This window comes from Bombina bombina, chromosome 2 (genome assembly GCF_027579735.1).
Source record: "Bombina bombina isolate aBomBom1 chromosome 2, aBomBom1.pri, whole genome shotgun sequence".
NCBI classification, from domain to species: domain Eukaryota; kingdom Metazoa; phylum Chordata; class Amphibia; order Anura; family Bombinatoridae; genus Bombina; species Bombina bombina.
This window is the reverse complement of record NC_069500.1, coordinates 505,261,957-505,334,045: the sequence shown is the minus strand read 5'-3', so window position 1 is coordinate 505,334,045 and position 72,089 is coordinate 505,261,957. Positions and strand designations below refer to the sequence as shown.

The 72,089-nt window shown below is 38.3% G+C and overlaps 1 protein-coding gene across 1 annotated transcript; it reads left to right on the top strand.

The window, feature by feature from the left end:
- The first annotated feature begins 60,207 nt into the window (after positions 1 to 60,207).
- On the top strand, positions 60,208 to 71,291 carry PIP4P1 (phosphatidylinositol-4,5-bisphosphate 4-phosphatase 1). The gene is made up of 7 exons (XM_053702243.1): positions 60,208 to 60,429; positions 63,422 to 63,612; positions 63,842 to 63,948; positions 64,049 to 64,157; positions 64,269 to 64,321; positions 64,397 to 64,487; positions 68,983 to 71,291. Exons 1-7 carry the CDS (start codon positions 60,273 to 60,275, stop codon positions 69,124 to 69,126), a joined length of 852 nt encoding a protein of 283 aa, XP_053558218.1. The 5' UTR covers positions 60,208 to 60,272; the 3' UTR covers positions 69,127 to 71,291.
- The last annotated feature ends 798 nt before the right edge of the window (positions 71,292 to 72,089 follow it).

Sequence of the window (72,089 nt, the reverse complement as noted above, 5' to 3'; positions counted from 1 at the left end):
GTCCCTAACACCGCCGACCCCTATATTATATTTATTAACCCCTAATCTGCCGCCCCCAACGTCGCCTTCACCTGCCTACACTTATTGACCCCTAATCTGCCGACCGCACGCCACTGCCACCTACATTATCCCTATGAACCCCTAATCTGCTGCCCCTAACACCGCCGACCCCTATATTATATTTATTAACCCCTAATCTGCCGCCCCCAACGTCGCCTCCACCTGCCTACACTTATTAACCCCTAATCTGCCGACCGGACCGCGCTGCTATTATAATAAAGTTATTAACCCCTAATCCGCCTCACTCCCGCCTCAATAACCCTATAATAAATAGTATTAACCCCTAATCTGCCCTCCCTAACATCGCCGACACCTAACTTCAAGTATTAACCCCTAATCTGCCGATCGGAGCTCACCGCTACTCTAATACATTTTTTAACCCCTAAAGCTAAGTCTAACCCTAACCCTAACACCCCCCTAAGTTAAATATAATTTTATTCTAACGAAATAAATTAACTCTTATTAAATAACTTATTCCTATTTAAAGCTAAATACTTACCTGTAAAATAAACCCTAATATAGCTACAATATAAATTATAATTATATTGTAGCTATTTTAGGATTAATATTTATTTTACAGGCAACTTTGTAATTATTTTAACCAGGTGCAATAGCTATTAAATAGTTAATAACTATTTAATAGTTACCTAGTTAAAATAATTACAAAATTACCTGTAAAATAAATCCTAACCTAAGTTACAATTAAACCTAACACTACACTATCAATAAATTAATTAAATAAAATACCTACAATTATCTACAATTAAACCTAACACTACACTATCAATAAATAAATTAAATACAATTCCTACAAATAAATACAATTAAATAAACTAACTAAAGTACAAAAAATAAAAAAAGAACTAAGTTACAAAAAATAAAAAAAGATTTACAAACATTAGAAAAAAATTACAACAATTTTAAACTAATTACACCTACTCTAAGCCCCCTAATAAAATAACAAAGACCCCCAAAATAAAAAAATGCCCTACCCTATTCTAAATTACAAAAGTTCAAAGCTCTTTTACCTTACCAGCCCTTAAAAGGGCCCTTTATGGGGCATGCCCCAAAGAATTCAGCTCTTTTGCCTGTAAAAAAAAACATACAATACCCCCCCCCAACATTACAACCCACCACCCACATACCCCTAATCTAACCCAAACCCCCCTTAAATAAACCTAACACTAAGCCCCTGAAGATCTTCCTACCTTGTCTTCACCTCGCCGGGTTCACCGATCGGTCCAGAAGAGGGTCCGAAGTCTTGATCCAAGCCCAAGCGGGGGGCAGAAGAGTGACGTCCATCCTCGGGCTGAAGTCTGGATCCAAGCGGCGGCTGAAGAAATCCATCATCGGGATGAAGTCGGAAGTCCATCATCGGGATGAAGTCTTCTATCAAGCCGCATCTTCAATCTTCTTTCTTCCAGAGCGGAGCGGAGCCATCTTCTTCCCAGCCGACGATAGAATCCTATCAGCCAATCGGAATTCGAGGGACGCCATCTTGGATGACGTCATTTAAAGGAACCGTCATTCGGCTAGTAGGCGTCGCTTGAAGTGGTTGGATCCGCATCGGCTGGGAAGAAGATGGCTCCGCTCCGCTCTGCTCCAGAAGAAAGAAGATTGAAGATGCGGCTTGATAGAAGACTTCATCCCGATGATGGACTTCCGACTTCATCCCGATGATGGATTTCTTCAGCCGCCGCTTGGATCCAGACTTCAGCCCGAGGATGGACGTCACACTCTTCAGCCCCCCGCTTGGGCTTGGATCAAGACTTCGGACCCTCTTCTGGACCGATCGGTGAACTCGGCGAGGTGAAGACAAGGTAGGAAGCTCTTCAGGGGCTTAGTGTTAGGTTTATTTAAGGGGGATTTGGGTTAGATTAGGGGTATGTGGGTGGTGGGTTGTAATGTTGGGGGGGTATTGTATGTTTTTTTTTTTACAGGCAAAAGAGCTGAATTCTTTGGGGCATGCCCCGCAAAGGGCCCTTTTAAGGGCTGGTAAGGTAAAAGAGCTTTGAACTTTTGTAATTTAGAATAGGGTAGGGCATTTTTTTATTTTGGTGGTCTTTTTTATTTTATTAGGGGGCTTAGAGTAGGTGTAATTAGTTTAAAATTGTTGTAATTTTTTTCTAATGTTTGTAAATATTTTATTATTTTTTGTAACTTAGTTCTTTTTTATTTTTTGTACTTTAGTTAGTTTATTTAATTGTATTTATTTGTAGGAATTGTATTTAATTTATTTATTGATAGTGTAGTGTTAGGTTTAATTGTAGGTAATTGTAGGCAATTTATTTAATTAATTTATTGATAGTGTAGTGTTAGGTTTAATTGTAACTTAGGTTAGGATTTATTTTACATGTAATTTTGTAATTATTTTAACTAGGTAACTATTAAATAGTTATTAACTATTTAATAGCTATTGTACCTGGTTAATATAATTACAAAGTCGCCTGTAAAATAAATATTAATCCTAAAATAGCTACAATGTAATTATTCGTTATATTGTAGCTATATTAGGGTTTATTTTACAGGTAAGTATTTAGCTTTAAATAGGAATAATTTATTTAATAAGAGTTAATTTATTTAGTTAGAATAAAATTATATTTAACTTAGGGGGGTGTTAGGGTTAGAATTAGCTTTAGGGGTTAAAAAATTTATTAGAGTAGCGGTGAGCTCCGATCGGCAGATTAGGGGTTAATACTTGAAGTTAGGTGTCGGCAATGTTAGGGAGGGCAGATTAGGGGTTAATACTATTTATTATAGGGTTATTGAGGCGGGAGTGAGGCGGATTAGGGGTTAATACATTTATTATAGTAGCGCTCAGGTCCGGTCAGCAGATTAGGGGTTAATAAGTGTAGTTAGGTGGAGGCGACGTTGGGGGCGGCAGATTAGGGGTTAATAAATATAATATAGGGGTCGGCGATGTTAGGGCAGCAGATTAGGGGTACATAGGGATAACGTAGGTGGCGGGGGTGTACGGAGCGGCAGATTAGGGGTTAAAAATAATATGCAGGGGTCAGCGATAGCGGGGGCGGCAGATTAGGGGTTAATAAGTGTAAGGTTAGGGGTGTTTAGATTCGGGGTACATGTTAGAGTGTTAGATGCAGACGTAGGAAGTGTTTCCACATAGGAAACAATGGGGCTGCGTTAGGAGCTGAACGCGGCTTTTTTGCAGGTGTTTTTTTTCAGCTCAAACAGCCCCATTGTTTTCTATGGGGGAATCGTGCACGAGCACGTTTTTGAAGCTGGCCGCGTCCATAAGCACCGCTGGTATCGAGAGTTGCAGTGGCGTTAAATTATGCTCTACGCTCCCTTTTTGGAGCCTAACGCACTGAAAACCCAGCCATTCTGTAAACTCTAAATACCAGCGGTATTTAAAAGGTGCGGCCAGAAAAAAGCACGCGTAGCTAACGCACCCCTTTGGCCGCAAAACTCTAAATCTAAGCTTAACTAGGTAAGCTCAGGAGCAGAAGTGCACTTCTATTAGCTAGCTGCTGATTGGTGGCTGCCGATATATGCCTCGTCATTGGCTCAACCTATGTTTTCAGTTAGCTCGCAATAGTGCATTGCTTCTCCTTTAACAAAGGATAGCAAGCAAATGAAGCAAATTTGATAATAGATGTAAATTGGAAAGTTGTTTAAAATTATATACTCTTTCTAAATCGTGAAAGAAACATTTTGGGTTTCATGTCCCTTTAAGATATATATCTCAATTACAGTCTACCTAGCTTCTCGCTGAATTGTCTCTGATATTCTGTATGAGCTATAAAAGGACCTATGTGGGACATGCTGCAATCCAATACAGTTGTTTCAGTTGTTGGTCACACCTAAAATCTTTTTTTGAGTTTATTAAGAAACAAAAAAACAACAACTCCAAAATGAAGACTGTATGACTAATAAGTCATAAGTTATAGAAGAACTGATTAAAGGACATCAGAAACAGTTTGCTAAGCAGTATTGTGTTGTGTAAGTGTAGTTAAGTGATTATTTACTTAAACATGTAATATGTGTATTTAAACTTAAAGTGAAGGTAAACTTTGATGAATGAAAGCCCATTTTTTAAAAAAAAAATACAATTAAAAACAGGGGCACTTTCATTCATCAAAGTTTAGAAGGCAGCCGTTTTGATTAACTTACCTTTGTTTTTTTCACAGTCAGAGCAGCTTCCCCCACCCGGAGATCCTCTCTTCACACGTCATCAATGACTAATCCAGCTTCCTCCAATCACAGCATGGCCTCAGGCAATGACTCCCCTGGGGGGAAAGCCGTGATTGGAGGAAGCTGGATTAGTCATTGATGACGTGTGAAGAGAGGATCTCCGGGTGGGGGAAGCTGCTCTGGCTGTGCAAAGAAGAGAGGTAAGTTTTTAATCAAAACGGCTGCTTTCTAAACTTTGATGAATGAATGTGCCCCTGTTTTTAATAGTATTTTTAAAAAACAGGCTTTCATTCATCAAAGTTTAGCTTCACTTTAAACTAGTTCAATATGTATATATTTAAAGATAAAAAGAAACCATTTACATAATGGTACCAAGGTTATAGGAAATCTCCACTACTACAGTGTTTGTCAAAAGTATGTGAATAGCTCTCTTTTATCCAAATAAGGACTAAAGTCCATCAGTCCCTCTTTCTTCTAATTGTGTCTTTATGTTTCTATATGTAATCTGGTACCATCCAGACCCAGCTCCCAAAACAGTTACACCTAGATCCTATACTGCCCAGACCCTCAGGGCTAAGCTAACCACCTGTACCATGTTAAATAAAACCAGTCATAGCTGGCAGACAGCATCCCATACCACGTCCTCTAACTGTCTAACCACCCTGTCATTTTTTGCACCGATCATTATGGCCACATTATGGCCACATACATGTTGCATGCATTGCTTAGATGGCCCCTGATACCAAAATTGCAAGAATACCACATAAAAAAATATGCCTGGTGCTAGGACCTAGAGTGCTTGAAAACGCATTTCATCAAAACACAATCCGAACTAATCTATAATGGACACCACTAAAAGAATGAGTACCCCGGGGACAATTAAAAACAAAAGGAACATATAAATAAAAACATCTATACTATATAAATAGTATCTATTACTCTCTCTTGTTTGACCTATCCTCTAAATGTACTGCTAAATAAATAAATGGTATGAGTCTCCTTCAACAAGACATGTACCTAGGACCCTGTCACTGTATTGCCTAAACTAACCTGGCTTTTGTGTTGTGTAGCAGTTTTCTACTATTATCATGATTATTATTTTTATCATTTATTTGTAAGGTGCCACAATATTCTGCCGCACTGAATACATGGTGATTGGGGGTACAGCACAATGCACTTAAACTTTACATTGCAATTGATATAGGAGGAAGAGGGCTATGCTCCATAGAGCTTAGAGTCTAATGAATCTATGAGCAGAGCACTAACAATGTGCGCATATACAATTAACCCTTTCCCGCCGTTATATTCCGTCACAACGGCGCTGGGCTTTAAAGCCTTTATGACGGAATACGTCATAGCCAATGGCTGTCCTGAAGCCTACTGCGCTTGCAGGATTTGATCGCGGTCTGAAGGGCGTTCCTAGCGTCATAGGGACGCCCCCCAGACCCGATCCCATAATTGAAATCTCGCGATCGTTTGCACAATCGCGTAATTTCAATTTGTCTACATCGGAACAGTTGTTCCAATGTAGACACTTTAACCCAGTCACAAAAGGGTTAAAGGGGAAATAAACAATAATTGTAATTACAACATTTTTCTCTGCAGTCTTCTAATGCATTAACATTTCAGCAGTGTCTGAATGTTATTAAAACAAGTTAACCCCTTTACTGCAATTGTTTTTCAAAGGGCAAACTCCACCCACAACTTTCCTTATTTGGAGGAGCCAATCTAGATTTAATCTGGAGATGATAAGGCTTGCCCCAGTTATTGTGTTAACAAAATCTCCATTGGTTTGCTTTAGAAGAAAAAGATTACAAACTGTGAATTAGGGACAGATATGTGGCAAGGTTAGGCTTGTGAAGCCTGCCATGTACTCTTTCAGTTTTCATGACTGGAAAATACACAATTTTCAGACCTAAATTACCAAAAAAGGTGCCCAAAGTAAATTATAAAGTTATATTTCAAAGTATTTACTTTCCCAGAGATCAGTAAATGTGTTTACCCAGGATGCCACAAAGGATAAAGGGAATAAGATATAGTCGCTGGTGTATACTCACCAATATGCATTAGAGCGTGTACTGAAATGTCCTAAACCCAGAAACATATTCATAGTTATGGCTTAGAGGGACACTTTGTAATTACAAGATGTTTCTGCTGTTACTCTAGTCTAGAATAACATATTAGCCAAGTCTAAGCATTTATATTGTTTGCTAAAGTTGTTTTTCTATAGTCAAACTCCACCCATCACTTAACTGGGCTTGAGTTTGCACTTCACAGGGCTGGCCACGGTCATATTGCTGCGTTGTTGTGCAGTTGTTATCTGTTAACTCCTTAATGCTTGTCTTTCAATGGGGATTGCTTTTTTTGATAGCGTGGTCTCAGAAGGGAGGGAGGGAGGTCATAATAGCATTGTCCTACCCCTCGCAGGAAGACCCACACTATTATGCTCTAAAAAGCCCTTAACAACCAGCGACGTACAGAGGGTACATTGTGGTCGTTAAGGGGTTAAAGCCATTTAGGGAAAGAAATGTTAGCCTTGGGAAGTCAGCAGTGTGCTCTTTCAGTTGTGAAAAAAAGTCACAATTTTAAAAGCTAAATTACATGAAAAAGCGGCAAAATATAGTATATTGTAAAAGTGTTTTACTTTGTATAACTAGACCTTTTATATTAAAATTGCAAGATGTTTACTGTCCCTTTAAGTAATGATGTGCCTGGTCTATGTAGGAAAAGTAATTGGTTTGATAATCATTTATTTATCCCATATATAATTATATGTTATCACTCAAATTTTAAAAAGCTAGAAAATTCTAATGTTAGTAAGTGAATTTGAATTTGGTATGAATATCCATGCAGCATCTAGGGCAGCGGTTCCCAACCCTTTTTCTCTCCCGTACCCCTTGATTAGGCTTTTCATTTATGAGTACCCAAGATAACTGGAGAATGTCTTAAATAAAGATGTGTAAGTATTTATAACATGATAGATATTTTTTCAGTTCTACTGGAACTAAAGCAGGACATTATTATATTATTTATTTTTTTAAAGTTGGTAAGGTTGAATATAACATAACAACAATAGAGAGTTCAGTAGGTAATACATTAAACACATCATGCATTGGTTTAGCCATGTTGCTCAGACCTGAAAAAAATAAATAAAATAAGGTACAATAAAGCTATCAAAGTGTAGAAGGTCAGGGCATCTTAATTCAATATGGTATTACCAAACTGGATAAATAAAACCTCATATTTTATGATAAACAATCTATGCAAATGCGCTTCTCCTCTTAACGATAATGGAACCAGAGTGGGATGGTATCCCTAAATAGTAGACTAGGCCTCTCACAGACTTCTTTATATTAAGTGGGAGTCGAGAGGAGAACATGAATATCAGGATATAGTTTCTAGGGGATGCAGTTTCCCGTGCTTACCTACGGCTAGATTTAGAGTTCTGCGGCCAAAGGGGTGCGTTAGCTACGCATGCTTTTTTCTGGCCGCACCTTTTAAATACCGCTGGTATTTAGAGTTCACAGAAGGGCTGCATTAGGCTCCAAAAAAGGAGCGTATAGCATATTTACCGCAACTGCAACTCTCGATACCAGCGTTGCTTACGGACGTGGCCAGCTTAAAAAACGTGCTTGTGCACGATTCCCCCATAGGAAACAATGGGGCTGTTTGAGCTGAAAAAAAACCTAACACCTGCAAAAAAGCAGCGTTCAGCTCCTAACGCAGCCTCATTGTTTCCTATGGGGAAACACTTCCTAAGTCTGCACCTAACACCCTAACATGTACCCCGAGTCTACACACCCCTAACCTTACACTTATTAACCCCTAATCTGCCGCCCCCGCTATCGCTGACCCCTGCATATTATTATTAACCCCTAATCTGCCGCTCCTTACACCGCCGCAACCTACGTTATCCCTATGTACCCCTAATCTGCTGCCCCTAACACCGCCGACCCCTATATTATATTTATTAACCCATAATCTGCCCCCCACAACATCGCCGCCAGCTACCTACAATAATTAACCCCTAATCTGCCGACCGAACCTCACCGCTACTATAATAAAGTTATTAACCCCTAATCCGCCTCACTCCCGCCTCAATAACCCTATAAGAAATAGTATTAACCCCTAATCTGCCCTCCCTAACATCGCCGACACCTAACTTCAATTATTAACCCCTAATCTGCCGACCGGATCTCGCCGCTACTCTAATAAATGGATTAACCCCTAAAGCTAAGTCTAACACTAACACCCCCCGAAGTTAAATATAATTTAAATCTAACGAAATAAATTAACTCTTATTAAATAAATTATTCCTATTTAAAGCTAAATACTTACCTGTAAAATAAACTCTAATATAGCTACAATATAACGAATAATTATATTGTAGCTATTTTAGGATTAATATTTATTTTACAGGCAACTTTGTATTTATTTTAACCAGGTACAATAGCTATTAAATAGTTAATAACTATTTAATAGCTAAAATAGTTAAAATAATTACAAAATTACCTGTAAAATAAATCCTAACCTAAGTTACAATTAAACCTAACACTACACTATCAATAAATTAATTAAATACAATACCTACAAATAACTACAATTAAATAAACTAACTAAAGTACAAAAAATAAAAAAGAACTAAGTTACAAAAAATAAAAAAATATTTACAAACATTAGAAAAATATTACAACAATTTTAAACTAATTACAACTACTCTAAGCCCCCTAATAAAATAACAAAGACCCCCAAAATAAAAAAATGCCCTACCCTATTCTAAATTAAAAAAGTTCAAAGCTCTTTTACCTTACCAGCCCTGAATAGGGCCATTTGCGGGGCATGCCCCAAATAATTCAGCTCTTTTGCCTGTAAAAAAAAACATACAATACCCCCCCCCAACATTACAACCCACCACCCACATACCCCTAATCTAACCCAAACCCCCTTAAATAAACCTAACACTAAGCCCCTGAAGATCTTCCTACCTTATCTTCACCATGCCAGGTTCACCGATCCGTCCTCCGAAGTCTTGATCCAAGCCTCCGAAATCTTCATCCAAGCCCAAGCGGGGGCTGGCGATCCATAATCCGTCTGAAGTCTTCTATCAAGCGGCGGCTGAAGAAATCCATCATCGGGCTGAAGTCTTGATCCAAGCGGGCGCTGAAGAAGTCCATCATCGGGATGAAGTCTTCTATGAAGCGGCATCTTCAATCTTCTTTCTTCCGGAGCCATCATCTTCCAGCCGACGCGGATCCATCCTCTTCTACCGACGCCTACTCGCCGAATGACGGTTCCTTTAAATGACGTAATCCAAGATGGCATTCGTCGAATTCCGATTGGCTGATAGGATTCTATCAGCCAATCGGAATTAAGGTAGGAAAATTCTGATTGGCTGATGGAATCAGCCAATCAGATTCAAGTTCAATCCGATTGGCTGATCCGATCAGCCAATCAGATTGAGCTCGCATTCTATTGGCTGATCGGATCAGCCAATCGGATTGAACTTGAATCTGATTGGCTGATTCCATCAGCCAATCAGAATTTTCCTACGTTAATTCCGATTGGCTGATAGAATCCTATCAGCCAATCGGAATTCGACGGACGCCATCTTGGATGACGTCATTTAAAGGAACCGTCATTCGGCGAGTAGGCGTCGGTAGAAGAGGATGGATCCACGTCGGCTGGAAGATGATGGCTCCGGAAGAAAGAAGATTGAAGATGCCGCTTCATAGAAGACTTCATCCCGATGATGGACTTCTTCAGCGCCCGCTTGGATCAAGACTCCAGCCCGATGATGGATTTCTTCAGCCGCCGCTTGATAGAAGACTTCATACGGATTATGGATCGCCAGCCCCGTTTGGGCTTGGATGAAGATTTCGGAGGCTTGGATCAAGACGGCATGGTGAAGATAAGGTAGGAAGATCTTCAGGAGCTTAGTGTTAGGTTTATTTAAGGGGGGGTTTGGGTTAGATTAGGGGTATGTGGGTGGTGGGTTGTAATGTTGGGGGGGGGTATTGTATGTTTTTTTTTACAGGCAAAAGAGCTGAATTCTTTGGGGCATGCCCCGCAAAGGGCCCTTTTCAGGGCTGGTAAGGTAAAAGAGCTTTTCTATTTTAATTTTAGAATAGGGTAGGGCATTTTTTTTATTTTGGGGGGCTTTGTTATTTTATTAGGGGGCTTAGAGTAGGTGTAATTAGTTTAAAATTGTTGTAATATTTTTCTAATGTTTGTAAATATTTTTTTATTTTTTGTAACTTAGTTCTTTTTTATTTTTTGTACTTTAGTTAGTTTATTTAATTGTATTTATTTGTAGGTATTGTATTTAATTAATTTATTGATAGTGTAGTGTTAGGTTTAATTGTAGATAATTGTAGGTATTGTATTTAATTAATTTATTGATAGTGTAGTGTTAGGTTTAATTGTAACTTAGGTTAGGATTTATTTTACAGGTAATTTTGTAATTATTTTAACTAGGTAACTATTAAATAGTTATTAACTATTTAATAGCTATTGTACCTGGTTAAAATAAATACAAAGTTGCCTGTAAAATAAATATTAATCCTAAAATAGCTACAATATAATTATTATTTATATTGTAGCTATATTAGGGTTTATTTTACAGGTAAGTATTTAGCTTTAAATAGGAATAATTTATTTAATAAGAGTTAATTTATTTCGTTAGATTTAAATTATATTTAACTTAGGGGGTGTTAGTGTTAGGGTTAGACTTAGCTTTAGGGAGTAGCGGTGAGCTCCGGTCGGCAGATTAGGGGTTAATACTTGAAGTTAGGTGTCGGCGATGTTAAGGAGAGCAGATTAGGGGTTAATACTATTTCTTATAGGGTTATTGAGGCGGGAGTGAGGCGGATTAGGGGTTAATACATTTATTATAGTAGCGGTGCGGTCCGGTCGGCAGATTAGGGGTTAATAATTGTAGGTAGGTAGCGGCGACGTTGGGGGCGGCATATTAGGGGTTAATAAATATAATATAGGGGTCGGCGGTGTTAGGGGCAGCAGATTAGGGGTTCATAGGGATAACGTAGGTTGCGGCGGTGTACGGAGCGGCAGATTAGGGATTAAAAAATTTTAATAGAGTGGTGGTGATGTGGGGGGACCTCGGTTTAGGGGTACATAGGTAGTTTATGGGTGTTAGTGTACTTTAGAGCACAGTAGTTAAGAGCTTTATAAACCGGCGTTAGCCCATAAAGCTCTTAACTACTGACTTTTTTCTGCGGCTGGAGTTTTGTCATTAGATTTCTAACGCTCACTTCAGCCACGACTCTAAATACCGGCGTTAGAAAGATCCCATTGAAAAGATAGGATACGCAAATGGCGTAGGGGGATCTGCGGTATGGAAAAGTCGCGGCTGCAAAGTGAGCGTTAGACCCTTTACTGACTGACTCCAAATACCAGGAGGCGGTAAAAACCAGCGTTAGGAGCCTCTAACGCTGGTTTTCACGGCTACCGCCCAACTCTAAATCTAGCCGCATGTAAGCCGAAGGTGGGGGGGGGAGATTAGACCTGAAAAATAATACTGGTGGAGGAAAAACATCCGTGTAGGTTAGGGACCAAAATGTAATAATATATTTTACTCTATGGGTCTATATTAATAAAAAGACCAAACAGCAGATCCTATACACAGGCTCTTCCCTTGTTGTAATTTATCTAATGATAAATTTAGTAATAGGTACAAACAATAAAAAAACAGAACAAATAGAAAAGGAGTCAACATGATATTTCGTATCAACCTCACATGAGTAATAACAATAGCGTTCTGGATAGTTCCTTGTTAAGCTAGAGACATATACATTTATGTGAAGAGAAAGTTATCTACTATGGATGAACTTATATAAAAATTATAGTCATACTTGGAGTCACACTTTATATACATACGGGTTAGGAGTACTGACAGCGATCAACATGTAAAGATGGCTGTTATGGCAAATAGAAATTGGGAGACTATAGGGATTCCTATTGAAAATTATAGTTATGGTCTAGACTGCGCCATCCCGGCCGCTGACGGTGCAGCAAGATAACATTATTTGCAGGAATCTAGATATAAATATAATATAATATCCCCCTCTAACACGTCAACTGTGTATTGACATTTTACCTGCAGTAACCGGTAAATAGATGTGTTATATTTTAACTTGCAGGATTTATGAGCTAATAGAATCCTAATATCGTGTAAAGCTGAAAGGAGGACACCAAAGGTATTATTAACAAACGAACTATGTAGCATAACCTGTTAGGCTAAAGAGGGGAGTCTTAACAGATATCTCAGGCCATCAGTGACATTGAGCTCGAGGTATATAAATTCCTCCGCTTTGAAAGGTAAATAACCCTACGAACAGAAAGGAACTATCTATAGTCGAGGGTTGTTATCTCAGTAGGAGATAACATATGTAGTGTTAGTAGGAATTATGAGTAGAGTACTCCCCATAACATAGCTTAAAAAACAACATAGCTTAAAAAAAAGAAGAAAAAAAAAAGGGAGTACTGCTAGGTGACCTGTTCTCTTATTAACCTGACCTCATATCTTCTAGTATGAAGTAGAAGGAAACAGACACCAGTCACCAAGGTAGAGTGTGCAATCAGTTGTCCTATAAACAACTATCACACAGTATACTGTAGTAGGGAGATAAGACTTTGCTTTCACCTTAAAACTGTTTTAACCTGCCATTAACTTATAGGTACTATACTATTGTAATTGAGGTTTCTTAGCCTAGTCCTTGTCCCCCATATGGGGTTCCAATATAAATATAGCTTGGTTTCCTATATGAGAGGTAGGTAGTTATCCACCTCTCTATCGTTATCATAGTGGTCCTATGGGAAGACAATATTAATTTTATAATAATAATTATTCAGCCAAGCTGCTGTAAATTGTATTGGACATCTAGCATATCTAGGGATGCCTAAGCTAATAAAAGTTTCTGTCTTCTTTTAGAACAACAGTTAGGCTAACCAACACTAACAAGAATCATATGGCTATAAACATGGAAATACCTAAGGTAACACATTGATTTCCAAGTGGGAGATAACATCTTATCTCAAGTGTATATAGTCCTATAGGCAAGCATAGGTAGAATGAAAGTATGTAGTTGCACCTCTATAATTAGTCTGATACAAGAAATCAGCGTGCAAGTATTTAATACCCCAAACTGTAATAAGGTCTTCCCAACATCAGGCTCGGTGCCGTCATTAAAACAGTTACAAATTATATTCCGAAGGATGTTAGGTAGGTAAATTGCCCTAAATATATAAGGTGAAGGAAGTAGTACTAATGGTATGATTCAACATATTAGTTTGCTCCAAATGCTCAAATGTTAACTTACTATGGCCTAGATTTGGAGTTTGGCGTTAGCCGTGAAAACCAGCGTTAGAGGCTCCTAACGCTGTTTTTTTACGGACTCCGGTATTTAGAGTTCATTTACCGACACTCAAAAATCACCCAACGCACAAATCTCTACCGACAGCTCAAACCCAGTAGTTAACATATACCGACAAAATAAACATCCACGAATCACAAAACAAATATTACACAAACTACACTTACACTCATACAAACACTACACTATATTTATTTTTCAGATTTAATAATTTTTCATCCAAATACAAAGGATCAAAGTTGCGAGATCTCGGGTGTTAGAAAAAAAACAACACAAATCCATTTTCCCATTGACTTACATTGACACACGGGAAAAGACCCTCATATAGCTACATCTAACTAATAAGATTATCACAAACATACACTCATCGATGCATACAAACAATATACACCACATTACATACACAAACAAGTTATTTATTACAAAATGAACACGATTTAGCTACTTTTTCACAAAAGCTCATGACGTCACTCACTTTACGAGGAAAACCAGTCTTAGAAAAAAAAATTGACCAAAATTTGGAGCCTCCATTGACTTCTATGGGGAAGACGTGCTCGTGCACGCGACAGACAGATTTCCCTAACGCACGCAAATAGCGTAGACAAAAAAACTCCAAATACCAGCGCTAGAAATAGGAAAAAAATACATGCTTTTCTGCGTTACACCCAGCTATGATAAATAGATCAAGAAATGACTATTTCCCTATGGTGGACTTAGGGATTTTACTTATTGAATATTCACAACAGCATTAAATTGTTTCAGACTTTTATATTACATCAACTACAAATCAACATCACTAGTAACAAACTTTTTAAAAAAAAATATTACATTTAAATGGACACAAAAATAATTTAAACTTTTCAGGATTCACAAACAGTACACAATGGGAAACACCTCTCATTTACCTTTATTATTGCATTTCATTTATTCAACTCATATGCTTGCAGCAACTGCATATCTACATAGGCTTAACACATGATCAGTCATGGATGCACATACATTACTTTTACCATTCACTCATTCAAATGATGGGGGAAAAACACATTACATTCTCTATAGGAATCACAAAACAGAACATATGGATTTTAATGTACTTTTAACATCATGATTCACTCACAATAAACCATTAGGAATTACGTACAAGAAGAACATCATTAAACCGGATTACAGATGTCACTTTATGGGAAGGAACAACAATGCCAGACCTCTATATAGAAGTCAGCATATGTGGGACACAATCACAATATATACGTAGATGTACATAACACGCATCACGCAACCACAAAGCACACATTTATATTTTATTCAGCACACAATAACAATGTAGCACAATACAACAACACAATGAGGATTTCAGAACTACATAGGCAGGTTAATAATATGATGACGTCATTAGAAGATTCAACCATACACATCACAGATTCACGACTGTACCGCCCCTTTCTGAACTTTAACACTCAATACTACAATACAACATATACGTAAATAACAGTTTGGAACAGCATTATTAGGGAGATTTGAATGGGACAATTAATAAATATTGTCAGATCGCAAATCACTTATATATATAATACTACAGATGACAGCCGGAAGTTCTACAGTATTAGTGCGATTTTAAAGGGACACATACAATATTGACAGCTCGGCAATCACTTATATATACAATACTACAGATGACAGCCGGAAGTTATTCAGTATTAGTGCCATTTGAATGGGACGCATACAATATTGACATCTCGGCAATCACTTATATATACAATACTACAGATGACAGCCGGAAGTTATTCAGCATTATTGCGATTTGAAAGGGATGCATACAATATTGACAGCTCGGCAATCACTTATATATACAATACTACAGATGGCAGACGGGAAGTTCTGAATTATTATTGCGATTTGAAAGGGACGCATACAATATTGACAGCTCGGCAATCATGTATATATACAATACTACAGATGGCAGACGGGAAGTTCTGAATTATTATTGCGATTTGAAAGGGACGCATACAATATTGACAGCTCGGCAATCATGTATATATACAATACTACAGATGGCAGACGGGAAGTTCTGAATTATTATTGCGATTTTAAAGGGACGCGTACAATATTGACAGCTTGGCAATCACTTATATATACAATACTACAGATGGCAGATGTTACTTTATCGTTTTCAAACAATGTTGCAGCAACATTGATCGATCACATTCGATGCACATTATACACAACTATGCACTTTCATTCATGTTAGCCTGGACGTGTGCTTGTTACTATAAGATCGCGTTTAAGAAATATTGATTACGGATATGAACAAACATTACAAACATGCACTGTATGTGTGATATTTGACACTTTCACATTGAGATTCATTGGGGGAAAACAACATTTCAGCAAACAACAAAAAAATGCCCACTGTGAAAGCATTCGCGCCGCTCACATACAAACAAGTGAATACAATCAGCAATCATTACAAACTCACTATCATTGGACTAATTGTACTATAAATCCCCCAAACAACATGGCCAAAGCATCACTTGTGATCCACATCAGATCAAGTGCATACCTTGTTACGCTGTTTTGAAAGATGGATGACGATGACATGGTAGACACTGCTGGTGCTGCTATTGGCGAACTAGCTGTTGATCGAATCAGGCAGCCTTGGCGGCTCAGACTGAGATGAAGGGGTCATCTGGTTCGAGGTCCTCGTGTCTACAGGGTGAGACCCACCTTGGAAAACATGAGCGACTTTGAGGTTTATGATAAGTATCGGCTCAATCGCGAACAGCTCATTGGCCTTTACGATCTTTCTTAAACCTCATTTGGAGCCACGTATAAGAATAAGGACTGCTGTTCCCGGCATGAGTAAGATGCTAAGTTGTCTTTACGTCCTGGCCTCCGGGAGTTTTCAATCCGGAGAAATGTACATGCATGGCCTGGCTCAAGGTACATTCTCTGTGGTGTTTGATAACTTTCTGGACGCCATGGTACGGATCAGTAAGCATTACATAGGATTCCCACAAAATGATGGTGATTGGAGGCGCCTGAAGCGGGAATTCTTTGATATTGCTCAATAGCCCAATGTCTTGGGAGCCATTGATTGTACCCACATTGCACTGCGTGCTCCAATTGATGACTTGCCCTTCAGAAATCGCAAACATTTTCATAGCCTCAACGTGCAGTATGTTTGTGACGCACAGATGAGGATTATGCATGTGTGTGCAAATTTTGGAGGGGCTAGTCATGATGCCCGCATCCTCTCTCTGTCGTCCCTGTGGAGACCGTTTGAGGAAAGACAAATGCCCCCTGGTTATCTCGTTGGTGAGTATTTGTGCACAACATGGTTAATTAGTTTGACAATTGCCACTGTAGTTTTAAAATGTTAGCGTAATGTTCAGCTATAGGATGCAATTTAACCATTAATTTTTTTTTTCCGCGAATGTCTACTTTTAGTTCAATACAGATATGTAGCATGTCTTACCTTAAATGCTCAGATAGAGAATGCAATGTAACCATTTAGTTTGCATTTTACACAAGGTTTGGTTTAGGAGAAATACGCATATGTAGCATGTCTTGGCTGAAATGGGAAGATATTAGCTAATGCAATTTAACCATGTCATTGTCTCTTTCCGCTAATGTCTACTTTTAGTTCAATGCAGATATGTAGCATGTCTTACCTTAAATGCTCAGAGAATGCAATGTAACCATTTAGTTTGCATTTTACACAAGGTTTGGTTTAGGAGAAATACGCATATGTAGCATGTCTTAGCTGAAATGGGAAGATATTAGCTAATGCAATTTAACCATGTCATTGTCTCTTTTCGCTAATGTCTACTTTTAGTTCAATGCAGATATGTAGCATGTCTTACCTTAAATGCTCAGATAGAGAATGCAATGTAACCATTTAGTTTGCATTTTACACAAGGTTTGGTTTAGGAGAAATACGCATATGTAGCATGTCTTAGCTGAAATGGGAAGATAGAGAATAAGATTGAACTAGATTATTCTTTTAAAAAATAAACATTTGTTAGTGGATTATCGTGTACAAAAACTTTTATTGGAATCAAAATACTATTTTGAGGATTCAGTTTGAATTATGTTCTGTTCATAATTTATAGGCGATTCTGGGTACATGAGCCGGCCTTGGCTTATTACCCCCTTGCGTAGCCCGACTGATGTGTCTGAGGAGCGCTACAATAGGGCTCATAAGAGAACCAGGGCGGTGGTTGAACGAATGTTCGGGCTCCTGAAGATGAGGTTCAGGTGCCTTGACCAGTCGGGAGGAGCCCTCCAGTACAACCCAAAGAAGGTGGCTAAGATCGTTGTAGCCTGTAGTGTCCTGCATAATATTGCACAGCGGGCTGGGATGCTTCAGGGCGTCCAGGCGCACCGAAACCTCAGAGATGAGGAGGATGATCCTGTTCTAGAGGGGCCATCCCGGGACGAGGGGCTCAATGTCAGAGCAGACATCATCAACCGCCACTTTAGACGGTAAATAATAGAAGTTAGACTGGAGTATTGTCAATTGATGTGAACTCTAGGGAAATGACAAGTAGAGAATTGTGCAAACATGTTAGGATTGTTCATCAAATGCTAAAAATGTGTTTGATTTATTAATATAGGTGATGCTCTTGTCATTGGGTCATCAGCTGGTAAGTATAAATGTATGGACTGTTGCTGGCATGAATTGTACACAAATACATCATATGGCATACATTTTCAAAACTAGTATTTAGTTTACACATTACTTAAAATGTACATACTCAGAAAGGGATCCTCTAGCATAACTATCCTCTAGCATGACTATGGTTCAATGTCACACATTAGAGGTTCGTTCTGCTCAATATGACTCATCTTCACACTTGATAGAACATAACACAAGATGCTACACACGCTTAGTAAGCTAGTGACAGAAGTTTATTCTGAAATGGGGGGTGGGAGAGGGGTACAGAACTGATTCACACACTTGTAGTAATAATTTTTATTAAACTTTTTCTGCCATTAGGGAGCTGACTTAATCTAAAGACTGAAAGGGAAGAATTAGAAGCCTGACAGTGAAGATTGCCCAGACTGACAGTGGAAAAAGCCAAGATTGAAATTATACCAAGACAAGTATACCAATGGGATCATGTCTGGCATTATCTTTCCAATCTGCTGACCTTGAAAAACATACAAAGACATGTTCACATGGTAAGTGCCAACTATTTGAGAGAATAAGGCTGTGGAGGCATCATATAGGAGACACTTAGATTATTTTCTAATTTTTAGATGGTATTTCACAGTCCTCTATTTTTGAAATGATGAATGACACCTATTGAAGATCAACTGTTTACCCCTGAATTGACTTTCAAAGACCATGCATTATCCAGGTTGGTGTACCAATGCATGCTAGTTAAGAATCACAGGAAGAATGTCGAATATTAGTAGCTTACATACATTAGTCATATTTAGTTCATAATTAGATATTTAGGTATCACAATCAGACACTTAGATGATTTTACTTTTTTAGATGGTATTTCACAGTCCTCTATTTTATGAACTGATGAATAAGACACCTATTGAAGATCAACTGTTTACCCCTGAATTGACTTTCAAAGACCATGCATTATCCAGGTTGGTGTACCAATGCATGCTAGTTAAGAATCACAGGAAGAATGTCGAATATTAGTAGCTTACATACATTACTCATATTTAGTTCATAATTAGATATTTAGGTATCACAATCAGAAAAAGGAATACATATTATAGTTGATATAGAGGTATTTGAATGGACATGAAATATTACATTTATGTTCAGCATACATATATATTTATTATTGAAATGTGATATACATTATTATGTATAATTAGAAATTCTGATATTTAAATTTAATTTTTATTACACAATATAATGGTGTATGTTTATTTTATTTATTTTTAAATTTAAATCATAAATATCTTGATAAAATGTTGCACAAAGTTAGAGCATAGACACAAGATGATTGTAAATGTATTTTATGAATATTTGACGTGTGTATTAACTTTGTAAAAAAAATTTCTCCAACATTGGTGTGTCCGGTCCACGGCGTCATCCATTACTTGTGGGATATTCTCCTCCCCTACAGGGAAAGGCAAGGAGAGCACACAGCAGAGCTGTTCATATAGCTCCCCCTCTAGCTCCGCCCCCCAGTCATTCTCCTTGCCGCTCTGAACAAGTAGCATCTCCTCGGGGATGGTGAGGAGTTTGTGGTGTTAGTTGTAGTTTTTTATATCTTCTATCAAGAGTTTGTTATTTTAAAATAGTGCTGGCTTGTACTATTTACTCTACAACAGAAAAGTGATGAAGATTTCTGTTAAGAGGAATATGATTTTAGCACAAGTAACTAGAATCCATTGCTGTTACCACGCAGGACTGTTGAAACCAGAGAACTTCAGTTGGGGGTAACAGTTTGCAGACTCATCTGCTTCAGGTATGACTAGTCTCCTTCTAACAACACAGGCTAATGCTAGATGACAGTCATTTTTCCCCTCAGGGAAAATGGTAAGCCATTTTTCTTTCACCTCAGCAAAAAAGATAACAGGCTTCCCCTTTTTGATTTTTATGCTGGTAGACACTGTTAGGGGCAAAATCGATTGGTTTTTATTACAATATCATGGCATTTGAACTGTTTTATAAGCTCATATACACTTGGGAACGTTTTTTATTGATCTGGCATGTTTTAGACACCTAAATCTAGTCAGGAAGGCCCCTTCACTCTAGTGTGCTGAGGGAGGAAGCCTCATTTTGGTGCTTCAGCTGTGCAGTTGATTTCAAGGCAGTGCATGCAGTTTTCATGTGAGAGGGTCCTGTGACTCAGAAAGTGACTCCAGAAGGCTTATTTCTGTGGATGATTGACCCCTAAGGAAGGTAAAATGCTGCAGCAATACTGTAGCAGGGATTGTAGTGTATAAAAACGGTTAAATCCAACAAATAGCTCTGGTTTTAAGAGCTAGAGTCTCCATATTTGCTGTGCAATACTTTCTAAGCATTAAGACACTGGGGTCCAAATTTCATAAAAATCGGATATTGCCTTCATAGTTTTTTGAACATTCAGAAATAAAGTGTGTAATTTTATTATTTAAAGAGACAGTAACGTTTTTGTTTAAAATCGTTTTTATTGCATTGTTTGCCTGCCTAAATCTGTTTAACATGTCTATGCCATCAGATAACCTATGTTCTGTGTGTGTAGAGACAAATGTGTTCCCCCTTTGAGTGTTTGTGATAATTGTGCCATAGCGTCCAAACAAAATAAGGACAGCTCTGTTACATTTCATAATGTTGCCCAAGATAATTTATCTAATGAAGGTAGTGAGGATAATTCTACATCCTCTCCTTCTGTGTCTACACCAGCTTTGCCCGCGCAGGCGACACCTAGCGCGCCAGTGCTTATTTCTATGCAACAATTAACAGCAGTAGTGGATAATTCTATAGCAAATCTTTTATCCAAACTGCCAGCATTTCAGAGAAAGCGTGATTGTTCAGTTTTAAATACAGATAAAAAAAGGATGAACAATCAGACGCTGACGATGCCTTATCTATTTTACCCTCACATCAATCGGAATTGGCTGTGAGGGAAGGGCTGTCTGAGGGTGAAATTTCAGACTCAGGAAAAATTTCTCAACAGGCAGATCCTGATATAGTAGCATTTAAATTTAAGCTAGAACATCTCCGCGCTTTGCTTAAGGAGGTATTAGCTACTCTGGATGACTGTGATTCTGTAGTAGTACCAGAGAAGTTGTGCAAATTGGACAAATTTTTAGAGGTCCCAGTGCACGAAGACGCTTTTCCAATACCCAAGAGGGTAGCGAGCATAGTGGATAAGGAGTGGGAGAAGCCAGGTGTACCCTTTGCCCCACCTCCTATATTTAAGAAAATGTTTCCCATAGTAGACCCTAGAAGGGACGCATGGCAGACGGTCCCGAAGGTTGAGGGAGCTGTTTCAACACTAGCGAAGCGCACAACTATTCCTATAGAGGACAGCTGCGCCTTCAAAGATCCTATGGATAAAAATTGGAAGGATTGCTTAAAAAGATTTTTGTTCAACATGGGTTCATCCTTCAACCAGCTACGTGTGTTATTACTGTCACTTCAGCGGCGTCCTTTTGGTTCGAGGAACTAGAAAGGTCACTCCAGAAAGAGACTTCCTATGAAGAAGTCATGGACAGAATTCACGCATTAAAGTTAGCTAATTCCTTTATATTGGATGCCGCTTTTCAAATAACGAAATTGGCGGCGAAAAACTCAGGTTTTGCTATAGTAGCGCGGAGGGCGCTTTGGCTAAAATCCTGGTCGGCAGATGTGTCGTCCAAGACTAAGTTACTTAATATTCTTTTCAAGGGTGAGACCCTTTTCGGGCCGGAATTGAAGGAAATTATTTCAGACATCACTGGGGGTAAGGGCCATGCCCTCCCACAGGATAGGCCTTTTAAGGCTAAGAACAAGTCTAATTTTCGTTCCTTTCACAATTTCAGGAAAGGACCGGCTAATAACTCCACTGCCGCTAGACAAGAAGGTAACGCGGCCCAGCCCAAACCCGCTTGGAAGCCCATGCAAGGCTGGAACAAGGGTAAACAGACCAAGAAACCTGCTGCTGCTACCAAGACAGCATGAAGGGGTAGCCCCCAATCCGGGACCGGATCTGGTAGGGGGCAGACTATCTCTCTTTGCTCAGGCTTGGGCAAGAGATGTTCCGGATCCCTGGGTACTAGAGATAGTCTCCAAGGGATACCTACTAGAGTTCAAGGGACTTCCTCCAAAGGGAAGATTCCACCTGTCTCACTTATCTTCAGACCAGATAAAGAAACAGGCATTCTTACATTGTGTAAGAGACCTATCAAAGATGGGAGTGATAAACCCAGTCCCCTCCGGGGAACAAGGTCTAGGTTTTTACTCAAACCTGTTTGTGGTTCCCAAAAAAGAGGGAACTTTCAGGCCAATCCTGGATTTAAAGATATTAAACAATTTCCTCAGAGTTCCATCCTTCACGTGGCTCTTCCATTCGGTTTAGCCACCGCTCCCAGAATTTTCTCAAAGGTGCTAGGGTCCCTTCTAGCGGCCCTAAGGCCGAGGGGCATCGCTGTAGCACCTTATCTAGACGACATCCTAATCCAAGCGTCGTCTCTTTCCAAAGCGAGGGCCCACACAGACATTGTGTTGGCTTTTCTCAGATCTCACGGGTGGAAGGTGAACATAGAAAAGAGTTCACTGTCACCGTCCACAAGGGTTCCGTTTCTGGGAACAATAATAGATTCTATGGAAATGAAGATCTTCCTGACAGAAGTCAGAAAGTTAAAGCTTCTAAACGCTTGTCGAGTTCTTCATTCTATTCCTCAACCCTCCATAGCTCGGTGCATGGAAGTAATAGGACTAATGGTCGCAGCAATGGACGTGGTTCCTTTTGCTCGAATTCATCTAAGACCATTACAGCTGTGCATGCTCAATCAGTGGAATGGGGACTATACAGACTTGTCTCCCCAAATTCAAGTAGACCAGGTAACCAGGGACTCACTTCTCTGGTGGTTGACCCAGGATCACCTGTCTCAGGGAATGAGTTTCTGCAGACCGGAGTGGGTCATTGTCACGACCGACGCCAGCCTCTTGGGGTGGGGCATGGTCTGGGACTCCCTGAAAGCTCAGGGCCTATGGTCTCGGGAAGAGTCGCTTCTCCCGATAAACATTTTGGAACTAAGAGCAATATTCAATGCGCTCCTGGCTTGACCTCAGCTAGCGAAAGCCAGGTTCATAAGATTTCAGTCGGACAACATAACGACTGTTGCGTACATCAATCATCAGGGGGGAACAAAGAGTTCCCTAGCGATGAAGGAAGTAACCAAGATCATCCAATGGGCAGAGAATCACTCCTGCCATCTATCTGCTATTCACATCCCAGGAGTAGACAACTGGGAGGCAGACTATTTGAGTCGTTAGACTTTCCATCCGGGGGAGTGGGAACTCCACCCGGAGGTCTTTGCTCAGTTAACCCAATTATGGGGCATTCCAGACATGGATCTAATGGCGTCCCGTCAGAACTTCAAGATTCCTTGTTACGGGTCCAGATCCAGGGATCCCAAGGCGACTCTAGTGGATGCATTAGTGGCGCCTTGGTCGTTCAACCTAGCATATGTGTTTCCACCGTTTCCTCTCCTTCCCAGGCTCATAGCCAGGATCAAACAGGAGAAGGCCTCAGTGATTCTGATAGCTCCTGCGTGGCCACGCAGGACTTGGTATGCAGACCTGCTGAATATGTCATCGGCTCCACCATGGAAGCTACCTTTGAGACAGGATCTTCTAGTACAAGGTCCATTCGAACATCCAAATCTAGTTTCTCTGCAGCTGACTGCTTGGAAATTGAACGCTTGATTTTATCCAAACGTGGGTTTTCGAATTCTGTGATAGATACTCTGGTCCAAGCCAGAAAACCTGTGACTAGAAAGATTTACCATAAAATATGGTGTAAATATATCTGTTGGTGTGAATCCAAGGGATTCTCCTGGAGTAAAATAAAAATTCCAAGGATTCTCTCCTTTTTCCAAGAAGGTTTGGATAAAGGGTTGTCCGCTAGTTCTCTAAAGGGACAGATTTCTGCTTTATCTGTCTTGTTACACAAACGACTGGCAGCTGTGCCAGATGTACAAGCTTTTGTTCAGGCTTTGGTTAGAATCAAGCCTGTTTACAGAACCATGACTCCTCCTTGGAGTCTAAATTTAGTTCTTTCAGTTCTTCAAGGGGTTCCGTTTGAACCTTTACATTCCATAAATATTAAGTTATTATCTTGGAAAGTACTGTGTTTGGGTGCTATTTCTTCTGCTAGAAGAGTTTCTGAATTATCTGCTTTGCAGTGTAATCCACCCTATCTGGTTTTCCATTCAGATAAGGTTGTTTTGCGTACTAAGCCTGGTTTTCTTCCAAAAGTTGTTTCCAACAAGAATATTAACCAGGAAATAGTTGTTCCTTCTCTGTGTCCGAAACCAGTTTCAAAGAAGGAACGTTTATTACACAATTTAGATGTTGTTCGTGCTTTAAAGTTCTATTTAGAAGCAACAAAAGATTTTAGACAAACCTCATCTTTGTTTGTCGTTTACTCTGGTAAGAGGAGAGATCAAAAAGCTACTGCTACCTCTCTCTCTTTCTGGCTAAAAAGCATTATCCGATTGGCCTATGAGACTGCCGGACGACAGCCTCCTGACTGAATCACAGCTCACTCTACTAGGGCTGTGGCTTCCACATGGGCCTACAAGAACGAGGCTTCTGTTGATCAGATATGTAAGGCAGCGACTTGGTATTCTCTGCACACTTTTGCCAAATTCTACAAATTTGATACTTATGCTTCTTCGGAGGCTATTTTTGGGAGAATGGTTTTGCAAGCCGTGGTGCCTTCCATTTAGGTAACCTGATTTGCTCCCTCCCTTCATCCGTGTCCTAAAGCTTTGGTATTGGTTCCCACAAGTAATCGATGACGCCGTGGAACGGACACACCAATGTTGGAGAAAACAGAATTTATGCTTACCTGATAAATTACTTTCTCCAACGGTGTGTCCGGTCCACGGCCCGCCCTGGTTTTCCTAATCAGGTTGAAAAAAATGTTTGTCTTTGTACACTACAGTCACCACGGCACCCTATAGTTTCTCCTTTTTTCTCCTAACCGTCGGTCGAATGACTGGGGGGCGGAGCTAGAGGGGGAGCTATATGGACAGCTCTGCTGTGTGCTCTCCTTGCCTTTCCCTGTAGGGGAGGAGAATATCCCACAAGTAATGGATGACGCCGTGGACCGGACACACCGTTGGAGAAAGTAATTTATCAGGTAAGCATAAATTCTGTTTTTTTAATTTCAGATTGTCATCTGATGACTTCCAGGAATATTTTTTTGTTTTTGTTTTTGTTTCAAAAACTTTTTATTTTTTAAATGGTAATAATCAACATTTTATTATTAAATACACTATTTTGAACAGATTATAATAAATATCCATATAATCTGTCAATAAAAAACAATTTGACTCCCATGACTGGTAGTTGTCTATTTGACAAGCACATGCATAAGATCAAATTAGGCATTAATTTTAGAAAATCCACTGATTCAGAGAATATTAAATTAAACTATATTTTTTAAATTAATTGGGGAGTGAGATCCATCGATGCTTTTCTTTTGAAATTCTTAGATGTTAAAATAATTTCGGATATGTAGTCAAAATTTGACATAAATTATTTTGTTTCACTTTTAAGAAGGGGAAGTGGTTCACTTACATTAAAGTGACAGTGTTGTTGAATGTAAAATTAATTTTATAAGATCTTGTATCTTCCTTAGGTATCTCAAAACATTATTTTATTAAATGTAAAAAATTTTACATTTATAAATGGTAAGTCATTTAACTTCATATTTTTCACAAGCTAGTTATTGGATGCCATGTTAATAGATTTTATTTTCTAGTGGAGTCATTTAAAGGGACATTTAACTATAGTTATTAATATTATGTAGTTTTTAAAATCTTACCTCTTGGGTTAGACATCACATATCTATATATAATTTTCATTCCCCTTTAGTTTCTTTTGACAATGTTAAATCAACATTCTGAATGTTTTTGTCCTTAAAGGGACATTCACAAAGTATATTGTGTATTGATTTTTTAAAAATCATAAAAGAATTTAAACATATTTAGAAAGTACTATAGAATTACATTCAGTCTTTAAATATACTTCGAAAAATATACATCAATGCACATATCTTAGTCAATTACATAAGGCATCTATGTGGAACCAACAATCAGCATCAAAATAGCCTATGTAGATATGTATTTAATCCAAGAATATATATAATTACAATCTAATGATTGAATACCAAAACATATTAAGTTGTTCAAATATTATAATCTTATCCAAAATGCATAAATAACATATAGCTTAATGTCCCTCTAAGCTGAAGACTGCGAAATACATCCATTACAATATATATTTCAGTCAGTGTGTAAAACAATCCAGAAGTTAATCTAAATATGCTTTACTCATATGTTATACTAATTTAGCAAAAGGAAGGTGCCTAGGTTTATGATTTTTCAAGCATTATTGTGAAATGTCTCTTTAAAGGGACATGAACTCAAAATATACTTAAAGGGAGACAGTTAAAAAATTAATGATTTATACATTCTGAATGAGTATTCTATTTTAAGCAACTTTAAAAATTGTCTCATATTATCAATGTTCCTCGTGATGTTGCTATCATTACTTTAAAAATAAGGCATTAAATTGTTAATTTATTTGCTTCAGTACTCTGGACAGAACTTTTTTTTTTGGGTGGATTAATTTATCCAACAATCATCAAGGACAACCCAGGTTTTTTGCAACAATTGTCCGTAATCTAAAATATCATTATTGATTTGCAAAGAAAGATAACAAGATAATTCTTAACATTTGAGAATCGGATTAAATTATAAAGTTGCTTAACATTTCATGCTCAATCTGAATCACGAACGCTAAATTTGTTTGGACAGTGTCCCTTTAAGAGATTTAAAGAGTGTATTTACTTCTCTTCTTATCTTGACATACTTTGCTTGAAAAGCATATCGAGATAGGCTCAGTAGATGAAGATTGGTGGATGCACAGAGATGCCTTATGTGATTGGCTCAACCATGTGCATTTAAATTTCTTCTGTTGAGGATATCTAAATACTAAGATAAATTGATTTACATTTTAAAGTCTAAACAATTTTCTATCTCTACAGATCATTTGATACAATTGTTTGTTTGTAATGTCTATTTAAAAATAAAGACGCCATTGCACAATAACATATATGAGCAGTTCAGACAAATACAAGCTCGAGGTTTATTTACTAATAACAAACAAACCTGTAGTTTAACATCTATAAACAGATTATCCAAGTTACTGACATTATAACCTGAATTTGAACATTCACAAATGTTGCGTGGGAAACGGATCTTGAAACACCAGATTTGCATCTTTAAACATTAGAGTCTAATGTCACGCAATAGCACACAATCAATGTGCATTATGAAATACATTTAATAGAGCAATGTCAATACTTCACAATAAGTCAACAAATTGATTTTATGAACAATAAAGACATACAATATTAAATGTGTATTTGTATTAAAGAAACAGACCGTTATTAAACCGAAAAATGTATACAACATTTAATAATGTGACAGTATTAGATTTTAAAGATAATGTAAACATTAATATTTAACGGATCACGGATATTAAATCTGCGTCACACATATCCGCATGACAGGCCCATGAGTTACAAATAAGTCTACATGAAAAATTAAGTAACAGCACCACCAGGAGGTATGTGTAAGGAAGTTACTAAGATATGAAACATTAAGGAACGGCCAATCAGAGTTCATCACACAAACACAACTTGAGTCAGGATGGTCTCACGGACATTCTAACAATATTTCAAACTTTTATCCAATCAGATGTACAGATAACTTGTCCCATGGTGCATCTCATGTTTACTTCACCATATAAAAGTCCATTACACGTTGCCATCTTTGTCAGTTCTCTAATGCCTGCAGGCAGTATATATTATATCCCAAAATATATTCTACAACCCAGCAGGCATGTCACCTCCCAGGTTCACCAAGCAGGAGAGCGCTGCACTGGTCCACGCCGTCAAGGACTTTTATCCCCAGCTGTTTGGGAACAAGAGGAGGTCGACAGATGCGCCTGTTAAGAAGGCCCTCTGGGAGTCTATCACCAATGCGGTTCAATTGGTGTGTGGCGTCCAGAGGAGCCAGGATCAAATCATGAGGAGATTCGGAGATATGAGGTTGCGCTTGACAAAAAAAGTCAACCTCATAAGGGACTGGGTACAAGCCCGTAAAAGAGGGGGCCAAAGAAAGGCCCCGCGGAAACTATACCTACTCCCTTATGAGGTGACTTTATGCGAGCTCCTCAATCTCTGGGTCCCCAAAAGATTTAGATCCTCGCCATCCTCGGCCTCCTCTTCTTCCCTCCCAGCTGCGGGATCTGAAAGTCCTGACGCGGGGGACAGGGCAGCTGCTTCTCCGTCCGGTGGCCTGGGAGGAGATGAAAGAGAATCTGAACCAGGTAATTATCCAACTTCATATAATAACTTAATATTTGATTAGAATTTTAGAAAATGTGTATATAGTCAGATACTAAACCTATACAGATCTCACAACATACACTACATATGATGTTTAGATATCTGTTTTTAGATTAGTGACACATGAAATAGGAATGATGTTTCTTGCGCTCTACAGAATATGCGTCACAGAGCGAAAATTGAATTGCGCATACACGTTAACATGGGTTTGCTGTAAGTGGCATTGCTTTATACATGTTGGTCAAATGACGGATGCGTAATTCCGCTTGGAATCATTGCGCAATGATCACGAAAATTAGAATTGCGCATACACGTTAACATGGGTTTGCTGTAAGTGGCATTGCTTTATACATGTTGGTCAAATGACGGATGCGTAATTCCGCTTGGAATCATTGCGCAATGATCGCGAAAATTAGAATTGCGCATACACGTTAACATGGGTTTGCTGTAAGTGGCATTGCTTTATACATGTTGGTCAAATGACGGATGCATAATTCCGCTTGAAATCATTGCGCAATGATCGCGAAAATTAGAATTGCGCATACACGTTAACATGGGTTTGCTGTAAGTTGCATTGCTTTATACATGTTGGTCAAAATGAAATGTGAATTATTATATATGTGAAGAATACAGTATTCTTATTTTCAATATTATACATAATAAAAAAAAAAGCAGAATCCAAAACAAAAATAACATATGCCCATCAATTGATGAGAATGAAATAACACCAAAAAATAATTAAAGCTACAGTAAACAACACAACTGATTGAAAATAAGAGTACAGGATATATTTATCATGAATTTAATTGAGGAAACAATTAACTCATGGGACTACCAAAAGATTAATAGTTTTTAATTGATTTGCTAATAATGTAAAGATTTTAAACATGGCATGATTTGTATTAATGATATCCAATCCTCATTTAATATATTACAGATCTGGATGTTGGTGCTGGATCCTCAAGCCAGGGCTTGTCACAGTATGGTATGTCTCATTTTAATTGACATTTGTCTTAGAAACATGGACAGAACATTACATACTAAATCCACATTGTTCAATATTTATATGTATCTGCAAAATGGATTAGTAAAATATTTACAAATAAGAATAAAAAATAAATAAACAGAGGATTACATTGTAAGACTACTCTGAATTTTTATCAAATTTTAAATATCCCATCTATTCTGGATATCTTAATTTTAATGTAAGATTCTTTGAATGTCCAATTTATATTCTTCCCTTGTGTATTGCTTAATCTTATTTGTATACATTTTTTAAAAATTCACACACTTTTGCATATGATTTGTTTTTAAAAATATAGATTCCATTTTTGAAATTGATCACGTCATTTAAGGGACATGCCAACGAAATTTTACATTGAATGATTTGTAAACGTGATTTTATTGTTTTGTTTAAACATTTTATGAGCTACATTGGTTCAGTCTATTGTTTTAGTTCTTCTAAAAACATATTGATTTTGGTTTAGGTTAAACAATGCATTACTGGTATTATCCGGCTGTTTTTTTATGCATAAATTGGCATTGGGTCAAAAGTTAAAATCATGTGTTGAGATAACAGTAGTACATAGTTTCAAAAAGTATACAATTACACATTTAGATCTTCATGTCCCTTTAATAGATGAAAATTAAATAATTCTTAGGATATCCTTAAATAACATATTAGATTCGAATTGCATGCTCAATCCCATTCATTACATCAACATATGGAGTAGAGAATTCATTAACACCAACCTTGTCAAATCAATATATTTTTATATTAAAGGGACACTGAGCTAAAATTATTAATGTTGTCATTCAGATAGAGCATGCAATATTAAGCAACATTTAAATATAATACTATAATCATATGTGAAATATTCTATTGCTAAATGTATTTTAAAATCAAGAATCTGCAGCTCAATTTTGGTTGACCAACCTGGGTTTTTATTGATGATTGGTGGATACCTTCAACAAACAATATTTATTGAATCTAATATTGCTTATCTGCCTTTAAGATTAAAATGTAGCAACATTAAAATTATAATAGGAGTCAATGTTAAATCATTTGGAACAGTTTGAACAGTGAAATCAATGATTGAAATAAATCATGTCAGTGTCCCTTTAATAAACAATAGATTCATTAATCCTTCCATTCTTTGGATTAGACAATATTGATATATAATTCACATATTCACTGTTGGAGTTACTTTCTAGATATAAGCATACTCTAACAGCACCATGATTACATATTTGTACTAATCAATTTGGTTTGGTATTGTGATCAATATGTGTTGTGTCCTAAACAAGATTACTGTACATTGCACAAATGGCTCGATGTGCCACATGTCTTTGCTTATATTTGTCAACAGCTGTTATTCAAAATGTGGTTTGTGTGTATTCTTTTAAGAACATTGATCAATGGGTATATTTAGATATGCAATAGCATCGTATGAGATGAGTTTGATGTCTAATATAGTCAGAAATTAAACATATGTTCAATACATAATTTTTTACATAATCCCCTTGATTCAATAAAGCATTTTTTTTTATAATGACTGCTCTATTCTTCACATTTTAAAGTTGATTATTCTTATAAATCGATACAGATGTGATTTAGTGCTATCCCAAATGTGTTCACTAATATATATCTATATCATTCATAGAGAGAGTTGGTGTGGGGAACCCAGAGGAATCCAGCACTGACACAGAGCCGCCTTTGCGGTCTTCTGGTAAGTCCATTGACTCATTTATATGTCATTGAAGGTGTATTGGTAATCAATATTATGAGCATGATTCTGATGAAGCATAACATTTGAAACACACATATAATTGACTCCTCTGATTATATATTAATTTTATTTGAATATTGAAAGATTAAGAATTAAAACTTTCTTAGTCTACACCTTTGTTATTCAGAAGATGTATAGCATATGTTTGTTTCCAGGTTCATTTTTGACAACAATCATCAAGTGATACACACATGAGAAATCTTAAATGTTCAATGTACTATGCTTTTATGATTTTAAAATTAATACAAACAATAAATAGAAAATCTGAATCATTGATAATAACAAATCTAATGTCATTTGTATGCTCCATCAAAATGATGTAAATCATAACTTTGGGTGTGTATATCTTTAATGCAACATTGATGTGTGTCTTTGAGCAACAGTAACATATGTTATAATATCTGATATTAACGTGTACACAACATGTTATGTTTTACAGAGATTGATTTAACATGTGGGACGGAGGAGGAAGAGGCTCCCTTGAAGTCTGATGGTATGTGAAATATATCTAACATGTTTCCAACATGTTGCTTTATTGGAAATCATTTTATTGAAGACATTCAAAGTCTACAGCTTTTGCACTTTAAAAAGGAATATTATTTGTCTGTTCAAATACACTACTGCCCCCTTTATATATCAGGCAGCATGAAGATATGCTTGGATTTGTTTAAATATTTGGATTTGAAATTCATGCCATCATGATGTCACATGCATATTCTAGGCCAAACCACAATAATAATTTTAGAATTGTACAGACAGTCATTGATATTCATCTGAGTGCCTATATGCATACCATATCCTCATGTCATCATTGTTTAGAAATTCAAACACACTTCTAAGTATATTGCAAACATAATCAAGTTGAAATGCGTTGATTTCATTTCATGATGTATGAGATGTTAATATATTTATTATATTTATTTCAGATGGATCCTCTGCTTCTGGTCATCATTGTTCCTGCCCAGCCCCCTGCCCAGTCCCCTGCCCAGCCCCCTGCCCAGTCCCCTTCCCCTCCCGGCCCTTCCCATTTGTCCTGTCGTATCCCTCCCAAAAAACGCCCCTTCGTCCCCCTTCGCCGCTCTCCCCGTCTTTTGGCCCGTACAGCTACCCCAGCTGCCCAGCCCCCAACTCACCACTCCCCAGCTGTACGGGATACCCCAGAGCAGCAGCCCATCCCTCCCCAATCCCATCCCTCCCCAACCCAATCCCATCCCTCCCCCCTGTCTCAACCTTCATTGTCCTGGGTGTCGGATTGTCCTTCCCAGGCACAGCTGTAAGTATCATTCAAAATCAACATTATAAGATACTTAAAGGTACACTGAATGAAAATTTTTCAATTGTGATTCAAATAGAGCATGCAATGTTAATCAAATTTATAATTTACTACTCTTATCAATTATTCTTCATTCTCTTGCTATCTTTATTGAAACAAAGAAATGCCTATATTTTGTTTTTATTTTAAAAAAATATGGACATCATTTCTTTATTGTTGGATGAATGTATCCATCAATCAGCAGGGACAACCAAAGTTGATAACCAAAAATGGCCTGCCGTATAAACTTACATTCTTGAATTTAAAATATAGCTCGAGAATTCAAACATTTAAAGAATACGAGTAAATTAATAATTCTTTTTAATGTCATGCTCTATCTGAATCAGTAACTAAAATATTTAGGTTTACTGTCCCTTTAATTTGATATCACTACATATACCAATCACCACTATTTGGATCAAAATATTTATGTTCAAATGATCATACATTATCTCTTGTATAACCCAGTGGGAATGTAATTTCTTCTGGTTGCTATGTTTACACAGCTTGTCCTCAACGCCAAAATGTTTAAGGATAGGTGTGCCTACCACAGTATAACTAAAATCTTAAAATTGCTAATGTAAGTACAATGTAAATCCTTTAACAAGATTTAAGACACTCAAGCTGTAAAAGTGGATCATCAAAAACCAATTAAAGGGGACAACATGTTGGATTAAAATGTCCATTTAATGGTTTAGGTCTGTCTGAATAACATATTTCATGTGTAAATAATCAATGTCAACAAATTAATTTAAATAATTATTTGTCTTTATGATGACAATGTATATTTGCTTTTTATTTTGTCTGTTGTGTAATTATCATTAATATTTTATTTATTTTTTATTTTAGGCTGTGACTCAACATGGCTCACGCTCGAAGCTCTAGCACGCATAGAGCAGGCCGTGTTGAGGAACGCAGCTGTCCTGAGAGGGATGGCCGACACCATGCAGGCCCAGCTACAGGTTCAGCATATGAATCTACGTCAGATGAGGCGGTGGAACTCAATGCTTGAATCTGTAGCTGGACATGCACAGGACGATGAAGGGGATTACCAGTAAGTGGAGGATCTGGAGATGCTCCAAGGGCGCAGATAAGAATCCTCCGTCCACATGTTGATGTTTTTGTTATGGTTGCCATTTGGCCTTTTTTTCTTATTATTGTTGTGCCTGTTGCACTCTTTTACCTTGTCATATGGCTCCAATGGGGCTATGCTGGCCCTTGGCAACTCTCTTCATGGACTGTGATGCACTCTGTTACCTTGTCATATGGCTCAAATGGGGCTATGCTGGCCCTTGGCAACTCTCTTCATGGACTGTGATGCACTCTGTTACCTTGTCATATGGCTCAAATGGGGCTATGCTCGCCCTTGGCAACTCTCTTCATGGACTGTGATGTTCACTCTGTTACCTTGTCATATGGCTCAAATGGGGCTATGCTGGCCCTTGGCAACTCTCTTCATGGACTGTGATGCACTCTGTTACCTTGTCATATGGCTCAAATGGGGCTATGCTTGCCCTTGGCAACTCTCTTCATGGACTGTGATGCACTCTGTTACCTTGTCATATGGCTCAAATGGGGCTATGCTGGCCCTTGGCAACTCTCTTCATGGACTGTGATGCACTCTGTTACCTTTTCATATGGCTCAAATGGGGCTATGCTTGCCCTTGGCAACTCTCTTCATGGACTGTGATGCACTCTGTTACCTTGTCATATGGCTCAAATGGGGCTATGCTGGCCCTTGGCAACTCTCTTCATGGACTGTGATGCACTCTGTTACCTTGTCATATGGCTCAAATGGGGCTATGCTTGCCCTTGGCAACTCTCTTCATGGACTGTGATGCACTCTGTTACCTTGTCATATGGCTCAAATGGGGCTATGCTGGCCCTTGGCAACTCTCTTCATGGACTGTGATGCACTCTGTTACCTTGTCATATGGCTCAAATGGGGCTATGCTTGCCCTTGGCAACTCTCTTCATGGACTGTGATGTGCACTCTGTTACCTTGTCATATGGCTCAAATGGGGCTATGCTGGCCCTTGGCAACTCTCTTCATGGACTGTGATGCACTCTGTTACCTTGTCATATGGCTCAAATGGGGCTATGCTTGCCCTTGGCAACTCTCTTCATGGACTGTGATGTGCACTCTGTTACCTTGTCATATGGCTCAAATGGGGCTATGCTGGCCCTTGGCAACTCTCTTCATGGACTGTGATGCACTCTGTTACCTTGTCATATGGCTCAAATGGGGCTATGCTTGCCCTTGGCAACTCTCTTCATGGACTGTGATGCACTCTGTTACCTTGTCATATGGCTCAAATGGGGCTATGCTGGCCCTTGGCAACTCTCTTCATGGACTGTGATGCACTCTGTTACCTTGTCATATGGCTCAAATGGGGCTATGCTGGCCCTTGGCAACTCTCTTCATGGACTGTGATGCACTCTGTTACCTTGTCATATGGCTCAAATGGGGCTATGCTTGCCCTTGGCAACTCTCTTCATGGACTGTGATGCACTCTGTTACCTTGTCATATGGCTCAAATGGGGCTATGCTGGCCCTTGGCAACTCTCTTCATGGACTGTGATGCACTCTGTTACCTTGTCATAAGGCTCAAATGGGGCTATGCTTGCCCTTGGCAACTCTCTTCATGGACTGTGATGTGCACTCTGTTACCTTGTCATATGGCTCAAATGGGGCTATGCTGGCCCTTGGCTACTCTCTTCATGGACTGTGATGCACTCTGTTACCTTGTCATATGGCTCAAATGGGGCTATGCTTGCCCTTGGCAACTCTCTTCATGGACTGTGATGCACTCTGTTACCTTGTCATATGGCTCAAATGGGGCTATGCTGGCCCTTGGCAACTCTCTTCATGGACTGTGATGCACTCTGTTACCTTGTCATATGGCTCAAATGGGGCTATGCTTGCCCTTGGCAACTCTCTTCATGGACTGTGATGTGCACTCTGTTACCTTGTCATATGGCTCAAATGGGGCTATGCTGGCCCTTGGCAACTCTCTTCATGGACTGTGATGCACTCTGTTACCTTGTCATATGGCTCAAATGGGGCTATGCTTGCCCTTGGCAACTCTCTTCATGGACTGTGATGCACTCTGTTACCTTGTCATATGGCTCAAATGGGGCTATGCTGGCCCTTGGCAACTCTCTTCATGGACTGTGATGCACTCTGTTACCTTGTCATATGGCTCAAATGGGGCTATGCTTGCCCTTGGCAACTCTCTTCATGGACTGTGATGCACTCTGTTACCTTGTCATATGGCTCAAATGGGCTATGCTGGCCCTTGGCAACTCTCTTCATGGACTGTGATGCACTCTGTTACCTTGTCATATGGCTCAAATGGGGCTATGCTTGCCCTTGGCAACTCTCTTCATGGACTGTGATGCACTATGTTACCTTGTCATATGGCTCAAATGGGGCTATGCTGGCCCTTAGCAACTCTCTTCATGGACTGTGATGCACTCTGTTACCTTGTCATATGGCTCAAATGGGGCTATGCTTGCCCTTGGCAACTCTCTTCATGGACTGTAATGCACTCTGTTACCTTGTCATATGGCTCAAATGGGGCTATGCTGGCCCTTGGCAACTCTCTTCATGGACTGTGATGCACTCTGTTACCTTGTCATATGGCTCAAATGGGGCTATGCTTGCCCTTGGCAACTCTCTTCATGGACTGTGATGCACTCTGTTACCTTGTCATATGGCTCAAATGGGGCTATGCTGGCCCTTGGCAACTCTCTTCATGGACTGTGATGCACTCTGTTACCTTGTCATATGGCTCAAATGGGGCTATGCTTGCCCTTGGCAACTCTCTTCATGGACTGTGATGTGCACTCTGTTACCTTGTCATATGGCTCAAATGGGGCTATGCTGGCCCTTGGCAACTCTCTTCATGGACTGTGATGCACTCTGTTACCTTGTCATATAGCTCAAATGGGGCTATTCTTGCCCTTGGCAACTCTCTTCATGGACTATGATGCACTCTGTTACCTTGTCATATGGCTCAAATGGGGCTATGCTTGCCCTTGGCAATTCTCTTCATGGACTGTGATGCACTCTGTTACCTTGTCATATGGCTCCAATTTTCCTGATATTTACATGATTATTTATAAACGTTGTTGATGTTTTCTGACATACTAATAAAAGACATGTCATTGCACTATTCTTTGTCCTCCTTATTCATGTCATTGATTGAAATCTCTAGTTTATCTGGTTGATCCTTAAAGGGACCTTACCAAAAATAATGGTGTTTCCTTAATCATATATGTAATACAATTGTAAATGACTTTAAGATTAACATCTCCAATGTAATTTTATTATTTGTCTTTATATATTTTTCGAAAAGCTTTATCATTGCATGATTATGATTAGCATAGTAATTTTTTTATACATGTATATATAGATTGTTATTTGTGTATATATATGTATATTTCAAATTTCACATCCATGTGTGTATTTATAAACTCTGCATGAATTGATGCACCTTTAACAAATGATCTGAGGATTGATACAATGATATAATCCCTGTAAAGTGTTCATTTTATTGAATTAGTATTGTCTCTGTGTATCCTCTTTTTATAAATAAAAATCATGTCCCTTTAAGTGATGGTGAGCACAATTGTTAATGAATGGATTTCCATTTCTAAAGCGTTTTTGTCCTTTTTACATGAACAAGGACATATAATCTTATTAATAAACAATCTTATTGTAATGTTGACAGCACATGTATTTCATTTTCAATTGTATCTTATTGTAAAAGTGTAACCAAATCAATCTCTGTGTGTAATGCGCATATTTTAGATGAAGAATATGTTTTGACAAATATTGTAGGCTGACCATATTTCCACTTGAATAAATGACACGTTTGATCAATACATGTGTCATTATTGTTATTCCAAAACAATCTAAACATATCTTAAAACATCAATGGCATATGTATTTCTCATGTGTATCTTTTAAATGTTAAAGATATACACCATAGCTATAGTTAAAGGGACAGTCAAGTCCGAAAAGATGATTCATGATTTCGTGACATTCCTAGATAGCAATCTAGACACATACTAGTTACTAAAATATAAATACGTTTCTTATTGATATGCCAAGCTGTCAACTGAGTCCTTGTATTGCTGCGGTTTTTCCTTGATCTCGGATGCGCCATGTTGCTTAAGACATCACCTGCCAGGCTGTCCAATGATTCCTTGTATTGACTGACGTTTTTACGCGATCAAGGATGCACCTTTTATTGGATGGCGTTTTTACGCGATCAAGGATGCGCCTTTTTTTGCTTTGCGTTCTTACGTAATCAATAATGCGCCTTTTATTGGATTGCGTTCTTACGTGATCAAGGAAGCGCCATGTTAATTAAGACGTCACATGCAAAGGTAAAAAAACGTCTGATTGTATTACGTATTCCCGCAATATTTGTTTGTGCACGTTAAACACGTTTGTGAATGAGAAGACAAGTTTAAAAACATGTCGAATATGGATTGTTTGCATCATGTTACATTGTTGACCCATAGCTGATAAAGACCACCACATTCTCTTTTGCTGGATGTCTGGTTGAATAAACGAACGAAAGCAAAATGTTTTCATGCATAAGATATTTCGAGGCAAGTGCAAATCTCTATAGTTTAAAACAGATTCACAGTTCCAGGGTAGAAAGGAGAGAGAGGGGAGGTTTTGGTATAATAAAACATGTACTTTATTAATGTTTCTTAAAACAAACCGGCACAGCAAACAGTGAGATCCTTCTGCTGACGCGTTTCCTGCCAGGAAACGCTTCAGCAGAAGGATCTCACTGTTTGCTGTGCCGGTTTGTTTTAAGAAACATTAATAAAGTACATGTTTTATTATACCAAAACCTCCCCTCTCTCTCCTTTCTACCCTGGAACTGTGAATCTGTTTTAAACTTACATTTTGGTTTTGCTACGGGTTCAGGAGAGCCTGAATGGTTCCGGAGTTCAGAACAGCCTACAACAGCAATACTCACCTGTTGTGTGTGACAGAGGCACGAATACCGCTACGGATAAGGAGGGTGAGTGATATGATACTTACCCGGCTTTTTGCCATTTTGTATTATCAAGTATACCTTACAACAGTTACCTATATGAGTTGTTGATGTGGTATGGATTACCTCTGCACTAAAGATCTGTCTATTAATCAGGATTGTTGGAGATAATATCTTTGTAGCTAAGTGTATCCCGCGAAAGGTGGGACTCCCACTCAGGAGTGAATAGTTACGCTAGCTAAATTTTGGTTCACTAATCACCTGTTCGTAAATATCTGCACAAAAAATTTGCAAATCTCTATAGTCCATGTTGTTTAAAATGTTTGTCAACAATATGTTCCTTTTTATGAAAAATGACTGTTGTGTTTAATGTTAAAGATATCTAATTCATAAATATGCGCTATTGTGTTAGAATAAAGTAATCAATATGCATTTATCATTATCATATGCTAAATATATGATGCCGACTTCTTCTAAATGTAATTTCGTCGTATATTTTATTAAAGGTTCATTAGACACTCACATTAAAAACCAAACTATTTTATTTTGTCTCTAGTTATATAGTCCATTGTTTACCAAATACACGTCTCATTTTGCTTCTGTTCAAATAAAATTTAAGTACTTTTCAGACTCCTCGCCAAGCCTCAAAGTTTCATGTGAGTACCATCTCCAGCTTTCTCCAGTTTGTGTAAAGGGTCTTTTCATATGTTAATGATGGGGTATTGTCTTGTTTTACGGTTGTAATGGGGGTTCATCTATATTTTCAATAGAGATAACCCGAATTTATTAGAAAGTGTTTAAAGCTTTCTAATATTGATATCAGTATATGTTAATCTTGTTGTTTCTAGTAGTGTCTATTACATGCAGTTCTGTTAAAAATATAGTATACTGTCCCTTTAATGCAAATGTTGATTTTTGTATCATGTATGAGTTCTACATTGGTTAATCTCCAAATATATTATTGTTAGCATATTTCCCTCCCCCCACTCCTAAAAGGACTTTAAACCATATTCATTGTTAAAACAAATGTCTTTCTTAAAAAAAAAAAAAAAAAAAATAATGTCTCTTTAAGAAAATAGACTTTATTTAACACGTCAATATAATTTTTTTTTCAAAATGTATTGTTTGAACAAGTACATGTAGATATACGAACAATCTGCAAATATTATGTTAGCATATGTAATTTTGTTAAAGGGACAGTTTAGAAAACAAATAATGTTTTGCATTATTAAAAAAGTCAATTTTGTAATATCAATGATATCAAAGGTTTCTCACCAATTAATCATTTGTGTTTATTTTAAATTGCTAGCTAAACCTATGAGGTTCGTGTGCTCATTTCTTAGAGCTTGAAGAGTGCATGTAATCATTATGCAATTTGACCACTAGAGAGCATTTGGATAGCATTTGTATATGTAAATCCTTGACCTCATACAGCATATTTACCATGTATTGATCATTGATGTCTAAAATGTTGTTATGTCAGAACAACAAATAAGTGGTCATTTTTCATAGGCATAGATACAAGGGTAAGCACATAAGTCACACGTATTTCTCCATGTTTTGTTGTTTCCAACTTGATAATGCGTAATACAGTGTTTTCTTTGTAATCAATAATTCTGACTGTCCCTTTAAGCTGTGTTATTGTCATTCAAACAGTAATATGCCATCATGGATAATTGTAAGGTTAATTTTTTTGTGCGATTCGGGAAACAGTTTGGACATCACATCACAGAAACCAATCAATATCATGAACAAGGATAGGTATATGATGTGGTTTTCACACACTTATAACCCACACTCTGCAAACAATCTGCCTCCATGGACCCGGTCCCATAGAAGTAGATTATATACAGAGTGTGGTCCACAAGTGTATGAAAACCACATCATCACATACCTATCCATTACACATTAAATAAAAAAAACATTAAACATGAAAACAAATACTTACTTCCTCTTCCTTCCCCTCTTCCCACGGGGCTGAGGCTCTGGGAGGGTCAACTGCCGACTCCGACGAGTTCTCATTGGAGATGTTGTGGGAAGAGTGGAAGGAAGAGTACTGGGACGACCAAGGTGAGGAGGAGGAGATGGGCCGGCAGGGGGAGATGGCCCGGCAGGAGAAGATGGCCCGGCAGGAGAAGATGGCCCGGCAGGAGAAGATGGCCCAGCAGCAGGAGGCCCAGCAGCAGGAGGCTGACCAGGAGGCAGACCAGCAGGAGGCAGACCAGCATGCGCCTCCCGGAAGAAATTAAACATCTCTTGTTGGAGATTAAAGGTTCTGTTTTGTCCTTCTTCTATTCGAGTAAGGATGTTTATTATTTGGTTTTGGCCTTCAATGATTTTGTTTTGTCCTTCAAGAATTGCCTTCTATATTTTGTATCCGGGAGTTACGCATCTGGTCAGTGTAGTCTAGCAGAACCCGCACCTCCGCTATTTCCTCTTGTTGTGCACGGCGGGGTGCCCGTGCACGGCGGGGTGCGGGTCCTTGAGGGGCCTCTGGTTCCGCGGCCTCTTCCTCTGCTTCCGGGGCCTCTTCCTCTGCTTCCGTGGCCTCTTCGTCATGGGGGCCTCTTCCCTCCGAGGTGGAGATTCATCCCCACCACTCTCATCCCGGGGTAAAGGAGGAGCCGGTATTTGCTGTGCTGCCTCCTCCCCAGACTCTGTATATTAGAAAAATAAATAAATGTATATATTAGCATATTTCCAAATAAAGCTTTAAATGACTTAGCTTGCGATACAATTACAAATGCAGCCTCATTAATCCACTTTGAAATCTAACAATCAATACGATTTCCGCATTTTCTAAACCGTGTTTGTGATATCTGTGGTCAATCTGAATGTTTTAGCGTTTGTTTTCAGTCTGTTTAAATGCACAGCTAACCTATAGCCTAGATACTGATGTAACCGCAAAGTAATTGTGAATGCGTGTAAACAACGTTATAGCATTAATCTGATCCTTAAAGGGACATGAAACCCAATGTTTTATCTTTCATGATTTAGAAACATACAATTATAATCAACTTTCTAATGTACTTTTCTTATCTAATTAGCTTCATTCTCTGGATATTCTTTGCTGAAAAGCATATCTAAATATGCTTAGAAGATGCTGATTGGTAGCTGAATATAGCTGCCTCCTGTGATTGGTTCACCGTGTGCATGGCTATTTCTTCATTAAAGTATATCTAAAGAATGAATCAAATTAGGTAATATAAGTTAATTTGAATGTTTTGTCAAATTGCATTCTCTACCTCAATCATGAAAGTAAAGGTTTGCGTATAGTGTCCCTTGAAATACATTCGTATGTGAATTTTTTCTTAAATGAGCTTACCGTCAGATGAGAATTGCAGGTTCCCGGTATCAATTCCTCCGATACCGACTACATCCACCTCGGAGATGCTGGGACGCAACATTTCCTCCCATCGGCAGTAATTGATTTCCAGTGCAGGGCCGCCACCGGTTCCTGCGGCATGTCGGGCCTCCAGGCTTAACTTTTTCTTAAGATCCATCTTGCAGTCCCGGTATCGATGTTTAATAGAGTCCATATCTCTGTTCCGTCCACCCACTGCATTGACTGCATTCCTTATCTCATGCCAGAGCTTCCTCTTCTCAGTCGGGGTGGTCTTCTGATGCTGCAGCCTCCTATACCTGGCCATATAGGCTTCTACGAGGGCCTCCTTCTCCTCCGTCGAAAACCTCGCCTCCCTAGTCGCCTTGGCCTTCCCCTGTGACGATGCCCTCTGTTTCCCGGACTGTGAAGCCCTACTCTGTCCGCCACTGGGCCCAGCCACTTGTTCATCTTGAACCAAGTGGCTGGGTCCACCCACCGCTTCCACCCCCGCTTCCTGCCCCCCTCCTCTCCCCCTCCCTCTCCTCCCCCCTCTACCTCTCCCCTGCCTGCCCTCCATCTCTTCCCTAAACTAAACCCCAACTAAGCAAACCAAAAGTGAGTGTGATCAAATGAAAGCGGGTCAAAATAAAGAACTAATAAGACCAAAATAAGTGCAGAAAGTGTGAAAGGGATATAAATAAAAGAGGGTAAGGAGTATTTAAATGAACAAAATGAAGAAGAAGACTAAAAGGAGGATATGTAAACTAAATGTAACTAGGGGATGGTGATGGGATGGGGTATGGGATAAGAGTAAATGGGATTACAGGGAATGGGAGTACAGGGAATGGGGTATGGAGTATGGAGTGTATGTAGTGTTATTGATAAGTGTATGTATGTATTGAATGTGTTTGCGTGTAAATGTGTTAAGTGTCCAGAAAAAGCACTCGCACACTCACCCAAACCAACTGTCGTTCACTAACTCACACTAGCACTAACTCTCTAACTCACACTAGCACTTACTCTCTAACTCACACTAGCACTAACTCTCTAACTCACACTAGCACTAACTCTCTAACTCACACTAGCACTAACTCTCTAACTCACACTAGCACTAACTCTCTAACTCACACTAGCACTAACTCTCTAACGCCCACTACCACTAACTGTCTAACTCCCACTACCACTAACTCTCAAACTCACACTACCACTAACTCTCACTACCACTAACTGACTCACAATAATGCACCAAATCTCTAAGCTCCAATCTCCAAAAACCCACCAGCAACACAGTGAAAGAAGCCATGCTTGTGTGTTGCTTATATACCCTGTGTAAATGTTTAATGATGTACCGGTTTGCGTTGTAAATTGTGTTCAGGTGTGCTTTATTAGTAATTATTATTTGTGCAATGTGTATTAGGTGTGTGAATGTGCGCATGCTCATTTGGAGTTATTATTTGTGGAATGTGTAGAATGCGATGATGTCATAGTGGTCGTTTTCTATAACATTGTCCAATAGTATTATGTTTAAATGTGAATTTGCGATGGTGTGGTATTAGTGAAGTGTTGTATATGTATGTTTGTCCTAATATATAGTAATATTGAATGCGATTATTTTGCTAGTGTATGTTTTTGTATTTTTTTCCTTGTTGTTATTTTCCGTATTTCCGCATCTTAAAGTATATGCGTATTCCGTGTATTTTATTTAAATAAAATTCCCCCCGCTTCTGAATGTGTAATGCTTCTGTGCTTTGTTTAGTGATTGTTGTTGTAACATTTGCGGCGTGTTATTGTTGTGCATGATGTGGTATTCGTCATATGACCGAGCTGTGCGTATTTCTCGCGAGATCGAGTGTTAGATGAAAAAAGCGTGTTTGTTTTCATTTCCATTGATCTCTATGGGAGACTGTCTAACGCGGGCAGGATTCCGCGTGTGAAATACACGCGTTAGGAGTATCGTTAGAAGTAATTTTTTGAACTCTAAATACCGGAGTCAAACAATGCCGTGCGTTAGACATAAACCACGCGTAGCGTTAGCACCCCATCTACCGCCAAACTCCAAATCTAGCCGTATATAACTATACAGTTCTTACCACTAATGCCTGCGTGTTATTCAGATAAATACACCTATCGTTTCACATATATACATAATAGTCCGTTCATATCAGAGCATTAAGACAGTAAGTTGAGTAGTATGCACAGATTACATATCGTGACAGCTTTCATTTGTATGTCCAGGGTAGATGACAATGATGACTCCTCTACCTGAAGGCCTCAGCTGTTGCCCCGTGACATGTTTAACCCACTCCACAGTTTAAAGGCTTGTGAATCATGGCTGCAATAAGCTTTTCTCCTGGAACCTGAAAGCTGGCACTAAAGGCAGAGGAAAAACGTGCAGTATTAGGAAGTTCTGTATCAACTCTGACAGTCTTGTTTTTCTCCTGGACCGACTCTTTGACTTCGGTGCTAGTCTTCGTATACAGCTGAGATCGATTGGGTGAATGAGACTCCGGCACCGTCCAGATATCCCCGGTCATACCGTAAGTAGGAGAAGTCAGGGTGTCAATGATTGCGCTACCGGGTGTTGTAGAATTTATGGAGGGTGGTCCGGCGCCATCTTGGGAAACGCATGGGGCAGCCAATCTGTCAAACCACTGCACAAGTAGCGTGCGCATTACCGATAAATGATTTTCCAATAAGCCGCATAACTCATCCTCAAGAACTTCTGTCCTCATTGTTAGTTTGCCAGTATCATGCATCATCCTATTTGATGGACTCACTGTCTAGAAAGAGGGTATAGTACTGTTTGCGGCCCATGAGCTTCCACTTGCTGCGTATTGTGGTCGACCAACATAGGCTAGGATCACACTCTTAGAATGCTCAAACGGCTTCTCGTCGGGTCATGAACATCTATGCACCTCCACTAGCCATAGATTCCATTCAGAAACATATAAAAATCAGCGAAAACTGTATTTGGCCGAAGAGCCTCCTTCAGATGCGACCAGCCGGATCGGCATCTAACTCCGCCCCTCTATTATTTTATTATTTAATAATTGCATGAGACAGCATGTCCTTCAATCATATTGGGAGTTCAATGAAAGATACACAAAACATAACAGAAGTATAGACATACAGTAGATAGGGCCAAGTCCATACGAGTCATAAGTGGTGCTTGCTGGGGAACAATAAAAAAAGAGGACTTATTGATAAATGTCAGCTTGTTTTAAAATGCTATCAGCCAGATATAAGTCTGAATTTGTCAGACAGGATCTAGGAACTGTAATAGGGCATTTAGCTATGAATACAGAGAGTGATCCTGACAGAGAGAGATGGGAGTGTTGCTAGACAAGTGCAATATAGGAGATTTTTAGTAGAAGTAATGAGAAAAAAATAAAAAAATAAAATATATATATATATATATATATACACACACATATATATACACACTTACCCGGTTTACCGGTAAGATTCCCAGTCCACTCCAGATGATCCTCCTTATATATATATACAATTTTGCTTGCTGACAGACAGTGCCAGCCTGCAACCACCTGCGCACTGCGGCGCACAGAATTTACTCCAGCCCCAGAGCAGAGGCCAGCACAATGAGCACGTCTGTTTTTTGGGGTCGGGCCAGGGTGGTGCTGCGCACAATGCACATTAATGCTAAGTATAGCCTCACAGTGCACAACATCCTGCGTAAAAGTGTAGCGCACATTTACACTGTGCCACCAATAGTTGCAGTGTGCAAAATCAGTAGCGCTAGGTAGGAGGACCTTATTTTTTTTTTAGTTAAGGCAGGCAAATTCCGTTATTACCAATAATAGATTCACGTACCCTCAACCCTCCCAGGTTGGGAATAGAGATGGGCGAATGTTTCACAACATTCGAAAAATGAAACTAATTTTAACACATTCGTTCTAATCGAATTTCGAATGTTTACATAACATTCTAACATTTGATTTTCGAACGTTCGGTTTCGAATTTTACGATTATGTTAAAAAATATTTGTTTCTAAAAATGTGAATTTATATATTTGTAATAGTATTTCTAATGCTTTCTTTAAATGTAATATTCGAATTATGCAATATTCGATCGAAATAGAAACATTCAAATTGATATATTTGTATCAATTATGTATCAATTTACTAGATTCCCTACCACATGAACTATTGAACTTCTGAATAGTATTTGTTAAAAAGAATGTTAAATTTGAAATTTCGAATGTGGACATTCAATCTAATTATAAACATTCAAATTCGAAAGTGACATTCGAAAACTGTAAATAGCATTCGATTATAGAATTTTTAAGAATATTCGTTCGTATCAACATTCAGATTTGTAATTCAAATTTCGGTAATAACATTCGTTCTAACATTTTAATTCGGAAATTTACGCATTCACTCATCCCTAGTTGGGAACCGCTGATATAGGGGAAGGTGGTTAGATGTGCAATTTAATTTAATTTCCATAAGAAAATACTGAAACCAGAATTTCTCTTGCATGTTCGGCATTATATTTCTTTTTTTTGGCCATTTAGTATACTGATATACTTTCATTCTAAATGGGTATTTGAATACTTATTTTCTTATTTGTAATTTGGTATTTACACAAGCACAACACAGTATTAGATAATACAAATTACAAAATGGATACTGTTGCTAGCAAATGTAAAAATTGGCAGGTTACATCAATATGACATGCATCACTATTTTTAATATTAGACCACTTTAACCCATTAAGGACCAAAGACGTACAGGGTACGTCCTACAAAAACTGTCACTTAATAACCAAGGACGTACCCTGTACGTCCTCAGGTTTTTCAAGCACTGGAAGCGATTGTGTTACCACTTTCATGTTATTGCAGTGATGCTTCGATATTGAGGCATCCTGCAATAAAAAATGTTTTTAGGCATCCAATGCAGAGAGAGCCACTCTGTGGATCGTTGGTGGGTGGGAGCCATAGCAGGAGGTGGGTGGGCAGCCCATCGCTGGAGGGAGTTCCGGATCCTGTCACCTCTGTTTCCTGGAGCGTGCGACTCGGACTGTACATTCAGTAACAGTACAGTCCGAGAAAAAGAAGGGAGGGGAAGGGATCTTGGAGGGTGGGTAGGGTATTAAGGGTGGGCAGCTACACAACAGAAATGTGGGTTTTTATTTTATTTTTTAGACAAAAATGGCAAATTTTGTAGTAAACTGGGTACTGGCAGACAGCTGCCAGTACCTAAGATGGCGGCCAATAGGTCGAGGGGGAAAGCTTAGAGAGCTGTTTGGGGGGGGGGGGATCAGGGAGGTTGGGGGTAATGGGGGATCCCACACTAAAGATAAAATATATATATTAGGGGGCGTGTCTAAGCTGCAGCCATGGCCAGACGTGTTTTTTGGTAGCTCTGCTGTTAACCCTCAATATCTGGATAATCTACAACCTATACCTGGCAATATTATCTTTTTTATTATCAAAGAAGGGACTAGCGATCAAGTGATGACTCTTTTATTTACTTTCCCTCAAACGGAGATCCTAGATGACTCAGATGGCAGGCTGCGGCCTATATAACTTTTCTATTATCTTCCCCCCACCGGTTCCTTGCTTTCCGGGTAGAGAGCTTATACTTTGAACTCTAACACACCCAGGGGCACCTTTGAGAAGCCGGGAGGAGTAACTGTAGCGACTTAATAACAGCCAGCCAGAACGACTGCTCTACTTGGAGGAAGATATTCAAGCCCTCTTACATCTACTCGCTCTTAAAATGGACAGCCACCTCGCCTCTCTACGAATGGATCTGAGATTAGAGAGACCCAGCGCAGAGCAAGAAAACGTAAACATAAATACGAGTAAGACCCTACCCGCTACGATGGAACATCTAGAAGGAGTTGTCCATAGAGACTCCCTTCCCTGTGGGGATAGAGCTGATAGTTTGAAGGAGCCCACTGGGACTACTGTGAAGATCCTGACTCAGCCTAAACATGAAGCCGGTACCCGCCCAACCAGAGAAGACTTACCCGATACTGCCGAGTGGATACCGGATCCCCTGGAGACACGGTCATTGAGGAGTAAGTCGCAACTGGGCCAGTTCCTGCAACGCTCTAGAGCACGCTATCTTTTGACTGTCCTGATGGAGTCTCCGGGTGAATCCTCTTCGTTCCCCTGTCTACCTCAGCTCTTTGGGCATTTGAAGATGGAGCCTATTTTGCATACACGCTCCTACACCTACCTCTACATACGGACTGGCATCGGATGAACGGTGCTTCCCCATAGCGGGTCCCTGATCCTCTAGCTCGGATACCACAAGGTCGACCCTTACCTGTCCCCCTCATATTGACGTGACAAGACTGTAAAGCCACTCATGACAACGTAACAGTTTGAAATATGGGTCTGGACAGTAGGTTGCCTATAGTTATACTGTTAGCTTTATTACATTCCCTATACCTACAACCCCACGTTAGAAAGCTAAGGAACAATGTAACAGTTATTTACTCTCCTCTTAATGCCTTTATTTGAGTCACTTGCGGGGCTGCAGAGCGGGTAACCACTGTTTTATATTGTAAGATGTTAGGTCTCTAGTTTCCTTAGTGCAGTTTATATGGAGGCTTATTCATGAAACGCCATTACCTCACGCATATACTTAAAATATAGTGTAGGTGTTTAGCCCACAAAAAAAAAACAACAACAAAAAAAAAAAAAACCTTACCGGAAGATCATAGCAAACATTTAGCATAGATTCTATACCAGAAGCTAGATACCTAGGTAAATCTGCACGGTAATGTGTTGCATTCAGATAATCCCTGCATAGACTTATAGCAGAATCTTGTATTGATCTAAAATGTCACATTACTTGTTGTTTTTTATATAACTCTCACTCCAGCACTCCTTATGCTTATTTTCCTAGGTGTTTTTCCCTTAACGAGGATTTATAGACACTTTTATTATGTTTACTTTATATGTTACCATAACAGGTTTGTTGGTTGACTTGCACACTTAATGTTATATTTTTCCTACAGGTATTGCATAGAGTACCCATTGCATAACACCCTATCCCAAGGTCCTACTCATTCAACCTAAATATAGCCTCTGATTATCTTGGGAAATTATCCTCATCTAGTACCTCAAATTTTTAGTCTATGGTATTTGTTACTCATTTGACCTTTGTTTTAGTTCCCATAAATCTATCTTTAATGTGCTGTACCTATTCCTCTCTATAGTCATATCAGGTCAATTCCTTACCCATACTTAGGCTCCACCCCTCGGTTACTACATACCAAGTTAAGCTAGCTCTACATTATCATAGGAACCCCCTCTCAGCTATATTTTTTACTCTTAAGAATGTTTTAGAAACATAGCCCACTATAAGGTATTTACAAGTTTTAGAACAACTCTGTATCCTCATTGAGGAATTTTTGCTCTACTCAGCAGCTTGCTACGTTGTATTCCCTCCCTCTTACGCCCTGTATGGCTTAACCTAGATATTTTGTTAGATATTTTGTACCGAGCAAGATTCACCCCTGTCGTCAAATTCCCGCCTCTACATACTCTTCCTTGGCCCCCACGACCCCACATAGCCAACCTTATTGGACTAGGTCCCCTGTTGACAATCTCCAGTTGTTACATCTACCCTCAATTACTTTCCCTAAGAAAACCGGTTCATATTATTAAACTATCCCTCTTTCCCTTTTCCTACCCTATTTCGAGCGGCTCTTGCCCGCTGCATCCCCTCCCCCCATAAAACTATAAAGCTAATTCCTCCCTAGCCTTAATTTAATCTGAACAGATACTCTAATTTATTTTCTACACAGCTCAGAGAGGATCACTTTTGTTTTCGTTATCTTATTGTCTTTATTATAAAACTGAAGTCTCACTATGGATTGCCCAAATGTATAATAATGCTTGAAACATTTGTATATATAATTTCCATCTATCTAATAATACTGTATATGTATTTTCTGTAACTGTGTTGGGACACTCTTTTTATATTGTATTTGAGTACGACTTCAATAAAAATTGTTAAAAAATAAATAAAAATAAATAAATATATATATTAAAAAAAAAACACACCATTATTTTTATACTGCCAGTACTTATGATGGCGGTGACAATTGTGAGGTGGGGGAGGGAAGAGAGCTGTTTGTTGGGGGCCAGGGAGGGATCATGGGTTGCGATGTGTCAGGTAGGAGGCTGATCTCTACACTAAAGCTAAAAATAACCCTACAAGTTTTACCTAATTAACCCCTTAACTGCTGGGCATAATACAAGTGTGGTGCAGAGCGGCATTTAGCGGCCTTCTAATTACCAAAAAGCAATGCCAAAGCCATATATGTCTGCTATTTCTGAACATATGGGGATCCCAGATAAGCATTTACAACCATTTGTGCCATAATTGCACAAGCTGTTTGTAAATAATTTCAGTGAGAAACCTAAAGTTAGTGAAAAAGTTAACTTTTTTTTTTTATTTGATTGCATTTGGCGGTGAAATGGTGGTATGAAATGTACCAAAATGGGCCTAGATTAATACTTGGGTTGTCTACTACACTACACTAAAATTAACCCTACAAGCTACCTAATTAACCCCTTCACAGCTGGGCATAATACAACTCAAACACAGCAGAAAATAGCCCTAGTCCTGAAAGGGACAGTTTAACCCAAAAAATTATCCCCTTTAAATTAATCCCAATAATCCACTTTACCTGCTAGAGTGTATTAAATTGCTTACAAGTAGCTCCTTTACTAAGGTGACCAGATTTTTAAAATGAAATCCGGGGACATTTTTTTTTTATTGGCAAATGGTAAAAAACTATCGGCTAGATTACGAGTTTTTGTCGGTAAGGCTTGAAAAGTGAGCAGAGAGCAAAATTTAGCTCCACATCTCACCTCAATACCAGAGCTGCTTACGGTAGCGGTGAGCTGGCTAAACGTGCTTGTGCACGATTTCCCCATAGGAAACAATGGGGCTGAGCCGGCTGAAAAAAAAACACCTGCAAAAAAGCAGCGTTCAGCAGCCCCATTGTTTCCTATGGGAAAATACTTTTTATATCTACACCTAACACCCTAACATGAACCCCGAGTCTAAACACCCCTAATCTTACACTTATTAACCCCTAATCTGCCGCCCCAGACATCGTCGCCACCTACATTATATTATTAACCCCTAATCTGCCACTCCGGACACCGCCGCCACCTACATTATACCTATGAACCCCTAATCTGCTGACCCCAACATCGCCGAACCCTACATTATATTTATTAACCCCTACTCTGCCGCCCCCAATGTCGCCGCCACTATAATAAAGTTATTAACCCCTAAACCTAAGTCTAACCCTAACACAAACACCCCCCCCCCCCTAATTTAAATATAATCTAAATAAAATTACTACAATTAAATAAATTAATCATATTTAAAACTAAATACTTACCTATAAAATAAACCCTAATCTAGCTACAATATAACTAATACTTACATTGTAGCTAGCTTCGGTTTTATTTTTATTTTACAGGCAACTTTGTATTTATTTTAACTAGGTAGAATAGTTACAAAATAGTTATTAAATGGTTATTAACTATTTAATAACTACCTAGCTAAAATAAAGACAAATTTACCTGTAAAATAAACCCTAACCTAAGTTACAATTACACCTAACACTACACTATAATTAAATTAATTCCCTAAATTAACTACAATTAAATTAAATAAACTAAAGTACGAAAAACAACAAACACTAAATTACAGAAAATAAAAAAATAATTACAATTTTTTAAAACTAATTACACAATCTAATCCCCCTAATAAAATGAAAAGCCCCCCCAAAATAATAAAAATCCCTACCCTATACTAAATTACAAATAGCCCTTAAAAAAGGGCCTTTTGCAGGGCATTGCACCAATGTAATCAGCTCTTTTACCTGTAAAAAAAATTACAATACCCCCCCAACATTAAAACCCACCACCCACACACCCAACCCTGCTATAAAACCCACTCAATCCCCCCTTAATAAAACCTATCACTAACCCCTTGAAGATCACCCTATCTTGAGACGTCTTCACCCAACCTGGCAGAAGTGGTCCTCCAGACGGCCAGAAGTCTTCATCCGATCCGGGCAGAAGAGGACCTCCAGACGGGCAGAAGACTTCATCCAGACGTCATCTTCTATCTTCATCCATCCGGAGCAGAGCGGGTCCATCTTCAATCCAGCCGACGCGAGCATCCTCTTCAAACGAAGTCCAACTGAAGAATGAAGGATCCTTTAAGTGACGTCATCCAAGATGGCGTCCCTTCAATTCCGATTGGCTGATAGAATTCTATAGAATAGGAAAAATCCTATTGGCTGATGCAATCAGCCAATAGAATTGAAGTTCAATCCTATTGGCTTATCCAATCAGCCAATAGGATTGAGCTTGCATTCTATTGGCTGTTCCAATCAGCCAATAGAATGCAAGCTCAATTCTATTGGCTAATTGCATCAGCCAATAGGATTTTTCCAACCTTAATTCCGATTGGCTGATAGAATTCTATCAGCCAATCGGAATTAAGGTAGGAAAAATCCTATTGGCTGATGCAATTAGCCAATAGAATTGAGCTTGCATTCTATTGGCTGATTGGAACAGCCAATAGAATGCAAGCTCAATCCTATTGGCTGATTGGATAAGCCAATAGGATTGAACTTCAATTCTATTGGCTGATTGCATCAGCCAATAGGATTTTTCCTATTCTATAGAATTCTATCAGCCAATCGGAATTGAAGGGACGCCATCTTGGATGACGTCACTTAAAGGAACCTTCATTCTTCAGTTGGACTTCGTTTGAAGAGGATGCTCCGCGTCGGCTGGATTGAAGATGGACCCGCTCCGCTCCGGATGGATGAAGATAGAAGATGCCGCCTGGATCAAGACTTCTGGAGGTCCTCTTCTGCCCGGATCGGATGAAGACTTCTGGCCGTCTGGAGGACCACTTCTGCCCGGTTGGGTGAAGACGTCTCAAGGTAGGGTGATCTTCAAGGGGTTAGTGTTAGGTTTTATTAATGGGGGATTGGGTGGGTTTTAGAGTAGGTTTGGGTGTGTGGGTGGTGGGTTTTAATGTTGGGGGGTATTGTATTTTTTTACAGGTAAAAGAGCTGATTACTTTGGGGCAATGCCCTGCAAAAGGCCCTTTTAAGGGCTATTTGTAATTTAGTATAGGGTAGGGATTTTTATTATTTTGGGGGGCTTTTTTATTTTATTAGGGGGATTAGATTAGGTGTAATTAGTTTTAAAAAATTGTAATTATTTTTTTAATTTCTGTAATTTAGTGTTTGTTGTTTTTCGTACTTTAGTTTATTTAATTTAACTGTAATTAATTGTAGTTAATTTAGGGAAGTCATTTAATTATAGTGTAGTGTTAGGTGTAATTGTAACTTAGGTTAGGTTTTATTTTACAGGTAAATTTGTCTTTATTTTAGCTAGGTAGTTATTTAATAGTTAATAACTATTTAATAACTATTGTACCTAGTTAAAATAAATACAAACTTCCCTGTAAAATAAAAATAAACCCTAAGATGACTACAATGTAATTATTAGTTATATTGTAGCTATCTTAGGGTTTATTTAACAGGTAAGTATTTAGTTTTAAATAGGAGTAATTTAATTAATTGTAGTAATTTTATTTATATTTATTTAAATAATATTTAAGTTAGGGGGGTGTTAGGGTTAGACTTAGGTTTAGGGGTTAATATATTTAATATAGTAGCGGTGACGTTGTGGGCGGCAGATTAGGGGTTAATAAATGTAGGTAGGTGTCGGCGATGTTAGGGACGGGAGATTAGGGGTTAATAAATGTAGGTAGGTGTCGGCGATGTTAGGGACGGGAGATTAGGGGTTAATAAAATGTCACTAGTATTTGCGAGGCGGGAGTGCGGCGGTTTAGGGGTTAATATATTTATTACAGTGGCGGCGATGTCCGGTCGGCAGATTAGGGGTTACATTTTTTTATTTTAGTGTTTGCGATGTGGGGGGACTCAGTTTAGGGGTTAATAGGTAGTTTATGGGTGTTAGTGTACATTTTAGCACTTTAGTTAAGAGTTTTATGTTACGGCGTTAGCCCATAAAACTCTTAACTACTGACTTTTAAATGCGGTATCAGTCTTGACATGAGAGGCTGTACCGCTCACTTTTTCCAAGACTTGTAATACCTGCGTTAGGAAAATCCCATTGAAAAGATAGGATACGCAATTGACGTAAGGGGATTTGCGGTATGTTTGAGTCGCGGAAAAAAAGTGAGCGGTACACCTGTACCGGCCAGATTTGTAATACCAGCGGGGGTTAAAAAGCAGCATTGGGACCTCTCAACGCTGCTTTCTAAGGCTAACGCAAGACTCGTAATCTAGGCGTATTTTATTAGCATATTTTCCTCAAATTATATATGCAGTGTATTTAGTATGGGTTTATATGTTATTTTTCACATATACTCTCACACACACACAAGCATAATAATATTTAGTATTTATATAGCGCCTTTCTCCCAGTGGGACTCAAAGTGCTTTTTCAGCGCTCGCTCTCGGCTGAATAGTAATAGCTGTTATTATTACCCAATTTAATGGTACTCACTTTATTAACCTCAGCAGGATGAAGGGCTGCTGGGATTTGAACCTGTGACCTTGGAGGCTTTTTTGTAGTCCGAGCATTTACCAACTGAGCTACCTCACTGGCCTACACATACACGCATGTGTGTACACACACAAGCATACATAAGCATACATATATACACATACACACACAAGCATACATATATACACACACACACACAAGCATACATGTACACACACATACTTATATAAAACAAGAAAAGAACAAAAGTAATATATAAGAGGTAGTCTCACTTCTAAAGGGCCTTGTCTGTATATAATATATATGTCGGTCACTTAAAGGAGCAGTACTTAAGCATAAACGCTAAATTTAAATTATAAGGACATGGCCACCTAGGGGTGGATTTGTCCAAGAAAAGTATGCTTTTATGCACTGATTAAATTGTTGGCTTCATAGTGAAAAAGAAACAAAAAGTAAAAAATAACATTTATGCAGAATTTATTAAAAGACAGCAGGTATTGAAGGTATCTTGCTGCCTACTAGCAAATTAAAAACACTTCTGCTGTGTATATGAATCAATCCATTATAAATATAGACACAGTTAAGGATACTTTAATATCGGTTAGTTCTGATAATGACTTACTAGTCTTTATATATCATGGATGTACTTTTATCCAGGATGTACGCTTATGGCAGAGATACTCATCGTTACTGTGCAACTACTCAGGGGTTCATATACAAACCATAACTCTATTTCTAAGCTTAACTTTATGTCTGGACTAATAATGTTGGTTGCGTTACGCAATATATAGCATAACTTTACCGAATCCGACAGTAGAACAGACTTTTTGATAACTTAAGATCTATATACACAGTATTGGAATCCAGTCATTTTGGTCGACAAATCATATAGCTATTAGCAGACAGTTGGTTGCATGAGGCAACACATAATTCAGTGATATCCATTTAACAGGCACTACAGATATTTGGAGAAATCAGTATTGACTCAATACCAGAAGAAAGGAATACTGGTTAATTATCACACAACACCCAAATTAATACTGTTGATTGTATTATACAATATTCAATTCAAAATACATTTAATTAGCAGGCCAGTTATGAGATATATACCACACTAAGCATTGGCGATATAGCAATTAATTCCTGTAATACCTACCTGTAAATTATCACACTGCTTTCACGATTGCGATGTTTGAATAACACAATATACAGGGAGTGCAGAATTATTAGGCAAGTTGTATTTTTGTGGATTAATTTTATTATTGAACAACAACCATGTTCTCAATGAACCCAAAAAACTCATTAATATCAAAGCTGAATAGTTTTGGAAGTAGTTTTTAGTTATAGCTATTTTAGGGGGATATCTGTGTGTGCAGGTGACTATTACTGTGCATAATTATTAGGCAACTTAACAAAAAACAAATATATACCCATTTCAATTATTTATTTTTACCAGTGAAACCAATATAACATCTCAAAATTCACAAATATACATTTCTGACATTCAAAAACAAAACAAAAACAAATCAGTGACCAATATAGCCACCTTTCTTTGCAAGGACACTCAAAAGCCTGCCATCCATGGATTCTGTCAGTGTTTTGATCTGTTCACCATCAACATTGCGTGCAGCAGCAACCACAGCCTCCCAGACACTGTTCAGAGAGGTGTACTGTTTTCCCTCCTTGTAAATCTCACATTTGATGATGGACCACAGGTTCTCAATGGGGTTCAGATCAGGTGAACAAGGAGGCCATGTCATTAGATTTTCTTCTTTTATACCCTTTCTTGCCAGCCACGCTGTGGAGTACTTGGACGCGTGTGATGGAGCATTGTCCTGCATGAAAATCATGTTTTTCTTGAAGGATGCAGACTTCTTCCTGTACCACTGCTTGAAGAAGGTGTCTTCCAGAAACTGGCAGTAGGACTGGGAGTTGAGCTTGACTCCATCCTCAACCCGAAAAGGCCCCACAAGCTCATCTTTGATGATACCAGCCCAAACCAGTACTCCACCTCCACCTTGCTGGCGTCTGAGTCGGACTGGAGCTCTCTGCCCTTTACCAATCCAGCCACGGGCCCATCCATCTGGCCCATCAAGACTCACTCTCATTTCATCAGTCCATAAAACCTTAGAAAAATCAGTCTTGAGATATTTCTTGGCCCAGTCTTGACGTTTCAGCTTGTGTGTCTTGTTCAGTGGTGGTCGTCTTTCAGCCTTTCTTACCTTGGCCATGTCTCTGAGTATTGCACACCTTGTGCTTTTGGGCACTCCAGTGATGTTGCAGCTCTGAAATATGGCCAAACTGGTGGCAAGTGGCATCTTGGCAGCTGCACGCTTGACTTTTCTCAGTTCATGGGCAGTTATTTTGCGCCTTGGTTTTTCCACACGCTTCTTGCGACCCTGTTGACTATTTTGAATGAAACGCTTGATTGTTCGATGATCACGCTTCAGAAGCTTTGCAATTTTAAGAGTGCTGCATCCCTCTGCAAGATATCTCACTATTTTTGACTTTTCTGAGCCTGTCAAGTCCTTCTTTTGACCCATTTTGCCAAAGGAAAGGAAGTTGCCTAATAATTATGCACACCTGATATAGGGTATTGATGTCATTAGACCACACCCCTTCTCATTACAGAGATGTACATCACCTAATATGCTTAATTGGTAGTAGGCTTTTGAGCCTATACAGCTTGGAGTAAGACAACATGCATAAAGAGGATGATGTGGTCAAAATACTCATTTGCCTAATAATTCTGCACTCCCTGTACAGCTTAAAATATACTAAGAAAGCGGGTAGGTTTCTAAACTGCTAGTGATTCTAACAGCTGCTATACAACATAGAGACTAAATATTGCCTGACATAAGAGACATATATCTAAGTGGATACAATCTTATTGGGCATAATATAATTTTTATTATATTGAGCTAGCAAGCTTGCTAGAGATTATATAGAAAATTTGAGTATCAACTTTATATGACAATATGTATTTTCGCCTGTGAATAATTCTAATATTTATCTTGCAAAATCCTGTTATATACGGGATAGAAAATACAGTTTACGAATAACATAGAAACACTCACGTTATAGACCAACAACTACTTAGGAGAGCTGACACTGTACTAATATTTTGGTCTGTTGATCATTTAAATTACATAATTTTGCTGCTGCCATAAGTATAAATCCCTGTCGCGTATTGTGAAGCTACATACCTGGGAACATATTCTTATCTATAACCTGAGCAGAGTTCACCTAATTTACAAGTATTGGTACTGGGGTAATTTGATATACCATTACTGAATAAACTTCCCTAATCTCAGGTTATATAGAGTTACTCTTTGCTATTATAGGACTTTCTTATTGGTCCCGGATTATTATATTTAGAAGTATGGATAATAGATCTAGGTCAAGTGGTATACAAGCCCAAAGGGAGGCTAAGTTATATAATACCAGCAAATCCTGGATCATAGTACATCCATGATATATAAAGACTAGTAAGTCATTATCAGAACTAACCGATATTCATGTATCCTTAACAGTGTCATATATATATATATATATATATATATATATATATATATATATATATATATATATATATATAATGGATTCATATACACAGCAGAAGAGTTTTTAATTTGCTAGTAGGCAGTAAGATACCTTCAATACCTGCTGTCTTTTAATAAATTCTGAATAAAAGTTATTTCTTATTTTTTTTATTCTTTTTCACTATGAAGCCTACAATTTAATCAGTGCATAAAAGCATACTTTTTTTGGACATATCCACCTCTAGGTGGCCATGCCCTTATAATTGAAATATACACACACACACATACATACAAGCATACATATATACACATACGCACACAAGCATACATATACACACACACACACACACACACACATACAAGCATACATATATACACATACGCACACAAAGCATTCATATACACACACACACATACAAGCATACATATATACACATACGCACACAAGCATACATATATACACATACGCACACAAGCATACATATACACACATACGCACACAAGCATACATATACACACACACACACACACAAGCATACATATATACACATACGAAACAAGCATACATATACACACACACAAGCATACATATATACACATACGAAACAAGCATACATATACACACACACACACAAGCATACATATATACACATATGCACACAAGCATACATATACACACATACGCACACAAGCATACATATACACACATACGCTCACAAGCATACATATACACACATACGCTCACAAGCATACATATACACACACACACACATACAAGCATACATATATACACAAACACACAAGCATAGATATACACACACACACACACGTATACAAATACACAGACACAAGCATACATATACACACACATATATATATATATATATATATATATATATATATATATATATACACACACACATACACACACACAGGCATACATATACACACATGCACAAGCATACATATACACAAATACACAAGCTCTTCCCTCCTGACCTGCACACTGCCTGCCATACACTGGGACAAAGTGACGTTATCAGGACGATCACTTCCTCCAAGCCCTTGGCTGCAGTATAACAAGAGCGTGGGACAGTTCAACAGGAGCCGGGGACATTTCCGGGACATAATTTTTCCGGGGACAGACTCAATTTCGGGGGCTGTCCCCTAAAATTGGGAACGTCTGGTCACCCTATCCTTTACTCCTATTTCAGCATTTAAAATAGCTGACTTCGCCTGTGGTATAGACACCTATATTTAATATATGCTAAGTAAACACAGCCAGCAGAAGTTACACTCTCAGTGGGCTGCAAGATAGTAAAGTAATAAAATGATAAGTTTCCATTGTTCTGTCTATGTATTGAACTTTGGTGTTCCGGACAAATATAAGATAAGGAAGCAAGTCTGTGTACACAAAGTGATAACATAATGAGATATGATATTACCTGAAACTCAACCCATTGTAATAGACTGTGGGTTCAAATCACAAAACCAGCTACTTCATATACACAAATAATTTTGAAAATGCAATTTCTCAAATGTTGTATACTCTGCAGCTTATAAAACAAGTCATTGAAAATACATTAATGGAAAAACAATTCTACAGTGTACTGTCCCTTTAAGGGTAAGAACATTGAAAACTGGTCTGGTCACTAAGGGGTTAATAACAATGCATGCCGTCTAATTTTCATAGCAACTAGTATTGTATTTAGAAATAATGTGAAACACTGTATCAGCATAAGGACTGGCATAGCCAAATCCATAGCCTCTATAATAACACGGAAGTAAAGTTGCAATACAAAGCATCACGTGAAATTATGATGCGCTCGATCCCAAGATGTAAATGCACGTGACGATTAGGTTTGCCAGTCAGGGTCAGCACATGCGTAGAGATGGTCTCTAGGTTTACAGTGATTCTGCGCATGCGTTCCGCGCAGGCGCATTGTGAGGTGCGTCAGCAGACAGTAGAGGTACTAGGTAGCAGCAGAAGCTTAGTCGCCGGTGTATAGCGGGAGCGCAGGACATGGCGGACGGAGAGCGCTCCCCGCTCCTCTCAGACCTTAGTGATGGGGGAGGAATGGGTGCAGGTCTTGGACCTGGGGCTCCTTCTCCGGGCAGTGTGCTCCCCTCAGCTCCTCCGTATGGTGGTTCTGGGCCAGCCCCCAGCAACAAGCCGCAGGGTAAGTCTCCTCCCCATATGGTTTTATTCATGACGAGACCCAAGCCCATCTCATTACATATTCATTACATTTGCTATTTGGCCCATGTATTGAGGGCGTGTTTTTCGTAAATAAAACCGCCTTTTTATTGTGGGGCATGTATTTTATTGGCTGTGAGAGAAGTGGGGAGAAACTGATGGGTTGGCTACATTTATGGAGGGGGTCTACATGTATGTGTATATATATATATATATATATATATATATATTATACCTTACATGGCAAATAATAATGGATTTTATATATTTAGATGCAAACAAATATGAATGTTGTATTGTAGATATGGATAACATTTCTAAAATGACTAAAACTTTATTTTGCAGTATGTATTTCTAGCAGAGTAAAAATGACAGACCTAACTTAAAGGGACATTAAACCCAAATGTTTTCTTTCGTGATTTAGAAAGAGCATGCCATTTTAAACAAATTTCTAATTTACTTCTATTGTCTAATTTGCTTCATTCTCTTGATATACTTTGCTGAAAAGCATATCTAGATAGGCTCAGTAGCTGCTGATTGGTTGCAGCACATAGATGCCTCATCTGATTGGCTCACCCATGTGCATCGCTATTTCTTCATCAAAGGATATCTACATAATGAAGCAAATTAGATAATAGAAGTAAATTGGAATGTTGTTTAAAATTGTATTCTCTATCTGAATCATGAAAGAACATTTTTGGGTTTAGTATCCCTTTAAGTAAAAGTTGTTTATAAACTTTCCAATTTACTTTTATCATCAAATTCGCTTTGTTCTCTTGGTATTCCTTGTTGAAGATACACTGAGGTAGTAGGCTCATATGCTAATTTCTAAGCTCTTGAAGGCTGCCTCATATCGCAGTGCATTTTGGCAGTTTTTGATAGACTACACTAGTTCAGGTGTGCCATATAGTTACCATTGTGCTCACTCCCATTTATGAGTCTGCGCTGATTGGTTAAAATACAAGTTTGTCAAAAGAACTGAGATAAGAGGGGAAGTCTGCAGAGGCTTAGATACATGGTAATCATAGATGTTATGCAAAACTGAGGAATGAGTAATAAAAGGATGATCTTTTTGTGCAATAGAGTACACTGTCTCTTTAAATCAGGGCTATCAAGCTCAATGTATTGGGGGGCCACTGGCCAAATGTTGTTTTCCCATGGGGGGGGGGGGGGCACTTCAACCAAGTAAGTGCTCCGGAACTGGATATATTAAGAACTGGAAGTGACATTTTCCCAAGTAATGGTGAATGGTGGGAGTTGTAGCTTGCAATAGTCATACACAGTTGTCTATATGTATCTTGTGATTGCCAAGTGAAGTGATAATTATGGAAATGTATAACAAGGTAAAAAATGACATTTACCCTAGCAGTGCATGGTGGGAATCTACAATGGGAAATGTTTCTTTATATTTATCTTGTGAGTGCCTATATAGAATATCAACTATTTACACCTCTTAGAACCCTATTTTTTTTTAATGATTTACCTTGATGAAACTATCTTAAGGGCCACATATGGCCCTGGGGCCAATACTTTGAGACTACTGCTTTAAATCTTTGAGGTAGTTTATTAAGCAGCATATTTGCAATGTTGAGTGAAAAATGATTTGTAGATCCCTAAATTAGAAGAGAAATATTTATGTAAGACATTACAAAGTGTCACAACAATTATGCTGAATGGGTAGGATTTAAATCCTCTGTAATTATAGTCTGTGTATGGGTGCTTCATACATTTTAAATGGTTTAAATTGTTTACTTCCTGCTTACATTCTGTTTTATGTATAAGCATTTTTTGCTCCTAAGAGGACAAATATATAATTTAAATGTTGGGCCTAGAATTTAGTTTACGGTAAAAAAGAAATCTTTGTGTGTGTGTGTGTGTGTGTGTGTGTGTGTGTGTGTATATATATATATATATGTGTGTGTGTGTGTATATATATATATATATATATATATATATATATATATATATATATATATATATATATATATATATATATATATATATATATTATATCTATATCTCCAAATACCAACTTGTTCCCACAGGTGGGCATGCACCTGGGTGCAGACTTGAAAACAGTATAGGAACCAAATGAAGATGCACTCTCAGGACTTTTAACAGCAAAGTAAAGATTACTTTATTTGTGGAACGTTTTCGTGGATCAGGTCCCCTTCGTCAGCATAAACAATAGTGAACACAACCAAACTTATATAGTGTTTAAGATAACAATTCAAACCATACCTCAATCAAACAGTGGCGCCAAAAAGCTCCGGTCTGGAACGCTGCTTGCGTTCCACAGATCCGTCAAACCGGAAGTAATGCATATGTCACTTCCGGGAGGGAATGCCATATCATCAGTGAAAAAACATATATTCCTATAAAATGTACATAACCCTTGTAAAGCACCCCCATTAAAGGATAAAGCATGTGTCATGTTGAAAGACCAATGTGCATACTCAAAATGTATTACTCCTGCAGTCTATCATGGTGCCGTGTATATAGCGTGAGTTGCCATGGCAACGAATATACAAATCTATCAAGACCGGAATACAGATTGTAAGAATTACCAGTCATCGTCAAAAATGTGAATATGCCAAAGTAGATCCATAGCTGTGTCTATATACTTGTACCCTCTGGTGTCTGCACAACAACTTGGTTAAGTGACAAATACCTAAATTTACTTTGCTGAGAGTGCATCTTCATTTGGTTTATATATATATATATATATATATATATATATATATATATATATATATATATATATATATATATATATATATATATATATATATATATATATTCTAAATAAAAAAAAAAGTTAGCAGTGGGAGTAACATTTAAGGAAGCATGGCTTTCTGGGATGTGTTATACATTTTGTCTTAAAGGATATTCACAATTAGCTCCTAAAATAACATATGCCTGCTTAGTGTTTTATATTTGTGCCCATACCTGACAATTTTCTGTTTGCTCAACAGGCTTTTCAGTGTTTCCTGCTGCTCATAGCTCTGTTTTGCATGGTGAAGATCCCCCTCCCTATTCCCCTCTAACAAGCCCGGATAGTGGCTCTCCACCGATGATAAACTGCAGAGTCTGCCAATCGCTCATTAATGTGGAGGGAAAAATGCATCAACATGTGGTTAAATGTGGAGTGTGTAACGAGGCTACGGTAAGAAGGGGCTAAGACTGTGGCATGAGATGCAAAGAAGCAACCTTTAATATTAGGGAGTAATGATAATGGGGAAAAAAGTATATTATTGTAGGGAGCAAGGCAACTTATTATTCATAAAGTGAAAAAACCCCACCTTTATTTTAGTCAATGTAGAAGAATGCTCATACTCGGTGGATAAGGTTAGAAATACCTGTATTATTTATTATAAACATTTTTTTTTCTACAGCCAATAAAAAATGCCCCACAAGGGAAGAAATATGTGCGTTGTCCATGTAACTGTCTGCTGATCTGTAAAGTCACTTCACAGAGGATAGCCTGCCCCAGACCATACTGGTAAGAATTTAAATCATTATGGATGACTAATAATATATAATGGAATAATGTTACATGAATTGTTGGGGATGATTGAGTAACAAGTCTCTATTCTTAACAGTAAGCGAATCATTAACTTGGGTCCTGTGCACGCTGGTCCTCTAAGCCCTGAACCACACCCACCAAGGGGAGTGAGAGTGATCTGCGGTCATTGTCAGAACAATTTTCTGGTACTATGATGGGGATAGTTTTGGGCAGGGATCTTTGGCACCAATACTTACTTTCTTTCCTTTACACATATTTTTCTTATTCGTCACCACTCCCCTTAACTTTTCTTTCAGTGGACAGAGTTTACAGACCGGACTTTGGCTCGTTGCCCGCACTGCCGTAGAGTGTAAGTATTTTAATGATTGGGTTAATTCATTCGGGAAAAATTGGATAAGTCTCATTCTGTTTATTACTTTCAAAGGTCCTCCATTGGGCTGAGGTATCCTAGAAAAAGATGTGTATCCTGCTTTGTCCTGACTTTGTTACTGGCTGTGGGTGCAGCAGGACTTGTGGTGAGTGTTTTGCTTCTTGGTCTTATAAACTGAGAGACATTACATTAATTAAAGGGACATGTTTTTTATTATTATTGTTTAATTCTATAGTGCCACACAATTCCATAGCGCTGGGTACAGAAAGGAGTATACAATGACAAAGATTTGTGATAAGATACAGACTAAGTAAAACTAGTACAGAAGGAGAAGAGCCCTGCTCTGAAGAGCTTACAGTCTATTGGTTGAGGGTGCAGATACATAAGGTTTGGGGTAGCTTGTCACATGGATTGTAGTTGCAGCAGTGAGTCAAGGCAGTTCAAGAATTATTTTGGTTAGGATGAAAAACAGAGGAGAGATGGTAGAGAGATCTAAAGCTTTACAAGGTTTGAGACAGTCTTATGGAGAGGGGTAGAGAGTTCCAGATGACAAGAGCAGCGCGAGAAGTCTTGGAGGTGAGATAGGGACGTAGAGATAATAGGAGTGGAGAGACATAAGAGGGTTGATCAAAGAGGACAACTCAATGATTATTTGGAGCTGAGATAGGAAATATAGTTGGTAGTGAGGCTGAGTGCTTTTAATTGTATTCTAGAGTGTACAGTGAGCCAGTATAGAGACTGACAGAACAGCTGTCATGTATTGGATGTCGCGGAGAGGGGGGGAATAAGAAGCAGCTCAATTTTAGATACATTGAGTTGGAGGTAGTGTGAGGACATCCAAGAGGAAATTGCAGAGAGACGGTTGGTAATCGGGTTGAGTAAAGAGAGAGATATCAGGAGAGGAAAGATAGCTTTTGGTGTCATCTGCATGTAAGTGGTACTGGAAGCCAAAGTAGGATATAATTTTCCAAGAAGGAATGTATAGATAGAAGGGAGCCAAGATCCTAGTGGTACTCCTGAGAGAGGCAAAGGATCAGAGAATATTCTGTTAAAGGAAACGGTAAACGAGCGGTCTGAAAGATGTGAAGCAAACCATGAGATGGCTGTGTCTCGGATACCAAATCAATGTAGAATTTGTAAGAGGAGAGGATGGTCAACTGTGTCGACAACAGCGGATAGATCCAGAAGAGTTAGTAATGATAGTGTCCCTTTGCTTTAGCTTATAGCAGATTGTAGGGGATCAAGTAAGGAGTTATTTGAGAGAAATTGAGTTAGGCGATTTATAAGAGTAGTCGTTTTCAATAATTTGGAGGCAAATCTAAGTAAGGAGACTGGACGATAGTTAGAAGGGTTCAAGCCAGGGCTTTGTTAGGATTGGTGTGATTGGCGCACGCTTGAATGTATCGAGAAGTGTGCCAGTGGTTAAAGAGGCGAGTTAGAGTAGGGGTTAAAAAAGCAGAGAGAGGTAAGAAGTTGTGAAGGAATAGTATCAAGTGGACAGGTTTCGAGATGAGCAGATGATATGCGCATAAAGACCTCTTCAAGAAAGAAATTAAAATATTAAAGTAAATAACTTTTTAGAAATACATTATTGCTAATGAGACTTACATGTGAAATAGGCTTGAGCAATATATATGCTCTATTTTTTTTTTTAAATCAGAAATCCTTGTGCACACACTGTTTGCTGATCTTGGAGTTTAGGCAGCTGGTTAGTGGTGCAGACACATAGTGCCCTTGTCATCAGTCAAGCGTCTACATGGAGAGTAGTTATAAATCAGCATCTCTGTATGGTACAAGTATACCATCTTGGGGGTTTATAAAATGTCAATATATAAGGAAACAACTTCAGTGAAATATTTACATTTCACAATCTTGTACAGTTTTAGGAGCGGTATCACTAAATCCAATAAGGAAATAGTACAATTTAAATGCTTCAGCCAGGTTATTTAGTGGCTGAACATTATCACACAACATTAATCTTGAAGTAGTCACTCCATCTCCAAAGTTGTATCAGGGATAACAGGAAGCCGTCTCATGATCACCAACATAGGGTACTCACTCAATCTCCAGGGTAACAGACACCTTAAAGCTCCAGCACCAACAATATGGGGTGCAAGAGTTACCACACCCGTCAGCGGCAAGGAAACCTTCCCGGTGTACATACAGGATGCCTCCGTCTCCTCAATCCAAACTTCAATGGCATTCATCAGTATCAAACAAATGTTTATATGATGTGATCCGTATGAACTTTAACAGTTCCTTGCTAGCTATAGGGCAAAGCTCAACCCGAAAAGCTGGCAAAAATATTCAGAAAAAAATATGGATCGGAGATCTAAAAAAATTAAACTTTTATTACACATATTTGAATAAAAAAAAATAGCAAACACAAGGACAGAATTGGATCCAAGCGTCATACTAGAAATACACTGATATGCTGGGGCTTAAACTTAGATTTCAGCAGAAACACTCAAGGCTTTTGCTTTTATACCTGGAAAGCTGCCACTTTTTTGTAACCTGGGCAATGCATAGCTGAGTGCATATTAGGAAATGTGAATAGTCAAAACTTCATATTTCGATAGAGATAATTAGAAATATCTAAAAAAAAAAATGTTTAGCTTTTTGCTTATTTATTTGCATGTAACATCTTAATATATATTGTACTAAAGTTTAAAAAAACAATTATATAAGATGAGTTTTAGTGAAATAAAAAAAAAACTTTATATTTGCTTTTTAGTTGTTCTCTGCATGGCATGCATACAACACTTTACTCTTACATGCAGCTTGCACATAATCACTTTCCATATAGACAAAAGTATACACAATGCTGCAGAGGACAGAAAGCAGGTGATTTGTACAACAGCAGCCATTTTGAGTTGTTAAAAGGACATGAAACACTTTTTTTTTTTTCTCTTTTCTTTTGTGATTCAGAGAAAGCATGCACTTTTAAACAACTTTCCAATTTATTTCTATCATCTAATTTGTTTTGTTCTTTTGGTATCCTTTGTTGAAAAGCATATACAGATGGCCCTCGGTTTACAACGGTTCAATTTACACCGTTTCAGAATAACAACCTTTTTTCCAGTCATGTGACTGCTATTGAGAAGCAGTGCATTCATTAAAATAGCCAGTAGGTGGAGCTGTCTGCTTGTGTTGCAGCAAAGCCAAGCAAGCCGAAATTAATCAGTTGAACCAGAACTATCGAGCAGATTTCAAAGGAACAAGATCTTCCTGTCTATAAATCAGTCCAGATTGGAATGCATGGAAAGAACTTAGTTTAATTATATATTCTGTGTTGTGTGATTATTTTATTAGGTTTATAATGCTGTTTAACATTTAAAGTCTTCATTTCAAAGCTTTAAAATTAATGTATTAGGTGTTACTTATGACAATTTTGAGAGGGGCCTGGAACTTAACTCCCTCACTTCCCATGGACTTAAATTATAAACTGGGTTTCAATTTACAACGGTTTTGATTTACAACCATTCCTTCTGGAACCTAACCCCGGCGTAAACTGAGGGCTACCTGTATAGATTGGTAGCTGCACATGTAGGCCTCGTTATTGGCTCACCTACGTGCATTGCTGTTTTTTCAACAAAATGTGCTAAGAGAAGGAAGTAAATTGGAAAGTTGTTTAAAATAGTAGTCTATCTAAATCATGAAAGAAAGAAAAATGCGTTTCATGTCCCTTTTTAATGACAAATGAGTTACATAACCATGCCATGTGTATGAACTTTGGTTCTGAAAGAAAAACTAAAATGTCACGTTTGTACAGTTTTTAACTTGATTCACAGGCTTTGGTTAAAGCCTTTGCTACCTGGAACTTCAGAGAAAAACCTGCCCTAATTACTGGAGAATTTTTGGTATGACTCAGTTTAAACAGAAATAGAGATTTTGATTTTTTTTTTTTATTTACTTATGAAAATTATATATTTTTAAACTAGATAACCCAAGGTATTGATCTTGGTATTTTTGATGCCACTATTTGGCCACCAAATATGGTCATATAATTTTTTTTTACAAATTTTAGGTTTCTCACTGAAAGTATTACACTTAATTACTGCAGTCATATGACAAACGGTTGTAAAAGCTTCTCTTGGATCCCCTTTGTTTAGAAATAGCAGAAATGCATTGCTTTGTCATGGTTTTTGGCAATTAGAATGCTGCTGATTGCAGCTGCGCACCTTACTTGAAATTGCTTGTGGTTAAGGGGTTAATCATTTAGCTTGTAAGGTTACTTTTTGATGCAGAGTAGAGATTACCCTCTGTAGTGATCAGACAATCTTCCTTCATATGGTAGTGGCGCACAGATCATGCTTTACCATGTGAAGGCAGATACTGGAAGCCCAGGAACAGCAGCTCACTTGACAACCTAGACTGCTTGGGCTTCTAGCAGTTTGGACGTAGATCTAAGTTATGCGGTACAATGGGTGGACTATGTACCACATGAAGTAGATCTACATCCATATTGTAGAAGGGGTTAAAAAAGTTTTTAAATGTTTGTAGCAATCCCTTATTTTTACTGTTGCATAAACCTACATTAAGCACATACAGTTCATGATTATGAGATCCTATATTTACGAAGATATTGCAAGCATTTTGAACAATCCTGCAAGTATTTTAACACTTTCTTTTACTCTAAGGTTGGTACTTGGATTGTGGCAAGAAGACAACCTGGAATTTATGCCTCCTGGGTTATCCTTATACTGCTTACACTACTATGTATGGGTCGCGCCATCTACTGGGCATGCATGCGGGTCAGTCACCCAGTCCAGAGCTGCTCATGAGCTCATTCAGATCTGATTCGCTTTGCTCCCTTCCATCCTCACCGTGGCGGCCATAATGGCTTGAAGAGACAAAGGTGGTGAATACAGCAGCAGCTTACAGCCTGGAGACTGAATATGTCACTTCTGTGTATAGCAGTGCCGAGTATGGTTACACATAGCCAATATTTGCCTCTGCTGTTAGTTAACCTATTTGTTGCTATGGAGTTGCAGTGATGTGCCCTGTAGCTGCATATAATTTAATCCCTCTCTTATTTATCCTATAAATTGTAGCAATGTAACAGAGTCAGCATGTTAAGGCTTGAAGCTGTCTGTTATAGCAAATTCAGAACAGGATTTTAAAATTAACGAGAGGCAGCTATGGAAGTGTGTAGATATACTTGATAGTAAAACACAGCTCAGTGGTATAATTTTTAAGTGAACATAAACATTTTCCCTTCTAATGAATAGTATAGGCCTAGAAAATTCAGTTTCTGGGAGGGTGTTAGTTCTTAAATAATCTTTCTATCTCGTGGGTAACTTTGTCTGTTTATTGCACCTTAACCTCTTCTTCTTTTCTGAAAAGTGAGAGTGATTACTTATCACTCTGTTTCAAAAGAGTCCAAAAGAATGTTTCACCTTTCTCTAGAGTGGCATTGAGAATACTATGTCTTTACTCATTTGCTGCTAGTGGTGCCTACTGTGTTGGAACGATTTGACCTTTCATCTAAAAGGGACATTAAACTTGAAAAATATCTGCAATTCATTAAATGCATTGCAGTTACTATAATGTCAGTGCTTACCTGTATTGTTGTTTGTTTGTTTTTAAAGTTTTATATCCTGTGTTCAGCCTCCCGTCTGTTACCTGTTTACATTCTGTGCTGCCAGCCTCCAGTCCTCATATTGATATTTATTTTTATTTTTTTACATCCAAGAGCAGACTAGCTTTATGACTAGGTAACATGACGCCTGCTCCAAAGAATCTCACAAGAGATGCCTGCAGTTCACTTTTTATTTCAGAGTGATTGCATGTGGCTCTGTGGTGACAATCTAAGGAGTGAGGTATGGGATATTGTTGGCTGAATAACCAACTACATGGACAAGGGGGCTAGCATCGCTGAGTGTAATCAAATACCTGAGGGGAGTGCAGGGCAAAGGATTACATTTTGTTTTTCAGACTGCTGCAGTTAAGCATTGACATAGCAATGTTTCATTGTATTACAGAATTTTTTCAAGTAAATACTTTTTATTTTCACTTAATATAATTTTGTATCTAATAATTTATGTTAATTTGATGCTCATAATACTAGAGCTTGCAGAATGCTTGGATTCAGTGCTAGTCCTTCCTGCTTCTCCTTTCCATTTTCCTGCTTCTCATTTTGTTGTGCAAATGCGACTTATGGGAAAGCAGGGCTCTGCTGCTCCAGAAGTGGTACAGGATTAGCAGGGAATCTGAGTATGTCTGCTTCTATATTATCAAACAGGGCATCATATAAATACTGCTTCCTCATTTCTGTCAAGGGTGCAGTCGTTGTTTAGACACTTTACCAACATCAAACATTATTACTTTAGGTGGAACTTTAAGAACACTGGAATTTTCACCTCTGTTTCTGGCTAATCCTCAAAGCTGAAATCTGATGTGTTCAGTTTCTCAAGTGTCACAAACAAGCTTGGTTTTGAGATTATCTGTGCTTCCTTAGGTTAGGGAAGCTGAAATGCTTACCGGCCATATTATTTGGGCATGTGTATAATGTAGCTTGTTTGTTCCACTTGTGGAAGAATGGATGCTTGCTGTCCCTTTTCAAGTACCATACATAAAGCTATAACTGGGTCATCTAATTTCAGGTTTTTTTGAGGATATTGCATGGAATAAAATAATAACAAACAGCAGGACTGCCTCCTAATTGAAGAGCAAATCAATTAATATTGATATTTGTCCAGTTAAATAATTTATGACTCTACTTTGTATGGGGCCTAAGGGACGGACCAGCTACTCAAAGCCGAATACAATTAACCATTGGAATATTGTGCATCTCAAGGCTGCAGCCTGGGTCCAATCTGTTTTTATTTTTGTGCAAGTGTACATAATTGCAGCTAAGTTGTAAATCATGTTTTTTCTGATTTACTGCTGTGTGTCCAGCAAATGTATTAAGCTTAAAACTGAATATAAAGTTTTTTGTTTCTTTTTACTTCAAATTGTTTTTAATGTTTTTTCTCCATGATGCTCTTTAACCACCTCTAACTGTCTAGCTATAAGATAATGTTAAACGGACAGTACACTGTAAAATTGTTTTTCCTTTAATGTATTTTCAGTGACTTGTTATACCAGCTGCAGGGTATAAAATATTTGAGAAATTGCATTTTCAAGTTTATTTGTGTATATGAAGTAGCTGGTTTTGTGCTTTGAAACCACAGCCTATTACAATAGGATGAACTTAAAGGGCCACTGTAAGTAAATATTTTCTATGCCTGTTACTAACTAACTACCCCAAATACGCTTTTTATCAATAGCATTTCATTAACATATCTCTACCGTATATCAGAAATCTTGTCTGCAAATTTAATTGTTTTCCAAACCCACTCCGTGGGTTTCCTTTGCTCTGTACCAATCCGTTTACAATACCTAGGTTTCAAAATGGCGCTTTAAACACAATTTCATTGGTTTAAGTATTTTGAACACACAGTGCTGAAAATAGTGGGCAGGATAACGTGACATCATCGGGGAATAAAATATATAACTTTTATAACGTTATGAAACTTTGGTTTGGATAAAATATAGGTCAGTAGGTTTTAATTAATGTTTATTAACTTTAATATGTTAGTTGTTTGGCTTAAAATTTATAACAGAAAGTAATCCTTTAAAGGTGATATCAGATCTCATTATGTCATAAGTTTGTGTACACAGACTTGCTTCCTTATATTATATTTGTTTGGAACACCAAAGCTCAATACATAGAGATAACAATGGAACATTATCATTTTATTGC

What these genes read in the sequence shown, in the direction of transcription:
- PIP4P1 (XM_053702243.1), top strand. Translation starts at nt 60,273, where the DNA reads ATGGCGGACGGAGAGCGCTCCCCGCTCCTCTCAGACCTTAGTGATGGG. An exon ending in TGCCCGCACTGCCGTAGAGT is followed by an intron (nt 64,322 to 64,396) that starts GTAAGTATTTTA and finishes TTACTTTCAAAG; the next exon opens with GTCCTCCATTGGGCTGAGGT. An exon ending in TGGGTGCAGCAGGACTTGTG is followed by an intron (nt 64,488 to 68,982) that starts GTGAGTGTTTTG and finishes TTTTACTCTAAG; the next exon opens with GTTGGTACTTGGATTGTGGC.